The 63000-nt window shown below is 53.7% G+C and overlaps 2 protein-coding genes and 1 long non-coding RNA gene across 4 annotated transcripts; 1 reads left to right on the top strand and 2 right to left on the bottom strand.

Moving 5' to 3' along the window:
- The first annotated feature begins 9265 nt into the window (after positions 1–9265).
- TMEM121B (transmembrane protein 121B) lies at positions 9266–14239 on the top strand. The gene has a single exon (XM_035284524.3). The coding sequence runs from the start codon at positions 9446–9448 to the stop codon at positions 11183–11185; it is 1740 nt and encodes a 579-aa protein (XP_035140415.1). The 5' UTR covers positions 9266–9445; the 3' UTR covers positions 11186–14239.
- Positions 14240–20859: 6620 nt separating this feature from the next.
- Positions 20860–50470, bottom strand: IL17RA (interleukin 17 receptor A). Of its 2 annotated transcripts, XM_002743520.6 has the most exons (13): positions 50195–50470; positions 38355–38379; positions 37504–37650; positions 36550–36662; positions 33944–34070; positions 32320–32367; positions 32063–32226; positions 30732–30815; positions 25754–25838; positions 24995–25006; positions 24610–24711; positions 23053–23094; positions 20860–22529 (listed from the first exon to the last, which is right to left on the bottom strand). In XM_002743520.6, exons 1-13 carry the CDS (start codon positions 50330–50332, stop codon positions 21025–21027), a joined length of 2592 nt encoding a protein of 863 aa, XP_002743566.4. In that variant the 5' UTR covers positions 50333–50470; the 3' UTR covers positions 20860–21024. The 2 variants fall into 2 exon arrangements, with proteins under 2 accessions (XP_002743566.4, XP_054098079.2); XM_054242104.2 differs by lacking the exons at positions 32063–32226; positions 32320–32367; positions 33944–34070.
- A 1699-nt stretch (positions 50471–52169) lies between these two features.
- On the bottom strand, positions 52170–56141 carry LOC144578357 (uncharacterized). Its single transcript, XR_013523931.1, has 2 exons — positions 55889–56141; positions 52170–53573 (listed from the first exon to the last, which is right to left on the bottom strand). It is a non-coding gene; the product is annotated as an uncharacterized LOC144578357 (long non-coding RNA).
- Positions 56142–63000: the final 6859 nt, after the last annotated feature.

Raw genomic sequence — 63000 nt, 5'->3', positions numbered from 1 at the left:
TGTTATGTCATCCAGGCTGGTCTGGAACTCCTGGGCTCAAGTGACACCCCTGCCTCAGCCTCCCAACGTGTTGGGATAACGGGCATAAGCCATGGTACCCAGCCCCCTATTTCTTACTTGTTTGGGTTCCCTAAAGATATCACAAGCTATTTCAGGCTGGGTGCAAAAGAGCAAGTGTCCTACCACATGACTTAGCAAATCTAGAGATCAGGGCCAGCCACTCAGCTCTGATTCCAATCATGTCCCTTGGGGGCTTTGTCTAAACCCTGGAACCAAAATTCACATCCAGCTGCCGTCATTTGCTCAATCCCAAAATGAATGAAAATGTTCTCTTTTTGTGTTTTGATGAAGCCAAGTGAATGATAAAAAAGACTGAGTGCATCCGATAGGACATAAGGCCACATTTTTAATGAAATTATTAACATGGGGCAAAACTTCATCAGGTGTTCACATTGAACAGATAAAATCACCTTGGGTCTGAGCCATTACCTTAGAATCAGAGAATGGGCCGGGCGCGGTGGCTCACGCCTATAATCCAAGCACTTTGGGAGGCCGAGGCGGGTGGATCACGAGGTCAAGAGATTGAGACCATCCTGGTCAACAAGGTGAAACCCTGTCTCTACTAAAAATACAAAAATTAGCTGGGTATGGTGGCGCGCACCTGTAGTCCCAGCTACTCAGGAGGCTGAGGCAGGAGAATTGCTTGAACCCAGGAGGCGAAGGTTGCAGTGAGCCGAGATCGCGCCATTGCACTCCAGTCTGGGTAACAACAGCGAAACTCCGTCTCAAAAAAAAGAAATCAGAGCATGGGCACTTCCTTGGTGTTCCCCTTGGTGGCAGCCGCCTGCTCTCGGCCTGGGACAGGTCGAGGGAGTCTGCTGGTAATCGAGACACCCTGCAGAGCTGGGGTTGCTGTGGCAACCAGATGCTGCTGGGGAGGTGGAATTTTAAAACAGCTTAATAGTCTTTTTTTTTGTTACATTCTGTCACTTCCCCAGTGCTGTGTCGTGCTGCTGAGGTGGGCCATGTGGGGACACTGGGGGCCCTTGGCAGGCAGCTTCTGTGGGTGTTGGAAGTGGGAAGATGATCTCGGTGTGAACTGCTGGGCAGCTGACAGCCTCAGCTTTTGCCTCCAGTTTCCTCCAGCTCTTGGTTCCAAAGCCTCGTGTCATTTTCTCTTTTTGAGGGAAGGGAGGGGGTGGAGGGAGAGAATAGGAGTCTAGCTTGAAACTCCTTCCCTACCTCCTCCCACTCTGCCTTGGGCTTTCCGGCTCTGCGTCCCTGGGCCAGCAGCCGTCTCCTGGAGAGGGGAGGGGTGCTCCTTTTTCCCTTCTTGTCTGCTTTTTCCTATGGTCTTTCTAACTTCCTCTTTCGGCTTCATTTATTCACATATAAATGACTGTTGCACTCCTACTGAGCGCAGTGTTAAGAAATGAGGGCCGGGCCTAGTGGCTCATGCCTGTAATCCCAGCATTTTGGGGGAGGCTAAGGCAGTCAGATCACTTGAGGTCAGGAGTTTGAGACCAGCCTGGGCAGCATAGTGAAACCTTATCTCTACAGAGAAAAAAAACACAGAAATTAGCCGGGCATGGTGTGGGTGCCTGTGGTCCAGGTACTCAGGAGGCCGAGACAGGAGAACCCAGGAGGCAGAGGTTGAACCCAGGAGGCAGAGGTTGCCGTGAGCGAAAGTCACGCCACTGCACTCCAGCCTGGACAACAGAGCGAGATTCTGTCTCAAAAAAAAAAAAGAGAAACTGCCCTTGCTCTAGAGGAGTTCATCCTGTCTTGACCCTGGACTTGCCTATCAGATATCAAGCATTTTTATAAAGTTACAGTAATCAAGACACTATTCTACTGGCACAGGGAGAGATACAAATCAATCGGACAAAATAAGAGTGCCCAGAAATAGACCTACACAGGTTTGAAAATGCGGCTTCACAAAGTATTTCTTTCCTGCTGGTTATTATTTCTTCTCCTCCTCCTGCTCCTCCTTTCTTTTTTTCTTCTTTCTTCTTTCTTCTCCTTCTTTCTTCTTCCTTCTTCTTCTTAAATAGTTTCACCATGTTGGTGAGATTGGTCTCGAACTCCTGACCTTATGATCCTCCCGCCTCGACCTCCCAAAGTGCTGGGATTATAGGCATGAGCCACCTCGCCTGGCCTCCTGCTGATTTCATAGACTCATATGGGTCAGGTGGCTACTCTTGACCTTTCCCCTTCAAGTGGTGCCTCGGGCCCAGGCAGCCTCCAGTTGGTGATGCTGTCATCTTTTACACATGGCTTGCAAGGTCTGTGGGAGAGAGCATGAATGGATGACTGTGATGGGATTTATGGCCGAACCAGGTTGTGGTGGTTTGTACGTATTCATTGGCTAGCCATATGGTTCTAATGTGACTACAGAGAGGATGGGAAATGTGGTCTTTCTCTGCCTAGGAAGAAGAAATGGGATTGGACAGCATCTAGTCTGTCTGTTGCCATATTTCTATTTACTAGGAATAAAGAAATTCTGTGCCGAGCGTGGTGGCTCATGCCGGTAATCTTAGCACTTTGGGAGGCTGAGGGAGGCAGATCACGAGGTCAGGAGTTTGAGACCAGCCAGACCAACATGGTGAAACCCCGTCTCTACTAAAAGTACAAAAATTAGCTGGGTGTGGTGGTGCGTGCCTATAATCCCAGCTACTCAGGAGGCTGAGGCAGGAGAATGGCTTGAACCTTGGAGGTGGAGTTTGCAGTGAGTGGAGATGTCGCCATTGCACTCCAGCCTGGGCGACAGAGCAAGATTCCATCTCAAAAAAAAAAAAAAAAGAATAAAGGAAATTCCAGCCAGGCTTGGTGGCTCACGCCTGTAATCCCAGCAGTCTCGGAGGCTGAGGCAGGAGGATTGCTTGAGCCCAGGAGTTCGAGACTAGCCCGGGCAACATAGGGAGACCCCGTCTCTACAAACAAACATAGCTGGGCATGGTGGCACACGCTGTAGTGACAGCTACTTGGAAAGCTGAGGCAGGAGGGTTGCTTGAGCCCAGGAGTCACGGCTACGGTGAGCTATGGTTGTGCCACTGCCCTCTGGTGTAGACAGCAGAGCAAGACCAGTAGAGCCAAAAATTCTGTTTTGCTCAATTTTTGTTGAAATTCATGAGTAGATTTTTTTTTTTTTTTTTTGAGACAGAGTTTCGCTCTTGTTACCCAGGCTGGAGTGCAATGGCACGATCTCGGCTCACCGCAACCTCCGCCTCCTGGGTTCAGGCAATTCTCCTGCCTCAGTCTCCCAAGTAGCTGGGATTACAGGCACAGGCCACCATGCCCAGCTAATTTTTTGTGTTTTTAGTAGAGACGGGGTTTCACCATGTTGACCAGGATGGTCTCCATCTCTCGTGATCCACCTGCCTCGGCCTCCCAAAGCACTGGGATTACAGGCGTGAGCCACCGCGCCCAGCCAGATATTAAGTGTTAATTGTTTCTCTATATTTGTTAGGTTGATCTTAAGTGTTTTTCTCCTTTAATCTGTTAACACGGTAAGCTATATTAATAGTTTTTTTTTTCTTTTTCTTTTTTTTTTAGAGATGGGGTTTCACCACGTTGGCCAGGATGGTCTCGATCTCTTGACCTCGTGATCCGCCCTCCTCGACCTCCCAAAGTGCTGGGATTACAGGCTTGAGCCACCGTGCCCAGCCTTATATTAATAGATTTTTTTTTTAAAAGATGGGGTTCCACCATATTGCTCAGGCTGGTGTCTGTGTGTCTCCTCAGTTTCAGGCATCCACTGGAGGTCTTGGAATGAATCCCTCGAGGACTACTATATACTTGAAATCTGAAGGTTTATTTCTTTTCTTTTTTGAGACAGGGTCTTGCTCTGTCACCTAGGCTGAAGTACAGTGGCATGATCATAGCTCACCATAACCTCAAACTCCTGGCCTCAAATGGTCCTCCCATGCTAGCCTCCTGGGTGGCTAGGACTACCGGCTCATGCCACCATGTCTGGCTACTTAAAAAATATATGTATTTTTGGCTGGGTGCGGCGGCTCACACCTATAATCCCAGCACTTTGGGAGGCTGAGGCAGGCAGATCACCTGAGGTCAGGAGTTCAAGACTAGCCTGGCCAACATGGTGAACCCCGTCTCTACTAAAAATATGAAAATCAGCGGGCTGTGGTGTCAGGTGCTTGTAGTCCCAGCTACATCAGAGACTGAGGCATGAGAATGTCTTGAACCCAGGAAGCAGAGGTTGCAGTGAGCCGAGATTGTGCCACTGTACTCCAGCCTGGGCTACAGCGAGACTCTGCTAAAAAAAAAAATTATTTTTAGAGATGAGGTCTTGCTATGCTGCCCAGGCTGATCTTCAATGCATCTGACCAGGTTTTTTGTTTATTTTTTAGCACGTCCGGTAGGACTGAAGTGTGTGTTTGTTTATTTTCTCCCGAGGTAGAGTATTGCTTTGTCACCCAGGCTGCAGTGCAGTGGCACAATCTCAGCTCACTGCAACCTCTGCCTCCCAGGTTCCAGCAATTCTCCTGCCTCAGCCTCCTGAGTAGCTGGGATTACAGGCATATGCCACCACGCCCGGCTACTTTTTGGATTTTTAATAGAGACAGGGTTTCACCATGTTGGCTAGGCTGGTCTTAAACTCCCTAGCTTAAGCTAAGCAGTCCACAGGCCTTGGCCTCCCAAAGTGCTAGGATTACAGGCATGAGCCAGCATTCCTGGCCTATATATAAGATATTTAAAAATACCTACCTGTTTGTATTTTACCATTTCTGGTGGTCTTCCTTTCCTTTTGAATGAATTTGGGTTACCGTCTGATTGCATTTCCTTGCACTAACATAGCCTTGCTCTCTGCCTTCTTTGTGCTGATGTCTGTATGTTAAAGGCCCAACAATACAGTTATAGTTTTATACAATTGCTTTTTGAATAAATTAAGACAGGAGAAGAAATATGTAAAACCTTTTTTTTTTTTTTTAATTTTTTTGGGGAAGATGGAGTTTCATCCAGGCGGAAGTACAGTGGCATCTTGGCTCACTGCATCTCTCCCTGTCGGGTTCAAACGATGCTCCCATGTCAGTTTCCCGAGTAGCTGGGACTACAGGCCTGTGCCACCAAGCCCCGCTACTTTTTGTATTTTTAGTAGAGATGGGGTTTTGCCACATTTACCAGGCTGGTCTTGAACTCCTGACCTCAGGTGATCCGCCTATCTCAGTCTCCCAAAGTGCTGGAATTATAGGCATGAGCCACCATGCCTGGCCTAAATTTAAATTTAGATAGCCACATGTTAAATGGTGTGGCTGAGCGAGACTGACTACGTATCTGAAGGCACTCACAGCCTCATGTATGTCACTTTCCAGTCTGGTTTCCTATTCATTTATGGTTCCAAGAGTTTCCCTTACTCTTTGAGATTAACTGCATTTAAAGAATGTTCTATTTCATTGAGTGTTTTTTTTTGGTAAGCTGAGGAGTTTTTATATGATTTAATTCACTGTATTGCCAGAATTAGAACATAGTCTCTGTACCTCCATTTTTCATTTCCTCTAATCCATCGTCTGCACGATCAAGCAACTTTTCTTTTTATTTATTTATTCTTTTTCTTTAAAAAAAGAAAAAAGACGGGTTTCACCATGTTGTTCAGGCTGGTCTTGAACTCCTGACCTCCGGTGAGCCGCCTGCCTTGGCCTCCAAAGTCCTTGGCTTACAGGCGTGAGCCACCACACCCGGCTGATCAAGCAGCTTTTGTAACATGCACATCTGTGCTTGGTGTACTCTGGCTTTCAAGAGTTCCTTCCTGCCTTAGAATGCAACCCAGGTTCGGCCTGGGCTCGGTGGCCTGCGGGAACTCAGCCCTGCCTGTGTCCTCAGCTGCGCCTTTCATTGCATGCTCTCCTATACTTCGAATTCAAGTGGAGCCAATATTTGTCACTCTGTACAGAGCCTGCTGCTTTATGATTTAGGCCCTTTTTCCATCTTGGTCCTGACTGCCCTTCTGATCCAGCTCTACCTCCTCTCTGCTCCCCAGCACCTGCTCAGCCTTCGAAACAGCGCGCTCGTCTCGCCCTCTGTGAAGGCTGTGCTGCCCCACTCCTGTTCTGTATCTCTTCTGGACCCCGAATTTGGTCATAATATTCATAATAATTCGTTGTGCTTCACTGCTTATATGTGTATGTCCCTCCTAGGAAAGAACTTGGTTTATTTTTTGGTTTTTTGAGACAGGGTAGGCTGTGGGCTGGGGAGTGGGAGGGCGCTCTTCCCTGGCTCTCAGGAGTCCAGTTCTCCTTCATCAGCTGCTTCCTTTTTTTTTTTTTTGGGAGACACAGTTTCACTGTGTCACCCAGACTGGAGTGCAGTGGCGTGACCTTGGCTCCCTGCCACCTCCACCTCCCAGGTTCAAGTGATTCTCTTGCCTCCACCTTCCCGAGTAGCTGGGATTACAGGTGCGTGCCACCACGCCTGGCTAATTTTTGTGTTATTAGTAGAGATGCGGTTTCACCGTGTTGGCCAGGCTGGTCTCAAAGTCCTGACCTCATGTGATCTTCCCGCCCCTGCTTCCCAAATTGCTGGGATTACAGGCATGAGCCACTTCACCCCACCAGCTGCTTCCTTCTTCCACCACTTCACTTCACTCGTACAGGAGGCCTGAGCCTGCTTCTGTGTGAGCTGCCGCTGGGTTTTTTCCTGAAGGTGTTATATCGAACCGAACATAGAAAGTCAACACCAGAACAAAAGTATGCCAAATTGCAGGGTTTATTGCCGGCGACCACGGAGGACTCACGTCTCTCCAACCCGTGGCCCCGAAAGAAGAGAGACAAGACCTTTTTATACTCCCAAAAACCACCTTGGGAGTGGGGGTGAAGAGCGGAGATGGGAATGAAAGCTGTCAATCACCTCCCAGGCTAAGAGGAGGGTGAGGGGGGCTCCGGACATTCCAAGGGCCAGGGGACTATTTGACATTCTGATTGTCATTTAAGGGGTTCACAGATGCTAAGATTAGCATTCGTTTACACATCTGTCTGGGTAGGGGTGGGATCCATAGATTTTTATTTACTTGGCGCCAGGATGGAAATATCTGGGGGTGCTTACTCTGGTAAACAAAGGCCAGCAATTCTGGCAGTTACAGATAGAAGGTATGCAGCTTTACCTTTGTGCAAAGTAAATTAGCAGTTTACAGAAACCAAGGTTAGCAGTCCTTGTGAGGAGAATGGAAACAGTGTTGTCAGTTTATAAAATGTCACTGTACAGCTTCTAACTCTAGGCCAGCTGTATCACAAAGGGACTGGGAAACTGCTATAATCACCCATTAGCAGCAGACCCCCAACAAGACCACTTTTTGACCTGGACTGGGTAAGCCCTGATAGCTCTGCGCCTGCTGTGTTGCTCCCCATGGGTGGTGGCTGCACCCGCTAGACCGTTCACTCCCCACCCAGGTCCATGTGGGTGGACCCTGGCCCCAACTGGCACCCTGGATCTCTCACACTCTAAGCCTGTGAAGACCAGCTCCAAGAACCCACGGTCCTAATCATGGCAGCTTCGCTCTCCGGCACTTATCAAATTCGATGCTGTGGGGGAACAGAACTCAGAGTCCAGCCAGAAAACAGCCATTGGTGGCCCCTGCTGTGAGTGGACATTCCCTGGGAAGCTAAGGCTAAGTGGAATGATGATCACACAGAGACCTTTACCTGAGCGTGGACTCCGAGCCAGGAACTGGCTCTGTCATCGAAGAGGGATTACACACATGATCTCTTTCATAAGGTAGGGGCGGGGCCTTTTTTATAGATCAGCTTTGTGAGGCGAAATATCCAGGATAAGACCACAAAGGTATCAAGTGGCACCGCTGGGACAGCGGCCCCAGAGCTCCTCCCGCCCTCACCGCCATGCCTGCTTTCCAAAGGTGGTGTGTTTGGGAGAGGTGGAAATGGTGCAGGTTCTAAAGCGGTTGGCTGTGCAGACTCCGGGGAACTGGAAAAGGCAGGTTTGGCTGAAACTGACCCTCATTCAAGAGGTGGATTTAGGGGCAGGTCTGACTAAGCCCTGCGGCTCCACTGCACGCGCTCCGTCACACTGCCTGGTGCTGCCCCGCTGCAAGCTGTTACCTGGGGAAGGTGAGGCCTCAGCAACGCTTCAGAGGTCATGAAATCAGGGTGGGCACAGGCCACCCCAAGGGTGTGGAGGCCAACAGGCCAGGCGGGCTTCCTGCTCTCCTTTTATGGGGCCGGGAATGGAATGTCTCCATTACTGGTGAACCTCAGATTGTTTTGGGGCCCCACTGCTCTAGTCATTTCCTTCTCCCTTAAATCCCCAAAGGCAGCACTCTACCTTCTGCCTTCAGGAGCTGCTGCATGGACATCCGGCCCCAGCCACAGGTGAGTCCTGGGGTGAGCTGCTGGGCCCTTTCTCCTGAGCCTGTCTACACAGGGTACTGACTGCTTTTCTTCCTTGGTGTCTGTCTACCGTGACGGGCTGTAACCCTCACCATCATCCCTTTGGAGCCTTTGTTTTCATCCAGGTGCCCACACCTCTAAGTGTCCCTTTATTTTCCTCCCTGCCAGACACATCTTCCTATTATGTTCCATTCTGCTTTTAAAACCCTTGAGAAGCCCGCTGGGTGGATGCCACTGAACTCTCCTCCTAGGCAGGTGTTTTCAGGGAACTTCTCCATCTGCTGGTTCGTCCCTGAGAAGGCTCGTGACCCCAGTGCTGGGCACACGGATATTTAGGACTGTAGGTCCGGGGCTGCTGCCCTGGCCCTTTTTGCCAACATGGCCTGTCTCCACTGGTGTTTAGTGCCTTAGGGAGAGGCGGATGGGCCCGTGGGAAGGACGCTGGATGGAGGGTGACAGGAAGCTGCCCTTCGCCTGCGTCAGAGCTGAGAAGGCCAGGTGCAAAGCCCGCCCTGTTGCCTGAGTCCATCGCTTGGGGGCACCGAAGCCATCTAGGCACTAGCGCCCTGGGGTGCAGCCGGTGGGACTCCCAGGGACTTCCATAAGAGTCCGCGCTCCCTGAGAGTCCCCCGCGGGTCGCCTCGCTCTAGCGGCCGCCCGCGCCTCCTCCGCTTCCTCCAGGCCACAGGACTCCTCCCCCCCACTCTGACGCTCGGCACCCCCGCCCCTTTTCCTGCTGATCCAGCGTGCCGCGCTTTCCCCTCCTCTGGTCTCGCCGCCTCCTCTCCCCCTCGAATCCAGTCCTGGTTTCCGCGCCGCCAGCCTCCCTCCCTCCCTCCCTCCCGGCGGGCTCGCGCCCCGCCCGCCGTCACCGCGGTCTGCTCCGCTCCGCGCCTGCCCCCGCTCCCGCCCGGCCCGGCCCGGCTCGCCCAGTCCAGTGGCTCCAGTCCGGATCTCGCCGCCGCCCGGCCCAGGTGCGAGTCCCCACCGCTGGGGAGGCGGCGGGCCCGGCTCCCCTCGGTCACCTCGCCCGCCCGGGGTTGGCGGGGAGGGAGCAGCTGGGCGGCCCCGGAGCCCCTCGGAGGACAATGCGCCCGGCGCTCGGCCACCCTCGCTCGGTCTCCTCCGCGCCCGGCGCCTTCCCGCCGCCCCCCGCCGCCGCCCGGCTGCAGCCGCTCTTCCTCCGCGGGGGCTCCTTCCGCGGCCGGAGAGGCTCGGGCGACAGCAGCACCAGCACCAGCACTAGCCGCGGGGGAGGCGGCAGCAGACGCGGCGGGGGCGGCGGCTCCCCGAGCAGCAGCACGGGGGCCGAGCGCGAGGACGACGACGAGAGCCTGAGCGTCAGCAAGCCGCTGGTGCCCAACGCCGCGCTCCCGGGGCCGCCGGCTCAGGGGAGCGCCGCCGCCGCCGGCCCCGCGCCCACCGCCTTCTCCTCCTCCGCCAGCACCTCCTCCTCCAGCTCCACGCCCACCTCCTCCTGCAGCATGACCGCCGCGGACTTCGGAGGGGGGGCCGCGGCCGGGGCCGTCGGGGGCCCCGGGAGCCGCTCGGCTGGGGGCGCGGGCGGTGGCGGGGCGGGAGGCGGCGCCTCCTGCTGTTCGTGTTGCTGCTGCTGCGGCCGCCCTGCCCGGCCCGGCCGCAGGGGTCGGCGCCGCGGCTGCGCCCCGAGTCCCGGGTGCCGCTGGGGCTACCAGGCGCTGTCCGTGGTGCTGCTGCTGGCGCAGGGCGGCCTGCTGGACCTGTACCTCATCGCCGTCACCGACCTGTACTGGTGCTCCTGGATCGCCACGGACCTGGTGGTGGTGGTGGGCTGGGCCATCTTCTTCGCCAAGAACAGCCGGGGCCGTCGGGGCGGCGTGGCCAGCGGCGCGCACAACCACCACCCGCACCACCACCACGCCGCGCCGCCCCTGCACCTGCCCGCCCCCTCGGCCACCTCCGCCGGGGCCAAGGCGCGCGGAGCCCGGGGGGGCGCCGGCGGCGCGGGGGGCGGCCTGGGGGCGGCCGCGGCAGCGGGCGAGTTCGCCTTCGCCTACCTGGCCTGGCTTATCTACTCCATCGCCTTCACGCCCAAGGTGGTGCTGATCCTGGGCACCTCCATCCTAGACCTCATCGAACTGCGCGCGCCCTTCGGCACCACGGGCTTCCGCCTCACCATGGCGCTGTCGGTACCCCTGCTCTACAGCCTGGTGCGGGCCATCAGCGAGGCCGGCGCGCCGCCCGGCTCGGCGGGACCCCTGCTGCTGCAGCCCCAGCGGCACCGCGCGGCCGGGTGCTTCCTGGGCACGTGCCTGGACCTGCTCGACAGCTTCACGTTGGTGGAGCTGATGCTGGACGGCCGCGCTCCGTTGCCCTCGCACCTGCGCTACCTGCTCATCGCCGTCTACTTCCTCACCCTCGCCTCGCCGGTGCTCTGGCTCTATGAGCTCAACGCCGCGGCCGCAGCGGCGGCATCCGGGGGCCAGGCCTCCGGGCCCAGCAGCTGCTGCCGCCTTCTGCGCCTGCTGGGCGGCTGCCTGGTGGACGTGCCCTTGCTGGCGCTGCGCTGCCTCCTGGTGGTCAGCTACCAGCAGCCCCTCTCCATCTTCATGCTCAAGAACCTCTTCTTCCTTGGCTGCCGCGGCCTGGAGGCGCTGGAGGGCTGCTGGGACCGGGGCAGTCGGGCCTCCCCGAGTCGGGCCAGAGGGGGCTATGGTGCTCCGCCCTCCGTCCCTCCGCCACCTCCGCCACCACCTCAGGGAGGCTCCCAGCTGGGCCACTGCATTTCGGAGAACGACGGGGGTGCCCACGGCTATGTCAACACCCTGGCTGTGGCCTCCCAGAATTGAGGGCGAAGGGCATGGGTCCCTGGTTTTGGGTTGAGAGTCCCCAACCCCCTTATCTTCTACCTTCTGTCATCCAGATTTGATCAGGCTGTTTGGAAGAGGTAATCCTTTATAGGGCTAAGGGCCAGGGTGTCCTTCTGCACCCCGGGGGTGAGGACCGCTTGGAGGGAGACCAGCAGTTAACAGTGAGGGAGGTGGGTGCACCTACCCCCTCCTTTCTTCTCCTATCCTGCTCCACTCCTGACCTCCAAGGGGCTTGTACCTCTGCTTCTTTGCCCACCTCCACTGTAATTGCCATCCCTCAGGAGGAGAGGGGTGTGCAGCCTTGGGTTTTCGTCCTGGCTTAGAAGTGCCAGCCTCTTTTAGGCTGTGGTTGGTGGCCATTGTCCCATTCCTTGACCCAGAACCCACTTTCCACTGATGTGTCTATTCGGTTTCTCCCAGGTCATAGATGCAAAGTGTATGTCTCTGTGTGTGTAGTGTTGTTTTCTTGCGTCCACCCTGTGACCCTTTGCAATGGGTAGGAGATCTGGGGAGGCCCTGCCCCCTATACCTTACTTACCACCACACTCCTCTTTTCTGCCTGGATTTGTGACCATGAATTCCCAGGAAGAGCTGGGCCCCTGGGAGCTGCCCAGGTACTCCCTTCAAAGGGAGAAGCTCACCCAGGATCTTCCTCAATCCTGCTCTTCTCTTGTTAGCTCAGAGGGAGGAGGGGATCCATTCTCTAAGGACCAAACTGCACCCTTTCTTGGGTGAGCGAGCATTTCTACCTCCGTGCTTTCAACTTTTGTTGCATTGTGCACTGATGCTGCTTGCAAAAAATAAGACAAAATACTCAGAAGTTGCATTCGCCATGGCCACCGGCTCCAGCTGGGGTTGGGTGCCAGTGTTATTACAGGGTCTGTGGAGTATCAGCCATTGGCTTGGCCTCCCTCTGTTCTTCCCTCTGCACCTAGAACTCTCATCCTTCCTGTGGTTTGGTGCCGACTAAGGTCAGATCTGGGCTTAGAGTAATAGCTTTGGCGGTGTTCCTAGATGGATATGAAGTTGGCCCTCCACGGGCCCAGTGGAGTAGGAAGCCCCATTCCCCACCGGTTCTTCCTCTAGGAAGTGGAGATCAGAAAGCGAGGTGGTGACCTCCTGCCTCTGGTCTGTTTGAGTCTCACTAGGGCCAAGGCAGCCTGCAGCGCTTTCCTTCCTAGATTCCTCTCATTGAGGGTGATGCCAAGAGACCTCTGGGGGCTGTGTACTCGAGTCTTGGTGTGGAATGTCACTGTTGCAGTCTTTGAGGTAGGATAAGTATTTTTTACGTATTTTAAGGGTGCAGGAGCACAGCAGGGAACAAGGCCAGGAAATACTCACTTCCTTCCACCCTCAGCAGGACGCAGTGGGGGTGAAGCTGGCAGAATTTTTATTTCCCCTTCTCCCTTCTTGTGTTGGGAAGTTTATGCGGTGTGATAAGTCCTAGGTGAGTTACCGGAAGACGTTCATTCTAGTTCTGATTGTGTCACTCACTGGCTTTGAGTGACACATCGTTTTTATTTTCTAGGCCTGTTTTCTCACGTTAAAAAAGTAGAAGTTAGGTGAGTGATCTCTAAGACTGAAGGTAATTCCAACTCTCACAGTTTTTGAGTTTGTGGCTCTTGAAAACCCTGGTCCTGATGCTCCCCTGTACAGACGACCGGGAGAGAAGCCAGCCAGGCTGCAGCGGCAGAACATTCCCCGCTCTGCACAGGGTGTGCAATGCTCCAGCGGAGGTCAGAGGGAGGGCTTGGGCTCCCGGGCTGGGTGTGGGGCAGGGCTGGCACAGCCACAGTGTCCACAGCGCCCCGCACAGGGAGGGCCAGGAGTGCCAAGTCACTGGACATGAACTCAGCACCCCGGTCAAGCCCCTGCCTCCCGCTTGAAGTGCCCCCCTCCAACTGCTTGGGGGCTTGGAACAGAAGACACCCATGTAGACAGACGTAAGAGGGGCCAAGGGCTTGACCAGAGTCCTCTTGAGCCTCCTCATGCTCTCAGAGCAGGGAAGGGTGGGGGACAATGTTTACACTCCATCCATGATCTGTGCTTCCAGTCCCTCACCCTATGTGGCCCCAGAGCTGCCTGGATTTCACATTTTTTTCCTGCCTTCTTCCTCCGACCCCACTGACGTCTCTCCCCTCCCTTTGATTGGACTTGAGCTTCTGGGGCCGGGGCCCTGGGTGGCTACCAACAGCTGCTCCCTGTTCCCATGTCCTCTCTCCAGCTTTGCTGTTTCTCTGCTACCTATTCTCAGTGACTGTGAAAGGACATTGTGTCTGAGCCATGGCTGGCCACTGGCCGGCCCCCCAACCTGCCCCTTTCTGTTGTTTAGATGGCCATTTCCTGCCTGGTCTCCCCGGTTGTAAAATCTCTGTACTGTTAGGTTTTTGGTGGGAGGCTGTGATAAGTTCCAATGAGCTGCCACTTCCCTGGATATGTCAAGAGGTTGATGGCAACCAGCCCAATTCTGGCAGAGACCAGGCCTCCAACTCAGCCCCAGTCACCCTGTTTTACACATGTGGGTCGAGCACTGGGTGCTCAGAGGGTCAGGCCCTTGCACTCACCTCCCCTGCCCCATTTGTCATGACCCCTGGAGCTTCCTTTGCCTTGCTTTCTATTGCATCCCTGCTGCAGGGGCAAACCTGAGATTTCCCCATGGGCTTGACAGCCAAGGAGGTGCCGTCTCCCGAGGCCAATGCCAGCACATGCGTGGTTCACAGAAGAGGACCCTGGGATCCTCTCAGAATCTTGAGAATTGCCTGATCCTAATGTTTCTGCCAGTCAGGGGGTTCCTCTCAGTAAGTTCCCAAATCCTTACTTATTTAAAAAAGACTAGACCCTCTCTAAAGACTGTTCCATTTGAACATGCCCTGATTCTGCATCCGTGGGTTTTGTGAGAGCGCTAGCTGGCGGTGAGAGCCTGGAGGAACGAGGGAAGTGGCACCTCACTAGCATTTATCACTTTTTTCCTTCTCTTTTTAAAAATAAAACCAGACTCTGTTCTGAAAATAAAAAACTTGAGACTTGTGACAAGCTTCCTGTGCGGTTTAAGATCTTTTCTGTCTTGGTTTCCTTACGAAGTTTTTAAATGTCACTGTGACATTCGCTATTATTTTATCAGTTTGTGTTAACATTATGAGAACGCCTTGGCCCTTTCCTTCTAGGCAGTGGCATGTGGCTCAGGGGGCCAGTGAGGCCGGGGCCTGGGGCAGGTGAGTATCTGACAGGGTTAGTCGGCAGAGCCGGCTCAGCTTTTAACGGAGTCAGCCTGAGAGCGATTTTTCCCAGCACCCTGGGCTCTCTCTCCCACTTCTTTCTTTCCTTCCTTCTTTCTTTTCCTTTCTTTCTGAGCTAGGGTCTCACTCTGTCATCCAGGCTGGAGTGCAGTGGCGCCATCATAGTTCACAGCAGCCTCGAACTCCTGGGCTCAAGCAATCCTCCTGCCTCAGCCTCCCAAGTAGCTGGGACTACAGGTGTATGCCACCACGCCCAGCTCCCCATTTCTTATAAGAGTAGCTTTCCAAAGGAGAACATCTTGAGAAACTAATTTTTTTTTTTTTTTTGAGGCGGAGTTTTGCTCTTGTTACCCAGGCTGGAGTGTAATGGCGCGATCTCGGCTCACCGCAACCTCCGCCTCCTGGGTTCAGGCAATTCTCCTGCCTCAGCCTCCTGAATAGCTGGGACTACAGGCACGTGCCACCATGCCCAGCTAATTTTTGTATTTTTAGTAGAGACGGGGTTTCACCATGTTGACCAGGATGGTCTCGATCTCAACCTCGTGATCCACCCACCTCGGCCTCCCACAGTACTGGGATTACAGGCGTGAGCCCGGCCTCTTTCTTTTTTTTTTAAGATAGGGTTTCACCATGACGACCAGGCTGGTCTTGAACGCCTGACCTCAGGTGATCCACCCGCCTCGGCCTCCCACAGTGCTGGGATTACAGGTGTGAGCCACTGCACCCGGCCCACATAGTGGTTTCTTAGTACACAGGCAGCCAGTATTATACACCCTCTCTGTTTTGTCACCTTAGCTTGCTGCTTCTGGCTGTGCCAAAGGCAATGCAGGGGTTTGACTCAGGAGAGCCCGGGAGGCGAGATCTGAGAGTAGATGCTCATGGGAGCCTGAGCTCTCTCTGCCTCTAGTGAGCTGTGGCTTTGCCTATCTATCACCTGGCCTCCTGGAACTTCGTCATTATTTATAAAACAGGGGCAACCACAGAAGACACATAGGAAATGGTCCTTTCCCCTACGACATGTATAACTGCAACAAGGAACAGACTGTACATACAGAATCATTACAGAACAGCACAGGAACATGTCTTCACTTCTCCCTGGAGCGGATGTAGAATAAGGTGATGGCTTTGACCACACGTTAGGAACATTTAGAAACGTCTTCTAGGGAAGCAAGCCGGCCCTGCCCGATTTTGGTTTGCCAGGCATATCAGAAGTTGATTTGTGACAGGTGGAGAAGGGGCACCTAGTGATTTGTTCGTGTGTAGGGAAGGCCCACCCTACCCCACACCTGGGCCTTGCGGCGTCTGCCCAAGCAGTGGCCCTAAGGAAGAACAGAACACAGCCCGTGGTTTTCTGTGGGGCCCTCTGCACATCAGCCCCATCCCTCCTCACAGCCACCTTCTGAAGGGCTGCTTTCTTTTTTCCTGAGGCCCCAGAGAGGAGGTAGCTTGCACAATGTGGCACTGCAGTCAGGAGGAGCCAGTGCACACTCCCACATCTGCACTCCAGGCAGCCTGCAGTGATTGGTGGCTGCTTGGGTCCAGCTTCCTTTCCATGAAAGCTCAGTCGTTCTAGCAAAAAAGCAGGGGCTGGCTTCACCTTCTGTGAAGATCCCATGGAACGGGTGGGCAGAGGCAGCCAGTGGGACACCCATGCAGGGAGCAGGCCAGCGCGGGGGCCAGTCACCTGCACCTCTCCTTTCCACTTCCTCTCCTCCTGCTACCTGTCACTGTGTACCTTCGTCCGGTCTCATCAGAGAGGAAAGATCCTGTGAGCAAACATCCTACAGTCAATGAGCTAAGGGGCTACTCCTCCCGGGAAGGACTCCAGGAGGAGGTGGGCTGGGCCAGGCTCCCTGGCACCCTGATGCCACGAGACAGGGGACTGCGTGTTCCTCTCACAGGCAAGGCTGGCTCACCTGGGTGAGTACCCGCCTTCACCAACCTAAATGCACAGGGCGAGAGTGTGGACCCAGTGCTAGGATCTGGGAGAGGCAACGGGGCGTGGAGAGCTGTGCAGAGGCGGAGGGCGAGATGGACCGGGAGGCCATTTCAGAGTGCGGGGAGCTCGGGGGGGAACGTGTTGGGCACAGAATTAACCCGAACAGCTGGCACCACGGGTTGAAGGGTAGCTGCTTTTCTTCATAGTCTTCTACAAAATATAACCCAGGGAATCCATATTGTGGCTGTTTTTCCACAATGCACATTGCTCCCTCAGCCAGACACTTCCTGAGCGCCTTAGAATGCCCAGAATGGGAACACTTACTACTTTAGAGTCTGAAAAAGCAAACGCAGGAGGGAGAAGGCAGTACCTAACAGCAGGGAACGAGGCTCCAGGTGCCTCGGGGGCACAGACTGCTCTGCCCCAGAAGCAGGCTGGTGCCTCTCAGGGACACTGCAGGCCTCCCAGGACCCCATGAAGTGAGAGCTCCTGCCCCACCCACTTTACAGATGGGCAAGCCACCTAGGGAGGATGAGCAGCTGGCCAGTCCCCAACCCTGCTGCTGCTTCTCTGTGAGGACCCACCTGACTTGTGGGGCGAGGGCCTGGATGCTGAGCGGCAGCCTCCATCTCACTCTGCCCTCAAGAGCCCCCGGCCTTGCTGGAGTCCCAGCTGTGGCAGGGTGCTAAGGCAGAAGAGGGCCCTGCACATCCCTCGTTTCTTCAGGAAGGAGAGCACCAACCGCAGAGCCCAAAGGCCATAGGATCAAAACTACCCACTGCATTGTAAGCACGTCTTCTCTCTTATGCCCTATTTAATTTTCAAAGATAAACAGTAAAGGCCAGGCTTGGTGGGCTCATGCCTGTAATCCCAGCACTTTGGGAGGCTGAGGTGGGCAGACGGCTTGAGCCCAGGAGTTCGTGACTAGTCTCGACAACATGGCATAAGCCCATTTCTACAGAAGATACACACACAAATTAGCCGGGCACAGTGGAACGTGCCTGTAGTTCCAGCTACTGGGCAGGCTGAGGAGGATGGGTTGCTTGAGCCTGGGACAGAGAGAGGTCCTGACTTCAAACAAAAAACTGAAACATAAAAGCAAGAAGGAAGTAACTCCACCGCACCCTTGCATTCCGAGACCCAGCTCAGATGTTTCAGGGACTGAACACAACCCTCTTTAGACCCTCAATACCTCCGAGAAGCTTCCTATGCAGAAATGAGAAACTGGTTTTGAATCCAGGTAATTATTCATTTAAAGAAAAAACAAAAAACCAGGATCAAGATAGTAGGCAGGAAAAAAAGTCATGAAGCTGCGCGGAAGCTGGGAGCCTACTGGTGGCGGCGTGCGCAATCCCGCTGGGCAGTCACGGTTAGACGCTCCGCGGCAGCTTCCGGGCACACACAGACTGCTCAAGAGGTGGAGGGGCACAGCGTGGAGGGCATCTGTTCTTAGACATTTCTGGGTGACGCAGAATTTATTAGCCATGGTTCGGAATAATACAATAAAGGCGTGGTTTTATACACTCTTGAAGCTCTTGGCATTCGGCTGACAGCGGACACCATACTCAGAGTTTCGGAATTCCTAGCATTTAGGATAAGCAAGGACCGGTGTGAGACTGGGCCCAGGAAACGGGGAGGGAATGTGAGGAGAAACGGAATGACACTAAAGAAATGGAGGCACCTGGAGAATTTATGACTCCTTTCCATGGCACGTCCAGAAGAGGCAAGTCTACAGAGATCCAAGTAGCCAAGGGTGCTGAGGGATGGGGACTAAGGGGGCTGGATTTCTTTTGGGGGTAATAAACTGCGCTAAGATGGCCTGTGCTGATGGTTGCTGAACTGTAACTACATGAAACGCACTGCATTGTGCAGGGTCCATTGTGGGTTGTTTGGTGTGGACTGTTTCAATAGAGCTGGTAAGAGAACAAAGAACTTCCCCCGGAGACAGTGGGCACTGCCCATCGGGGACATTTATTGGCATGGGCCCGAAGGCCAGCACAGCTAGAATTCAAGGCTTGTGAGGAACGGGAGAAGATGGGAGCGTGTGCTCTAGCCAGGGACGCGTGCACCGTGGTAGCCTGTACTCTGGAGTTTGAACAGGTAATTACTGGAAGCCAGGGAAAGGTCACCGAAAGCCTGGTAGCTGTTCAGGCCCAGTGAAGCCCCTCTCCAGGACTACTGGAGGAGAGACGGAGCCCAAAGGCCGGTGGCTGGGAGGCCTCAGCTCCTGTTCTTTTGTCTGGGACACAGACCGTGGTGGCCCTGCTGCCACTAGGCCAACTCCAACTGCAAGGAAAGAACTCTGCAACTAGGAACTCCCTGACCTACAACATGTGACTCTAAAGAGCGCTAGAAACTCTTACCAGATGAACTTAGGCATTCTTTTATCGGTCATCTTTCAGTTACGTGTGTGTACACACACACACACACACACACACACACACACACACACACGCACCTGTCCTATTTGCTCTCCTGTCACATTTCCAAATCCTCTCCTCCTCACTGGAGCTTGGAAATATAGCTAGAGCACTCAGGTGCAGGAATAAAGGGCACCCTATTCCAGTGTCTGACAGCACCTCAATGTGTTCTTCAGGACCCCAAAGCCAGACCCCTCCAGCCTGCCCCTAGGAGGTGGTTCAGGAACAGATTCTTCAAACACTAGCTTCAGAGCGTCTCTTCAAATGCTGCTTTTAAACCTCCGACCTTGAGGTCACAGCAGCACCCCTTCCTCTCCCCACATTAAGGTCTGCCCAGATCTTCACTGCTCCCCCTGACCACTCATTTCCTTGCCCTTGCACCCCACGGCTTCCCAAGCTCAGGGGAGCTCCAGCCCAGCTGCAGTGAAGAATCCTGCATGCTAACAGCTCCCCAATGATGGGCGGGCCGAGAGATGCGGGTGCAGGGCTTCAAACTCACCTTCCTACAGGATGATTTTCGTTTCACCTCCACATTTCTCTCTGCCTATGAATGAGCTCAGGTGACATCCAGCTGTGTTTGGCCCTCAGCTTCTGCCGTGCAGAGGGACAGCTCATCAGACAAAAGGTGCCCCAGACCTTGGGGCTGATGCCCCCTCCCCTATTTCTCTGGCTGCACCCCTCCTCCCACTCCAAGCTCCACCAACAGCTCCCTGACATGCTCACTCTACTCCCTCCCAGCACTCGCCCACAGGCTGCTTCCTTCCCCCACCCACAATCCTTCAGCTTAGGTGTCTCCTCCGGGACCTCCCTCCCCCGGCCTGGTGCCTTTCCTGTGCATGCTCACGGCCCTAGGCAGGCTTCCATTCAAACTTTTTATTTTATTATTTTTTTGAGACAAGGTCTCACTCTGTTGCCCAGGCTGGAGGGCAATAGTACCATTATAGCTTACTGCAGCCTCCACCCCGGGGACTCAAGTAAGTGATCATCTTGCATCAGCCTCCGAAGTAGTTAGGACTACAGGCATGTGCCACCATAATTGGCTAATTAAAAAAAAAAAAAAAATTAGGGCCAGGCGCAGTGGCTCACGCCTGTAATCCCAGCACTTTGGGAGGCTGAGGCGGGTGGATCACGAGGTCAAGAGATCGAGACCATCCTGGTCAACATGGTGAAACCGCGTCTCTACTAAAAATATAAAAAATCAGTTGGGCATGGTGGCGCGCGCCTGTAGTCCCAGCTACTCAGGAGGCTGAGGCAGGAGAATTGCCTGAACCCAGGAGGCGGAGGTTGTGGTGAGCCGAGATCGCACCATTGCACTCCAGCATGGGTAACAAGAGCGAAACTCCATCTCAATTAAAAAAAAAAATTAAGTAGAGAGACATGATCTCACTATGTTGCCCAGCCTGGTCTTGAACTCCTGAGCTCAAGCAATCCACCCGCCTTGGCCTCCCAAAGTGCTGGGATTACAAGCGTGAGCCACCGCGCCTGGCCCATTCAGCTTTTACATCTCATGTGACCACCTAGTTTTTTTTTTTAGACGGAGTACCCCTCTGTCGCCCAGGCTAGAGTATAGCGGCACAATCTTGGCTCACTGCAACCTCTGCCTCCCAGGTTCAAGCAATTCTCCTGCCTCAGCCTCCCGAGTAGCTGGGACTACAGGCACATGTAACCATGTCCAACTAATTTTTGTATTTTTAGTAGAGATGGGGTTTCACCATTTTGGCCAGGCTGGTCTCGAACTCCTGACCTCAGGTGCTCGGCCCACCTTGGCCTCCCAAAGTGCCGGGATTACTGGCCCGAGTCACTGTGCTGGCCCATTCTGTTTGTTAATGTGTCCTTAGCACTAGAGGTTAAGCTCCTTGGTGGCTGGGGCCATGTCACATGCAATTTATCTTGGTATCCCAAATGCCTGGCACATATTAGGTGCACAATCAATGGTTGATGAATGAATAAATGAATGAATGATGGTGCCTCAAGGATACTCTGCCATTAGCTCCTTGGAGTAGGCTGTGTGGATTCCCCTGGGGATGGAAAATAACCAGATGGCTGCATAAAGAAAAGTCTGGGGGGATGCCTGGGATGAAACTCCAGACATATTTTAAAGCCTACACTTCACACACGAACAAATACACATGCAGACATGTACACACAGACGAACACGTGTGTACCCACGTGCACACACACTCCTTCAAGGCTGGGATCTGGGCCGTCCCTGGGGAGCCGCCCTCAGGCCCGGGGCCTCTCTGACTCCGACCCCACCGTGTCCCAGCCCGAGTTCTCTTGCAGCTGGCGGAAGAGCAGCTGCTGTTGGAGGCTCCTCAGGTTCTCCAGGTCCTCGGGAGAGAGTGGCGAGGCTGGCTTCCCTGGGTCCTGCTTGTCTTCCTCCTCCATTTCCGTGAGTCCATCGGGTGGCTGTGGGGAGCTCCTGGAGATGTAGCCCTGGTCAGACTGTACCGACTGCCGCTGCTCCTCCTCGCAGGGTGTGTGCGGGTCTTTGAGGACCATGGCAGGTCTCCCGCAGCCCCCCTGGGCCTGGCAGCTCAGACTCTGCTGGAAAAGCGAGAGCATCAAGCCTTCCAGTTGTTCCCTCACGTCCTCTGGAAGGAGGTCAGGAGACGCCATGGGGGTGCTGCTGAGGGGTGAGTCCCCGGGGTCCACAGGAAGGAAGAGGACGCTATTTCGCCCAGCACCCAGGCCACCCAGCAACGGGCACGCCTCGTCCTCCCCGGCCAGCGCCAGCCGGCCAGCAGCACCATCAGCCAGGGGACCGGGCTCCACCGCGGCCACCGGGGTGCCCTCCTCCGCGGGGAGCACCAGGGTGTGGAGGGGCTGTGTCGCCGGCTGCCCCTGGGGCTGCAGGTGAGGCTCCAGCTTCGCCACTGCTGCTCCTCCTTCCTCCCCGACCAGGAGGTCTACCGCCAGGCAGGCCTGGGACCCAGGTTCACGGACCAGGGGCGCCCGCTTCACGATGCCGGTTCCTGAAGGCAGCAGCGGCTCCTCGAACACGTCTTCGTCCAGGGATGGGGCGTCCTGGTCGTCGGCCGGGCAGAGGCTCTCGTGCTCGAACCAGTCGGGGCAGCGGGCCTGCCAGTCCCGGAACCTGTCCAGGGCGGCGCGGAGCTGCCTGCCGCCCGGGCTCCGCAGGTAGTTGTCCCCGGACAGCTCCCCGACGCGGTGCATGCGGCCCGGCTGGAACATCTCCAGGTCCTGGATGCGGAAGTACACCTCCTCGAACTTGTCCATGAGCGCGTACCGCGGCGCCGCACCGAACAGGTCAGGGACGTCGCCCTCGCCGCTGACCTCGTGGAAGTAGCAGACCACATAGGTGCCGAAGCAGGCTGGCCTCTTGAAGTCCGGGAGGATCATGTTCATGGCTGCCGTGAACAGGTCCCCCGCGGGCTTCCTGTGGTCGCAGCGCAGCCGCACAGGCGCCCCCCGGCCCAGGAGCGCCTGCCACTTGGCGCGCGTGCCGCGGGAGCACAGGATGATGATCTTAGAGTTGCTCTCCACCATCTCCTGCTTCTGGCGGCCCACCCAGGTCATGACTCCCACCTCCGAGATGGCCTGCTCTTCCAGCAGGTCCAGGGCCACTTCCGTGCCGCAGGCAGTGAGCAGGAACTGGGCGAATTTCAGGACCACGTCCACGTAGAGGGGGTGGTCGGCTGAGTAGATGATCCAGACCTTCCTGGGCTTCAGCGGTGGGGGCGTCAGCTCAGCAGCAGGCAGGCCATCTAAGGAAAGGAGACCACACGTGCTGACCCTAGCCCAGGGCCCAGGGCGGCTCTGTACCTGCCAACCCTCCTGGACCAGGACGCAGCCTGGCTCTCTCCCTAGCCTGAGAAAGTGACTGAGGCCTGCTGGACAAACACAGATTTAGTATTCCACCTTTGGCTGCCTGAAGAAAATCAGTCTACTGCTTTGTGGAAAAAAGAATCTCTCACGTTCCTATCTGGTCTTTAGCCTGCTGTTGAATTTAAAAAGGAAAAAGAGCAGCCAGCCCTGTTGGTCTGCTTCCCCCAGTGAAAACCTCTTTTCACAAAATATCGTGCAGTTACCTTTCCTTGTCTGATTCAATAAAGGGCACCCAGGCCTTGTTATGAGGGGCCCTTCTGAGTGGGGTCCTGGAAGGGGGGTCCTAAGGTAGGGTCTCCTGAAGGGGCTTGGGAGTTAGAAGACAAGAGGCAACCCACCCACTTACCCCAGGAGAACCCTCCACTGCTTTAAAAACACACACGCAAACCAGGAAATACTGACCGGTGTGTTTGGTGTCATTACTGTGTTTTTCGCTTGCAGGCCCTGGAAAGGAAAAGAGACACTGGAGTGGTTCTTTGGGAAGAGAAACAGAAACCAGTTCACAGGGCACGTGCCTCACCCTGACAAAGGGTGGAGGGGAGGGGGCAGCCCTGAGCCGGGAGGCCGTGCCAGGTGCCCGCACAGCCGTGAATCCTGGGTCGGCCACTACAAGCACATGACTGGAGCAGTCACCGGTGCCCCTGAAATGCAGCTTCCTCCTCTGTGCAGTGGGGCTGTGTTTGCTCTCATGTAATGGGTATTAAATGAGCGTGTGTATGTAAAGTCCTGGCACGTTGCACGTGGTCAGCTGGGGTCACAGTTGTTATTTTACAGCACTGACCCAGCTGGGACCCCCAGAATGGTGCTGGAGGGTCCACCCTGGCTCCTCACTATGCTCTTGGTCTGCCCCGTGCCCCTGAAATTTGGCCACCTGAGGGAAAGCTCTTCCCCAGAGCATCCTGCAGAAGGCATGCATCTTACCACACTTCTTTCCAGAAGCCGCCGCACTGGGCCGCTTGCAACATTTCCTCCTGGTATTTTTGGGGTGAGGAAGGGAACCCACATACTTAGGCAATTGTTCCCCTTGGAGGTGTGATGAAGAAAACTGCTCTGTGGGACTTAACTCCTTGGTGACAGCTGGGATGACCAAGGCCCGAAGACGACTGAGCAAGTGACTTAGAACCTTCATCTCAATCCTCGCCCTTTCAGCTCTTCCCTAGACCCCTCGAAGACGGTCAAATAACCAGTGAGGCTCCTCCTTGCCTTCACCCTGGGATTTGGCGCTCTTTGGGAAACAGAAGCAACAGCAGAAACGAAGTGAAAAGCACCCCCCACAGCTTTAGAGAGCTGCACAGCCTACAGAGCACCAGCCGTTATCAGAACCCCCCAAAGGCCCTCTCATGCCAGCAGAGGGCTGCAGGTAGGAGAGGCTGGTATGGACTAAGCCCCCAGCAAGCACCTTCCTCAGCTACTCACTCAACCTCCATCACAGTCCTGAGAGGGAAGCATTATCAGCACATTTTACAGAAAAGTGACCCCATGGTGTGTTAAGTGACTGGCCCGTGACTACAAGGCTAACGAGGTGGGGCTGGGGTCTGCCCCGACAGCTCAGGGCAGCTGGGGCCTTCTCTATCACTCGACGCTGGCCCTCGCTATTCTCCCTGACCCCAGATGTACACATCGGGGGGCTGTAGGACGGGGTTGTTCAGGCTGCTCCGCCTGCCTGGCTGGTAATTCCTGACACAAAGAAACTTCACTCTGGCTCCTTCCAACCTGCTGATTTTAGTAATATTTCATTTAATAATAACAATAAATATAATGGTAGCTAATGGACACTGCAAACAGCACATGCCAGGTTCTGTGCTAAGAATTCACGTGCCTTATTTCACTCAGAGGACAGTGACATGGCTATCACTGTGATTTCCATTTTACAAGTGAGAACCTGAGGCTCAGAGAATAAACTGATTTGCCCTGCTAGTGAGTGGCCGTGCTAGGGACGGCCAGACCCCTAGCCCTTACCGGGTAGCCTCCAGGTCATGCAGACGATCAGCAGGATGACGGAGCCCACCAGCAGCATGGAGATGCCCGTGATGAACCAGTACACCCACAGGGGCATGTAGACTGTGGTGAGCAGAACAGTGTGAGTGCTGCCTAGGCCTGCCCTGCTGGCCCTTAGGGCCCCAGCCCCTATCCCCAGCCTCAGGCTCTGTCCTCTCTGTCCACGTCCACCACCCCGCCCCCTCACACCCACGCCCCCACCCCCCAGCTGACAAACCCTGGTCTCACCCATGCACACCCCCCTCCACTACCCCAGCTGGCCTCCTTCAGGCTAGTCTGCCTGGGTCAGGCATGGACTTCGCACTCTCACGTGGCCTGAGGGCTGCACTGCAGATCGGGAGCTTACCCACAACAGGTTCTGCAATGAGAACAAAGGGAAAAGGGAAGGAGTGTTCTCAACCCTTCCCGGTCATCACAAAACCACTGACACCCCTAAGCGCCTTCATGACCTTGGCCCCGCACCAGGCACTTTAGATCCAGGCTGAACTTAATGAAGCCACCTACAAGAGACAAGGACTTGAGCTGCTGGTCTAAGGAGAGATGCCTTGCCTCCTCCTTGGGAGGCTGGGTCTCCTTCCAGCCTGGCCCCATGTCTCAGCCTTCTTGTGAGCCTGTGGCCACAGCCTCCCATGCGTCAGCGCATGCGACTTCCAAACAGTGTCCCTGGTGTGTGATCTTGGACAAGTTATTCAATATAGCTGTGCCTCAGTTTCCTCATCCATGAACCTGGGGAATGGGGTGGGGAATCCTCTACTTCACAGTATGATGGCTCACTCACAATGAGGGGGGATCAAACACGGACAGCATGTTGGAGCCGCGCGCTCCATGCATGTGCAGCACTAGGCCTATAGGCTAAAACCACCCCATTTTCCAGTCAAGAAAGTGGAGGGTCAGAAGGGTTAAGGATTTCGCCTGAGGATGCATCGCTAATGAAAGGCGGCCAGGACTCCAACCCCAGGAGTGACACTCTAAACCCCACTCCACACTTCAGGCCTGAAGAGCTCCAAGTTAAACTACACTCTCCTCCCAAACCACCCCCCAGACCCAGGTCAGGCCTCAGCCACCTGCATCCCAGTGTGGCCCTGGACAGCTGCATGTCTCCTACCTGGAGTGTCTGGCGTTTCTGGGCAGGAAACAGTCACAGAGTGTCTGAAGCAGTCATTGAGGCAGCTGCTGAAGAAGGGCTGGATCTGTGGGCAGAGAGGGCAGGTTAAGGGCCATTGTCTCCCTCCACCAAGGGGTGGACGGTCAGAGGACCCCTGCCCAGATAAGGCTGGGAGAATCGGAAAGGAGAAAGGCAGAGGCAGAGTCTCAATGGGCAAGGAATTCTCACTGCCAGCAGTGCCTGGTGCTAGAGAGGGCACAAGCCTTCCCCATACACCAGCAGGAACAACAGACTGCACACTCCCCTCTCTGTCCACACCCCACTCTCTACCTGTGCACGCTCCACTCTGTCCACACCACACTCTCTACCTGTGCACGCTCCTCACTCCCCCACACCACACTCCACCTGTGCACACTCCTCACTCCCCACACCACTCTCCACCTGTGCACACTCCTCACTCTCCACACCACTCTCCACCTGTGCACACTCCTCACTCCCCCACACCACTCTCCACCTGTGCACACTCCTCACTCCCCACACCACTCTCCACCTGTGCACACTCCTCACTCCCCACACCACTCTCCACCTGTGCACACTCATCCCCCACACCACTCCACCTGTGCACACTCATCACCACACCACACTCCACCTGTGCACACTCCTCACTCCCACATCACACTCCACCTGTGCACACTCCTCACTCCCCCACACCACTCTCCACCTGTGCACACTCCTCACTCCCCCACACCACTCTCCACCTGTGCACACTCCTCACTCCCCACACCACTCTCCACCTGTGCACACTCCTCACTCCCCCACACCACTCTCCACCTGTGCACACTCCTCACTCCCCACACCACTCTCCACCTGTGCACACTCCTCACTCCCCACACCACTCTCCACCTGTGCACACTCCTCACTCCCCCACACCACTCTCCACCTGTGCACACTCCTCACTCCCCCACACCACTCTCCACCTGTGCACACTCCTCACACCACTCTCCACCTGTGCACTCATCCCCCACACCACACTCCACCTGTGCACACTCATCCCCCACACCACACTCCACCTGTGCACACTCATCACCACACCACACTCCACCTGTGCACACTCCTCACTGCCACACCACACTCCACCTGTGCACACTCCTCACTCCCACACCACACTCCACCTGTGCACACTCCTCACTCCCCACACCACACTCCACCTGTGTACACTCCTCACTCCCCCACACCACACTCCACCTGTGCACACTCCTCACTCCCCACCACTCTCCACCTGTGCACACTCATTCCCCACACCACACTCTCCACCTGTGCATACTCCTCACTCCCCACACCACTCTCCACCTGTGCACACTCCTCACTCCCCCACACCACTCTCCATCTGTGCACACTCCTCACTCCCCCACACCACACTCTCCACCTGTGCACACTCATTCCCCACACCACACTCTCCACCTGTGCATACTCCTCACTCCCCACACCACTCTCCACCTGTGCACACTCCTCACTCCCCCACACCACACACCACCTGTGCACACTCCTCACTCCCCCACACCACTCTCCACCTGTGCACACTCCTCACTCCCCCACACCTCTCCACCTGTGCACACTCCTCACTCCCCACACCACTCTCCACCTGTGCACACTCATCCCCCACACCACACACTCCACCTGTGCACACTCCTCACTCCCCCACACCACTCTCCACCTGTGCATACTCCTCACTCCCCACACCACTCTCCACCTGTGCACACTCCTCACTCCCCACACCTCTCCACCTGTGCACTCCTCACTCCCCCACACCACACTCCACCTATGCACACTCCTCATCCCCCACACCACTCTCCACCTGTGCACACTCATCCCCCACACCACACTCCACCTGTGCACACTCCTCACTCCCCCACACCACTCTCCACCTGTGCACTCCTCACTCCCCCACACCACATTCCCCACCTGTACACACTCCTCACTCCCCACACCACACTCCACCTGTGCACACTCCTCACACCACACTCCCCACCTGTGCACACTCCTCACTCCCCCACACCACTCTCCACCTGTGCATACTCCTCACTCCCCACACCACTCTCCACCTGTGCACACTCCTCACTCCCCACACCTCTCCACCTGTGCACTCCTCACTCCCCCACACCACACTCCACCTATGCACACTCCTCATCCCCCACACCACTCTCCACCTGTGCACACTCATCCCCCACACCACACTCCACCTGTGCACACTCCTCACTCCCCCACACCACTCTCCACCTGTGCACTCCTCACTCCCCCACACCACATTCCCCACCTGTACACACTCCTCACTCCCCACACCACACTCCACCTGTGCACACTCCTCACACCACACTCCCCACCTGTGCACACTCCTCACTCCCCCACACCACTCCCCACCTGTGCACACTCCTCACTCCCCCACACCACACTCCCCACCTGTGCACACTCCTCACTCCCCACACCACTCCCCACCTGTGCACACTCCTCACTCCCCCACACCACACTCCCCACCTGTGCACACTCCTCACTCCCCCACACCACTCCCCACCTGTACACACTCCTCACTCCCCACACCACACTCCCCACCTGTACACACTCCTCACTCCCCCACACCACACTCCCCACCTGTACACACTCCTCACTCCCCACACCACACTCTCCACCCATGCACACTCCTCACTCCCCCACACCACACCCCCCACCTGTGCACGCTCCTCCCCACACCACTGTCCACCCATTCTGCTCCCTGCCCCATCCACACCACACTCACTCACCTGTGCACGCTCCTCACTCCCCACACCACACTGTCCACCCATTCTGCTCCCTGCACCCGTGCACACCACACTCACTCACCTGTGCACGCCCCTCACTCCCCACACCACTGTCCACCCATTCTGCTCCCTGCCCCGTGCACACCACACTCACTCACCTGTGCACGCCTCACTCCCCACACCACTGTCCACCCATTCTGCTCCCTGCCCCGTGCACACCACACTCACTCACCTGTGCACGCTCCTCACTCCCCACACCACTGTCCACCCATTCTGCTCCCTGCCCCGTCCACACCACACTCACTCATCTGTGCACGCTCCTCACTCCCCACACCACACTGTCCACCCATTCTGCTCCCTGCCCTGTCCACACCACACTCACTCACCTGTGCACGCCCCTCACTCCCCACACCACTGTCCACCCATTCTGCTCCCTGCCCTGTCCACACCACACTCACTCACCTGTGCACGCTCCTCACTTCCCACACTGCACTCTCCACCTGTGCACACCCCTCACTCCTCACACCACACTGTCCACCCATTCTGCTCCCTGCCCCGTGCACACCACACTCACTCACCTGTGCACGCTCCTCACTCCCCACACCACTGTCCACCCATTCTGCTCCCTGCCCCGTCCACACCACACTCACTCACCTGTGCACGCTCCTCACTCCCCACACCACACTGTCCACCCATTCTGCTCCCTGCCCCGTCCACACCACACTCACTCACCTGTGCACGCTCCTCACACCACACTGTCCACCCATTCTGCTCCCTGCCCCGTCCACACCACACTCACTCACCTGTGCACGCTCCTCACTCCCCACACTGCACTGTCCACCCATTCTGCTCCCTGCCCCGTCCACACCACACTCACTCACCTGTGCACGCCCCTCACTCCCCACACCGCACTGTCCACCCATTCTGCTCCCTGCCCCGTCCTCACCACACTCACTCACCTGTGCACGCCCCTCACTCCCCACACCGCACTGTCCACCCATTCTGCTCCCTGCCCCGTCCTCACCACACTCACTCACCTGTGCACGCCCCTCACTCCCCACACCGCACTGTCCACCCGTTCTGCTCCCTGCCCCGTCCACACCACACTCACTCACCTGTGCACGCCCCTCACTCCCCACACCGCACTGTCCACCCGTTCTGCTCCCTGCCCCGTCCACACCACACTCACTCACCTGTGCACGCCCCTCACTCCCCACACCGCACTGTCCACCCGTTCTGCTCCCTGCCCCGTCCACACCGCACTCACTCACCTGTGCACGCCCCTCACTCCCCACACCGCACCGTCCACCTATTCTGCTCCCTGGCCTGTCCACACCACACTCACTCACCTGTGCACACCCCTCACTCCCCACATCGCACTGTCCACCCATTCTGCTCCCTGCCCCGTCCACACCACACTCACTCACCTGTGCACGCTCCTCACACCACACTGTCCACCCATTCTGCTCCCTGCCCCGTCCACACCACACTCACTCACCTGTGCGCACCCCTCACTCCCCACACCGCACTGTCCACCCATTCTGCTCCCTGCCCCGTCCACACCACACTCACTCACCTGTGCACGCTCCTCACTCCCCACGCCACACTGTCCACCCATTCTGCTCCCTGCCCCGTCCACACCACACTCACCTGTGCACGCTCCTCACACCACACTGTCCACCCATTCTGCTCCCTGCCCCGTCCACACCACACTCACTCACCTGTGCACCCTCCTCACTCCCCACACCACACTGTCCACCCATTCTGCTCCCTGGCCTGTCCACACCACACTCCCCACCTGTGCACGCTCCTCACTCCCCACACCACACTGTCCACCCATTCTGCTCCCTGCCCCGTCCACACCACACTCACTCACCTGTGCACACCCCTCACTCCCCACACCGCACTGTCCACCCATTCTGCTCCCTGGCCTGTCCACACCACACTCCCCACCTGTGCACGCTCCTCACTCCCCACACCACACTGTCCACCCGTTCTGCTCCCTGGCCTGTCCACACCACACTCCCCACCTGTGCACGCTCCTCACTCCCCACACCACACTGTCCACCCATTCTGCTCCCTGCCCCGTCCACACCACACTCACTCACCTGTGCACACCCCTCACTCCCCACACCGCACTGTCCACCCGTTCTGCTCCCTGCCCCGTCCACACCGCACTCACTCACCTGCACTCGATGGCGACAGCACCCTCTGAGGCTGCGTACGGTGAGTGTGATGTTGGATCGCTGGTGGAAATCCTGCGGCCTGGGCTGAGGAGAGAGGCAAGGACAGGTAAGGCTACTTGGGTGAGAACCTGCTGTGGCTCTACCACGGAGAAGCTGTCCAGGGCACCCCTTAGGAACGCCAGGGGACAAATGCTTTTCAGGTTTCTGTTCCAGAAAATGCTGCATTTTTGCATGGAAGCCAGTTTGCTGTAAGTTCGTAAGTACATTTATTAACTGGTAAGGTCCTCTTTGCTTTGGCTGCTGGGAACTGGGGCTACAAATCTGTGTTCTTTCACACCAGCTGTATAGGGCCACACAGCACGCTTTTCCTGCCCAGCCTCCCAGGTAGCTGGGATTAGCGTGTGCCAGCACACCTGGCTTATTTTTGTACTTTTAGTACAGATGGCGTTTCAGCATATTGGCCAGGCTGATCTTGAACTCCTGACCTCAAGCCATCCACCCGCCTTGGCCTCCCAAAGTGCTGGGGTTACAGGCATGAACCACCATGCCCAGCCTATTTTATTTCATTAATTTCCTTTTTTTTTTTGACTCTGTTGTCTGGACTGCAGTATAAAAGCACAATCTGAGCTCACTGAAACTTCTGCCTCCCAAGTTCAAGCAATACTCCTGCTTCAGCCTCCCAAGTGGCTGGGATTAGAGGCATGTATCACCACATCCAGTTAATTTTTGTATTTTTAGTAGAGATGGGGTTTCACCAACTTGGCCAGGCTGGTCTTGAACTCCTGACCTTGTGATCCGCCCACCATGGCCTCCGAAAGTGCTGGGATTACAGGCAGGAGCCACTGCGCCCAGCTTCCTTTCTGTTTTTAAGAGACAGCGCCTTGCTCTGTCCCCCTGGTTGGGTGTATGGAGCCATCACGGCTCACTGCAGCTCCAGCTCCAATGTCAAGCCTGCGTGGCCTCCCAAACTATCGGGATCACAGGTGCGAGGCACTGATTTCCTTTAGTTCCCTTTATCTCTATTTCCACATTTCTTTTTTTAAATCATCAAATCCTTTTTGTAATAAACACAGCAAAACAGAAAGAGAACAAGGGAGCCTGTGGAGGAGGGAAGAAGGAAAAGGACTGAGGCATGGGCAGGACGGAGTCGACTGCCTTTCTATCAACCGTCAGATCAGCAGGGAAGAAAAAGGCAAGGCCCCAAGACCACTCCGGAGTAAGCACAGCATGAGCTCCAAGCTCCGGCAACACAATCCTGTCAGACCAGCAGAGAAGAGACTTGGGGCTTGGAGGGGGGCTCTGAGCTGAGCAGGGTCAGAAACGGTAGTTACCGCAGGCACGTGGTACATGTGCTCAAAGCAGCTGTGGTTCTCCGTATGTGGAAAGCTGGTCAGCAGGACCTGGTAGCGGGCAGATTTGTTCCACAGGGTGAAGCTCACGCGCAGCTGGTGGGCCTCCAGGGTCTCCACAGTGATGTCGGGGTCCCACATGCTGCCTGCGAAGGTTACACAGGCAGGCTGGGAGTGAGGAGGGGCGTGGGAGTGGGAGTGTGTGTGCGTGTGTGCAGCTCTCCCGGGCAGCCTGTTACCTGCGCTCACACACGGCGTGGTTCCTTTCATCCTGGTGTCCTCGCAGCCTGCCGACACAGAGGAAAGGGAACTCGTGAAGCCTCTGCCTTCGGAAGCCTGTTCTTCCAGACTCCTGACACCAGAACAGCTATGTCTTCTCCGATGGGAGCCTGTCCACTAATGGCCCCTTCAGAATGTGCTCCGGGACTGGACCCACCTTGGCATGGGCGCTAGTCTGCTTGCCTGATGGTCGTCTTTTGGGGAACCCTCCCAATTCAAGTGCATTCCTCCTGAGCTTCCTGTGTGTGACCAAGCAATCCTGGTCCCCTCCAGTTCCTTCGCTGTCCACCCACAGCTTCTTGTCCCTGGCTGCCCATCTTTGCCCAGGCTGAGAAGACACACGACAGGTGTGAATCAGCATGGAGGGACAGGGACTGAGCCAGTCACTTTGGGAACGAAGAAAGAACTGAGGAGACTGACTCCTTCAACAGATACTGATGGGCCCCAGCCATGCACCAGGCCCTGTTCCCGGCACTGCAGGTATGTGGCCAACAGGACAAAGCCCTGCCCCTGGAGACTCCAAGCCTGTGGGAGAGACCAATGAAAGCAAACATACAGCACACAGCGCCACGCCAGGGAGTGATGAGCCACGCGCGGGCACACAGCAGGGTAAGCCGAGTGTGAGCGCACGCATGTGTGCAGGGTGTCCCCAAGATGAAGAAGGTCAACACCATCCTTAACAAGCATTTCCGGACCACCTGCTAGATGCAAGGCAATTTGCGAGGCTCTGGAGATGCTGCAAGTGGGCAGAAGACCCAGACTTTGTTATCGAGCAGGCTCCCTGACACAGCTGGCTATGAACAGTGAGAATTATAGGGAGGCTGAGGCAGGAGAATCGCCTGAGCCCAGGAGTTCCAGGCTGCAGTGAGCTAGGATAGCCTGGGTGACAAAGTGAGACCGCCTCTATTGAAATCAAAAAGAAAAATGCAGGTAACAGCTGAGCCTCTGGGGAGGAGGGGGAAGTAGAAGGTGCACGTACATCGAAGGATGCCTGAGAAGAGAAGCCTGGCAGGAACCACAGACAGGGCAGACGGCGTGGGAAGGACAGGAACCACAGACAGGGCGGATGGCGCAAGAAGGACAGGAACCGCGGGCAGGGTGGACGGCGCGGGAAGGGCAGAACCACAGACAGGACGGATGGCGCGGGAAGGACAGTGCCATGCCTGGGATGAGTGTTCCGTGACGCAGGGAAAATGCAGGGTGGGAGGAGGAAAGCAAGCCATGGAGGCAGCACCAGGCTGCGGGCAGAGGCTGCAACTTCTCCACGAGGTGCCTGCGGCTTTGCCTTTATGCTATTTTCTGGGCAGGACGGGTGCTTCTCTAGGTAGAGGGAGGGACTCCAGTTCTCATGAAACTCCTGGGATCTTGGGCCAATGGCCACCGCTGTGCCAGCAGAGAATGGCTCTGCCTCGGGGAGTGGAGGCTGCAGCACAAGCCAAAGAACTCCCAGTCCTGGCCTCTGTTCGTGGGTGCTGGCAGTGCCAGCCACTGCTTTGCTGAGGGAGGGGGCTGGCATCTGTGCCACCTGCTGCTTCCTCCTCATAGAGCCCAGGGGGAGGGAATGCCTTGGGAGGGTGCTCTTACCAGGCACGAGGAAATTCTTGGACTGGTGGTTTGGGTCCCCGTCAGGGATGGGTTTGGGCAGGTGGTGAACGGTCACCTCATACTCCTGGTTAGGGTCAACCACGAAGTGGCTGCAGGTGAAACGCCACTGAAGAGAAGGCAGGAAGGGAAGGTGGACAGGTTACGCACACCTCTCTCACCCACGTACGCCCAAAGACCCCCGTTCCCACCCACTCCCAAACATTCAGCCAAAAACAAGAATAAAGCAACGACCACAGCAAAACCCAGTCAGGGAAATCAGAACCTTTGTCCTGTTTCCTCTGCTCTTTTCTGCCTGTTAAGAAAAACAGCCACCTGGATCTGGCCTCCTGAGCAGACAGTGAATAACGGAAAGCAGTCCTGCCCCGCACCAGGCTTCTCAAATTCTAGAACAATGGGTGTGAGACGGCTGAGCCAGAGGACTAGGCTGTGGAGATCTGGCACACAGGCAGGTGAAAACTTTGTCAAATGATTCTTCCTCCTTAAATGGGAAAGCCAGGGATCTCTGGAGAACGTTCTGTGGTAAAAAATTACGGAGGACAAGCTGGAGAGGCCCACTCACCCTGGGCCAGCAGGGACCTTAGTTGCAGAAATCAATTTGTGCTGAGTCATTTTCTGGGTGGTAGAGATTACAGATACCGACTCCAACCCCCACTCTAGTTGCCCCGGAGGAGAGGCCAGGGGTCCTTCGCTTCTAAGTGGATGTAGGAACCTGGTTCTCACCATCACACAGCAGCCAAGTTTGGGGGTTCTAATCTAACATCAGAGAGGGGTTCTGTCTCTGCTGCTTCTGTCTGTGAGAGATCTAACTTGTTTTCAAGCGGCCGTTTGCAGATTTAAACCAGTAGTCTTCAGACTAAGGCTTGCATCATAATTACTTGAGGGGCGGTTAGGCAGCCGTTGCTGGACCCCACCCTAAGAATTTCTGGCCTGGGAAGTCTGGGGTGGGGCCGTAGAACAGATTTCTTCTCTTCTTTTTTTTGATATGGAGTCTCACTCTGTCAACAGGCTGGAGTGCGGTGGCGCATTCTTGGCTCACTGCAACCTCCACCTCCTGGATTCAAGCGATTCTCCTGTCTCAGCCTCCCGAGTAGCTGGGATTACTGGCGTGCGCCACCATGCCCAGCTAATTTTTGTATTTTTAGTAGAGGTAGGGTTTCACCATGTTGGCCAGGATGCTCTCCATCTTTTGACCACCCGCCTCGGCCTCCCTAAGTGCTGGGATTACAGGTGTGAGCCACCGCGCCCAACCAAAACACACATTTCTAACAAGTTCCCAGGTGAGGTTGAGGCTGCTGATCTAGGGAGCACACTTAGGGACCCACTGTTTTAAACAAACAAGAATCAACATTTCAACACATAGCAGTGCGCAGCCGTGTGAGACTGAGCTGCGGAGCGCTCATTTGCCCACCTGCGGCAGCTCTTTGGTCTGGGCCGCTTTTTCTTCCTGAGGGTAAACCCCAGCTTAATCCACATTATACAGAAAAGGTGTCATAGGAAGTTACACAAAGATGCCAGGAGGCAGGGCTGTGGAAGTTGTCTTCCAATTCACCGTGCTTTCAGAATGAATAGCTCCGTAAAGTGGGAAGAAAAAGCGGGGTGTGTCAGGAAAGCTTTCAAAATACACTCCGTCCCTCAATATTGCTCGCCACGGCCACACTTCTCTGTGGACTTCTGCCCACCTGAAGCTGCCGTTTGGAATTCCTCAGTCTCTCTCAGCGCCTCTGGGTCTTCACTGCTCTAAATCAGGGTCTGAATTTGGGGACAAGTCTGTACTGGTGTCAGCAGCAGACCATGATCCACTCAGGAGCTGTATTCTTTTTTTTTGAGACAGAGTTTCGCTCTTGTTACCCAGGCTGGAGTGCAATGGTGCGATCTCGGCTCACTCCAACCTCCGCCTCCTGGGTTCAGGCAATTCTCCCGTCTCAGCCTCCTGAGTAGCTGGGACTACAGGTGCACACCACCATGCCCAGCTAAGTTTGTTTTTTTTTTTGTGTGTGTGTGTGTGTGTGTGTGTGTTTTGAGATGGAGTTTTGCTCTTGTTACCCAGGCTGGAGTGCAATGGCGCGATCTCGGCTCACCGCAACCTCCGCCTCCTGGGTTCAAGCAATTCTCCTGCCTCAGCCTCCCGAGTAGCTGGGATTACAGGCACGCACCACCATGCCCAGCTAATTTTTGTATTTTTAGTAGAGACGGGGTTTCACCATGTTGACCAGGATGGTCTCCATCTCTTGACCTCGTGATCCACCCGCCTCGGCCTCCCAAAGTGCTGGGATTATAGGCTTGAGCCACCGCGTCCGGCCTAGTTTTTGTATTTTTAGTAGAGACGGGGTTTCACCATGTTGACCAGGATGGTCTCCATCTCTTGACCTCGTGATCCACCCGCCTCGGCCTCCCAAAGTGCTGGGATTATAGGCTTGAGCCACCGCGTCCGGCCTAGTTTTTGTATTTTTAGTAGAGACGGGGTTTCACCATGTTGACCAGGATGGTCTCCATCTCTTGACCTCGTGATCCACCCGCCTCGGCCTCCCAAAGTGCTGGGATTATAGGCGTGAGCCACCGCGCCCGGCCAGGAGCTGTATTCTTACCCGCTTGTGGTGATGCCTCAGTTTGGACAGAAACTCGAACCTGACACACAAACGTTCATTGGTGTTTAGCTGCAGGACAGATAACTCTGCACCCTCGAGGTACAGGATGCTGGCTGGAGGACAGAGGAGGAGAGGAGGCAAACAGATACAGGTCAGCCACGACAAGTGCCAGGTGTGTCACCTCCCTGTCTGCTGTGGTTGTTCGCTCTTGAAAGAAAATCTGCCTGTCTAACCCAGCTCTCCACTTCCGGTCCCTTTCAGCTCGCTCTCTGCGTACCTCCTTGCAGACAGTTATTTCCCAGCTGGGCAAGGAAAAATGACACTTTACACAGGGCTAGAAGCAAAGGCTTTGCGAATTTGCGGTGAGGGCTTTGACAGCCTGGCATGGGTTCAAACACAGCTGCGCCATCATCCTCACGAGGCTGCAGCAGTCAGCAGGAGCATTGAGGCTGGGGACTTCCAGAGAGAATTCCCCCAGGCCCCGGTCACAAATCTGGGACTGGTGCTCATTCGCCCCAGTTGCCCCAGTTCTGTAACATAAACTCTCTATTCCTGAATAGGCTCCCAGGATGTTTTAAAAGTGGCCCCTGAATTAAGGGAACAAACAGGCTGGCAAATGTGTTGCCATTTTCTACCTCATTTTTGGTATTGCAGTCACAAAATTAACCACTTGATTTCTTTTTCCCCCAGGGTGCAAAAAATGTTAGGCTGAAGGTGTCCTTTCGTGAGGAATGAACTGATGGGAAGGCATCACTGCAGTTAATATCCAAAATGCTGAACAAGCACTAACACTTGAAATGATGGATCCTTTCAACAGTAAGTTTGAGCCCTCATGTCTGAGCATAGGACTGGGAGCCCAATCCTGAGCCTAACTGAGAGAGCTGACAGGTGGGTCTGTGGACTCACTCAGAGGCAGGGAGACTCGCCCAGGGTCCTGCTGGCAGGTCCACTCACCGTCTGTCTGCAGCGTCCATTCAATGTGAGCCACGGGGAACAGGTCTCCTTGCTGGGTGCGGACAAAGCGAAGCTCGATCTGCAGCTCTTTTGGGGAGGAGGGGGTCAGGTTTTGAGGGTGGATCCAGCTGTCATCCAGGCAGGTACCTGGCAGCCAGGGAAGAGGACCACTCAGAGACTTACAGTGGAGACAGATGCCCCAGCAGCGGGTACAGACAGCTAAACGGCAAACAGCTCAGGGGCCTGTGACCTGCTAGCCTGTGACCCGTGGCTGCATCCTCAGCTTCGCCGCCCTGCTCCCTCTTCTCTAACGTGTACTGGGGTCACTACAAATCTCTCAAGTCTAAAGGGAATTTCAGGAGGGAAGACAAAGTACACAATTGATTTTGAGATGAAGCTGTGACTGGGCATGAGGGCACAGGCGGGATAGGGCTGTAGGAAGAGCTGCTTTATTTTTATATGTCAGGGGTCCCTAATTGGCTCAGACACTTGAATATGTGCCTCCTCTTTGAATGAAAACAAAACAAAATCTACACCACAGATGTCTCTCACTTTACAGTGACAAGCTGTGGCAAATCAAATTACATTACGGATCCGGTAGGGCAGCACCCCAGGGAATACTTTCACAATCCCATGACCGTTCTGTTTCTCCCTTCCTGACTTTTGCATAATGAATGCTCTCGATAGGAAGCGCAGGTGCACGCATTCATGATTCTCCGGGATCCCTCCTGCTGACGGCTGTAACTCACAGCCTGAACCTGGAGTGGCACAGCAGGGCTTCTGCCAGAAGTTGGCACCAGGACGTCACTTGATTAACAAGGCAACAAGAAGAACAGAAAAAGATGACTTACTATTTTTGACTGTGCAGTTTAGCCCCTGTGGAAAGAAGAGAGTGGTTATTACAGCTGGGAAAGGGCTTTAATTCACGTGCTGGGGCCAGATGCCCTTCCCTGGCTAGGAATGCCGTGACACAGCCCGCCCTTCTCACTTTTGGGGCATAGGATGAGGAGTGAGTCCAGTGATGGCAAAGGGAACTGGCATTTTATGGGGAACTGCTACGAACTGGGACCTTGACAACTTTAAAAGATGCTGAGAGCGTTTTCTTGGGGTATGCTGAGAAAAGGGCCCCTATACCTCCTGGGGTTTCCAACCTTCCTGGATGACACTGCTACAAGAGGTGTGGAAGGGACAAGGGGCAGCATTTACAGTGTCTGTGACAGATCTGTTGGGGAACATTCACTAAGTTCCCACAAAGTCTCTAGGAAACGTGTGCCAGGCCTTGTTGGGGTGATCGTATGAGGTATTGTCCTCAGCCCATTTTGTAGATGAGGAAGCTGAGGCACTCATTTCACATTACATTGCCTCCCTCCTGGGCAATATGTGTTAACTTTTTAACCCTGAAGAGATCCTGATGGCCAAATTTAGAAGCTGAGTGACAAATGCTACCAGGGAAATATAACCAACGATTAGGCTTCTGTACTGCTGGCTGACCTACTTTGCAAAACACACGCACACACACTCAGACACACATATACAGACACACAATGGGAACCCGGGGTTGAGTCCCCTCCCCAAGCCTCAATTTCTTCAACTATAAAACCAGAATAATCGTAATACCAACTCTGTAGCAGTGTTGGGCACTACGTGACAGAAATAGAAATGCACACCTTGGGAGTGGGGGTGGCTGGGGCTCAGGGTGTGCCTGTGGGAGTCGCTCACTTCTCCCTTCGAGTAGGTCTACATGATAAACCTTTCAAACAATGGGAATGCAGTCAGGGACTACACAATGCAATGAGTCCTCCAGACAGGCAGCTCCCTAGAAGCACTGGAGAATCACTATGCCCAGAACCATCTCACTGCCTGTGAAATGAGGGAAACTGCCCCGTGTCTGCCGCAAAAGGGCTGCTCTGTGACTAATGGCCTCCTCCTCCAGAGCCTGGCATAGAGTAAGAGCTTAATAAATGGAAGCCACTCTTAGGGTCATCAGAAACCTCCACTCATTCAGACCTGGCCATGCAGCCACGGCAGGCCCCATGAGGAGCTCAGGCTCGGTGTCTCCAGTTCTCTAACCGGCAAAACAGACCAAACGCATCCCGGGGTGGAAAGTCAGATGCTGATGCAGACCGGAAATATCAAGGCCAACAGTGACTGGTGTGAGTAGGGTGCAGGGGCTGGTACCCTCCTTTCTCTTGAGAGGGAGCAGAAAAGACCCTGTGCCACCAGGGTTCATTCACAGGGTGGATGCAGGATGACATCCGCACACGCCCAGGATTGGCTCTGAACGAGCTACTGCACCTAGATCCTCCCTCTCTGGGACCCCAGTTCCTATGTGCTCCCGACCCTGTTCAGCTCCTGTGATTCATTTTCCCCACAGGTCCCAGACTGGCACCATGGCCCCACCAGGCGCTCCTCACATATTCCCAGCAAAATCCATCTGATTGCTTAGGCCTGCACTAATAAATGTCACTCTTTCCTGAATGACGAGGAGATTAACTCCCCTGAAGCCTCTCATTTCTTCTCTCTCTTAAAATTCCTAGGATGTGGAGGATAAGAAAGTAGTTCTTTCACCTTGAGATGGGGAGCTTTTCCAGAGAAGGCAAACAGATACACCATTTAGAGTAACTTCCTACCAGCCACTGGGAATTATTTCAAAAACACTGCAGGGGCTGGGCGCGGTGGCTCACGCCTGGAATCCCAGCACTATGGAAAGCCGAGGTGGGTGGATCACGAGGTCAAGAGATTGAGACCATCCTGGCCAACATGGTGAAACCCTGTGTCTACTAAAAATACAAAAATTAGCTGGGCGTGGTGGCGTGCGCTTGTGGTTCCAGCTGCCTGGGTGGCTGAGGCAGGAGAATCGCTTGAACCCAGGAGGCAGACGTTGCAGTGAGCTGAGATCGCACCACTGCCTGCCAGCCTGGCGACCGGGAGGGACTTCGTCTCAAAAAACAAAACAAAACAAACAAAAACCCCAAAACACTGTAGGATGATACCCATGATGAAAAACTCTTGTCTTCATAAAGACCAGGAGAGAAGTGGAAGGCTTTGAGAACACAGCTGATTCCCAGCGCCACAGGCGGGTGCCCTCCTCTCATTCCTGAGATAGAGGAAATAGTTTGGCATGCCCCACGGAATACTGGTTTTGGTCTTGGTTTCTGATAGTTGTGGTTGCACATAAGTCTTTCCCTTCGGTTACTATTATGTTTATAGTTTTCATTGAAAACAGCCCTGAACCTTATCAGAGATCTCTCCTCTCCAGCATGGATTAACAAACTAGGTTAATGCACCACGAGGTCATTCTTTTGATATCCTGGTAGATTACATTTGCTAAGATTTTACTTAGAATTGCATGGATTTATATTCATAAATGAGATTGGGCCATAGTTTTTCTTTCTGTGTAAGATTTATCAAGTTTTAGAATTAAGTTTATGCAAGCTTTAAAAAAATGGATAGTTTTCCCTCTTTTTCTGCGGTACTGAATGTTCATCAAGAGAGAATGGCTGAATAAGGTGAGATCTAGTTTAAATCTAAATGTCTATCGAACTAGAAGTGGTCGAATAGATGGTTGCTGTCTATTATGGAATATTATGCAAATATTAAAGAGAATGAAAATTAGTTGCATAGACCCATCTGTTGGCCTGCAGATGGCCAGATGTGTTGATGAGTGAGGAAAAGAAGTTGCAAACAACTTTTTATGGTATGATTCCATTTTTTTTTTTTTTTGAGACAGAGTCTCGCTTTGTCTCTAGGCGCCAGGCTGGAGTGCAGTGGCGTGACCTCGGCTCACTGTAATATCCGCCTCCCAGGTCCAAACAATTCTCCTGGCTCAGCCTCCTGAGTAGCTGGGACCACAGGCGCGCACCACCACGCCAAGCTAATTTTTGTATTTTAGTAGAGATGGGGTTTCACCATGTTGGCCAGGATAATCTTGATCTCTTGACCTTGTGATCTGCCCACCGCGGCCTCCCAAAATGCTGGGATTACAGGCGTGAGCCACCGCGCCCGGCCAGTATGATTCCTTCTATGGAAGCAGGGTATGAAAAAGACCTCCCTGAATACACATATGAGTATGACTGAATGAGAACAGAAACGTGAACAGGTATGTATCAGGTGTTAACACAGTTTTCTGGGAGCAAAGGGGACAGAAGCAAAGGGGATGGCATGAGAGAAGATGAGGGGAAAAAGATTTAAGCAAAACTGAAAAATAGACATGTAAGTGAAACACAGAATAAAAATTCTATTAGAGGTAATAGTGCATTGGCCATGTACACACATTTTCTCCCTCTCTCCAAACAACGTAACAATCTTATGAAAAGAGTTTTTTTTTTTTTTTGTAAATTCTCAAGGATCAAAGAGCCAAACTCAGTGGAGAAGAGATATGAACAAATTTTTTTTTCATTGTTCCCATGCTTATTTTATTTTATTTTTAAATTGCATCTTAGGTTTTGGGGTACATGTGAAGAACATGTAAGACTGTTACATAGGTACACACGTGGCAGTGTGATTTGCTGCCTTCCTCCCCTTCACCCACATCTGGCATTTCTCCCCATGCTATCCCTCCCCAGCTCCCCCCCCGCACTGTCCCTCCCCTATTTCCCCCCACAGACCCCAATGTGTGATGCTCCCCTCCCTGTGTCCATATGTTCTCATTGTTCAACACCCGCCTATGAGTGAGAACATGTGGTGTTTGGTTTTCTGTGATATGAACACATTTTTAAAAGCCCTTTCCAACTTGGGCCCAGCAGCACAGCTCCTGTGAAGAAGGGTGTTAGGGCTGGGCATGGTGGCTCATGCCTGTAATCCCAGCACTTTGGGAGGCTGAGGGCGTGCGGATCACAAGGTCAGGAGATCGAGACCATCCTGGCTAACATGGTGAAACTCAGTCTCTACTAAAAATACAAAAATTATTAGCCAGGTGTAGTGGCATGCACCTGTAGTCCCAGCTGCTTGGGAGGCTGAGGCAGGAGAATCGCTTGAACCCAGGAAGTGCAGGTTGCAGTGAGCCAAGATTGCACCACTGCACTGCAGCTTGGGTGACGGAGCAAGACTCCATCTCAAAAAAAAAAAAGTGTTGGCCGGGTGCAGTGGCTCAGGCTCATGCCTGTAATCCCAGCACTTTAGGAGGCTGAGGTGGGTGGAGCATCTGAGGTTCGGTCTGTCCTAGGGATGGTGAAATCCTGTATCTACTAAGAATACAAAAATTAGCTGGGCCTAGTGGCATGTGCCTGTAGTCCCAGCTATTTGGGAGGTTGAGATGGAAGAACTGCTTGAACCTGGGAGGCGGAGGCTGCAGAGAGCCGAGATTGTGCCACCGTACTCTATCCTGGGTGACAGAGCAAGACTGTCTAAAAAAGAAAAAAAAAGCTATTCTGCCACCTGCCACCAATGAGGTGGTGACACCAGAATACGACATCAGCATTCACAGGCACACCCATGGAGTGGACTTCAAGCAGCGTGCCCCTTGGGCCTTGGGGGCACCCAAAGAGACCCAGAACTTTGTCATAAACAGATGGGGATTCCAGACATACTAACACTAGGCTCCACAAAGCTGTCTGGGCCGAGGGAATAAGGAACGTTCCATACCATACCCTTGTGCAGCTCTCCAGAAAGCATGACCAGGACGAAGAGTCACTAAACAAACTCTGTTTTGGTTACCTGTGTGCCTACTGCCGCTTTCAGAAACTGGCAGTCAGTCATTGTGGATGAGAACAAACTGTTGTCAAATTCAATTAAAAACTGCAAAAATGAACAAACGAATGAATGAGTAACTGTCCGAGTGGCAGCAGCGTGGGCAGCTGGCTCGTGCTGAGTGGAGGAACTTCTGTCTGTATGCTACAGAAGGGAGTTACAGATAGAGGCCAGGGGACCCTCAGAACCTTACAACCCTCAGGGATTAGGGGCAGGGAGAATTAAGTGAAGGTCTACATATGGAGTGTTGTAAACCTTATGCTCTCTTTCCCTGCCCTGATCTCAGAATCCTGGCAGCCAGGCCTAAACAGAAGACCTCCAGATTTCAGCATTTAGGTCACCCAATAGGCCAGCTTCCCCATCAGCCTGACCTCCTATACAGTAAAGTCCAATGTTCAATAAACCATAACTACACAGAACATTTGATTAGCTTTTAGGGCTTCATTCTTAAAATATCCTCAGACAGGCCGGGCGCAGTGACTCATGCTTGTAATCCCAGCACTTTGGGAGGCCGAGGTGGGTAGATCACGAGTTCAGGATATCAAGACCACTCTGCCTAACACAGTGAAACCCTGTCTCTACTAAAAATACAAAAATTAGCTGGGCATGGTGGTGGGCACCTGTAGTCCCAGCTACTCGGGAGGCTGAGGCAGGAGAATTGCCTGAACCCAGGAGGCGGAGGATGCAGTGAGCCGAGATTGTGCCAGTGCACTCCAGCCTGGGTAACAACAGCGAAACTCCGTCTCAAAAAAAAAAAGCTGAAACTCTCTATCCTCTACCCAGCTACCACTGGCAGGAACTGTGATGAGATTCTCAGGGTATTCATCTGTCTCCAGCTGACAGCAGAAAAGAGGGTTGCCACCCCAGTTGACGGAAGGATGGGGACAGTGTGGAAGTCCTTCCAGCCATCCCTGAAGAGGAAGCCAAAAGACTGCTCACAACAGGAGGCTTCACCACAGAGCTCCCACCTGGCAAGAAATGCCTCCGCAACACACCTCAGGCTTAAGTGTCTTGGAGAAGCTGGTGCTGAGAGCCAGAGGATGTCAGCTGCCAGTCATCTTTTCCTGCAGCAGTTCCATAAAAACATCCCGGTGTCATCACAACCAAGGTTTTTAGGTTACTATACTACTTGCTTAGTACATGAAAATGTCACGAAAAGTTTCTTAGGATTCTTTACTCTCTGCTTTCCCCAGCACTCAATTCTGTTCATACATCAGCACTCTCTACTCTTTCTCTTTGAAATCTGTTCTGTATTTAAAACTCAACTCTTGTTGGATCTCTGCAGGGCTTGTGCCCCATGAGGTCATATTGGTTGATGGCTGGGAGAGCTTGCTTCTCTATCAGAGAATGGCTATCAACGTTTTTAAATCGTCCTATCGCATCCTCTTTTCTGTCACCCATTTTGAAGAGCTGCAGAACTCGAGGTTCAACTTCCTCTGTAAACATCCAAGTATGAAACCCAGGAACTTACAGTAACCCAGATGCTCTTTAATATTTTGTGTTTTGATCACAGCTGGGAAAAAAAGCTTTTTAATTTTCTACCTTTCTAGTAGATAACTGAAATGAAGAGCAGGGGAAGAGACCTTTACGTATTTTGCTATAAAAAAATTGTGAAAAGTTTCTGTCAAAATGGAGAGACTGCAGAAAAGGCTTCCCTTGGCTTCCAAGGAGGTGTAGCAGGTGTGAGTAACACGAGTGCCACGTGCCTTTCACACAGGGTTTGCATGCATCAGTTGCTTTCTGATGATGTGTACATGAAAGAGTGCACCATGTGAAGAGAAGAGAGAATGATTGATAATCTGTTTGTTTGTTTATTTATTTATTTATTTATTTATTTATTTATTGAGACGGAGTTTCGCTCTTGTTACCCAGGCTGGAGTGCAATGGTGCGATCTCGGCTCACCGCAACCTCTGCCTCCTGGGTTTAGGCAATTCTCCTGCCTCAGCAGGCGCGCACCACCATGCCCAGCTAATTTTTGTATTTTTAGTAGAGACGGGGTTTCACCATGTTGACCAGGATGGTCTCAATCTCTTGACCTCATGATCCACCCGCCTCAGCCTCCCAAAGTGCTGGGATTATAGGCGTGAGCCACCGCGCCCGGCCTGAAAATGTTTTATTAGAGAACTCTTCTTGCAGTGGGTTGCTATTTTCTGGATTTTACTTTTTAGCAACAAATAAAATCTTTTGTTAAATAAAATCCTAGAAAACAAACAAGCAAACAAACCCAAATGAGTAAAATGATTACAGCCCCAAAGGGATACGAAGCTGCGTCTGTAAGACGGGGCAGGACACCGCGCACAAACAAGCAGGCAGAGAATGAAAACTGAACCTTGAGACTCCATAGACCTTCTGGTGAATACAAATTCAATAGAAGGATTAGTCTATGAAATTGAGGACATTTCTCTGAAAGTAGAACAAACAGAAATAGGATAAAATATATGATTATTAGAAACTCAATTTAGGAAACAAAATATGATTGCCTAGATTTCTAGAAGGAGATTAACGAAAAAACAGAAGGAAGAAATTATTTTTTAAAAAAGGAAAGAAAGAAAGAAAACATTCTGGAAGTGAAGGACACATATTCCCGAGAATGTAGAGAAACTTGAACTGTTTTTCCCCTGCCCTCACATCACCACAGCAATCAACACAGAAGACGTCTGTGACTGCACGTGGCGGGGCCGGTTTCCTCCCACCACCAAGCTAGCAATCAGTTCTGTGGCAGGCACCAGCTGGGAGTGCTCCAATTTTATTCTGACACTATTTAGAGATTGCACCAGATCCCACAGGTTGGGTGCTCGGTCCCCAAGACTGCCGACCCTTTAGACACCAGTCTTAAGTCCAGGCCTCCAGAACATCTAAGACCAACTGGCTTCAATTTGAGGTTCTCATGCTTGTGAATGGCACTACATGAGGCATGCTGCAGAAAGCGAGGGGGACCGTCATGACAATGAAGGTGACAACAGCTGATGTTTACTGAGCTCCTCTTTTGTGCAGGCATCATGCTCAGCACTTTGTACACACACCGCATTTGATCTTGACGACAATCCTATGAGCCAAGCCCCTTATCCCAACTGTGCCGCTGAAAAAACTCAGAACCAGGGAGGTTGGGAAGCGGCCCAAGCCTCACAGAGCTGGCGCCTGCACGACGAAGTTCTGCTCCAGAATACAAGATCTTAATCACCGCTGTCTTGTCTCTTTAAATAAAAAAAACCAAGGGTGCGGTGGCTCATGCCTGTAATCCCAGCACTTTGGGAGGTCGAGGTGGGTGGATCATTTGAGGTCAGGAATTTGCAATCAGCCTGGCCAACATATGGTGAAACCCTGTCTCTATTAAAAATACAAAAATTAGCTGGGCGTGGTGATGCATGCCTGTAATCCCAGCTACTTGGGAGGCTGAGGCAGGAGAATCACTTGAACCCGGGAGGTTGCACTGAGCAGAGATCACGCCACTGCACTCCAGCCTGGGCAACAGTGACTCTCCATCTCAAAAAAAAAAAAAGGAAAAAAAAAGCCCATAAATTAGCTGGGTGTGGTGGCGGGCACCTGTAGTCCCAGTGACTCTGGTGGCTGAGGCACAAGAATTGCTTGAACTCGGGAGGTGGAGGTTGCAGTGAGCCACGATCATGCTGCCACGGCACTCCAGGCTGGACGACAGAACCAAGCTCTGTCTCAATCAATCAATAAATAAGAGACACTTCCAATAGGTCACTATTCTCTACCCAGAAGGTGAAGGTTAAGAGGAAGAAATGAAAGATTCTATTCAATTCAGTGCATGCAGCGAAGACTACTGAGTGCCTGAGAGAGACAGTGGGCTTTGAACTCATAAGCACAGCCTGCTGTCATTGTCAGCTTGGCACTCACTAGCTGTGAGACATTGGGCCAATGACCCAGCCTCTCAAAAGCAGGTTCATCCTGCCAACCTTGTGAGCTGTTGTGAGCATGGGATGAAGGGAGACTTGTGAACCACCGGCACAGTGCCTGGCACAAAGAACACAACTTTGTGGACTTTGGAAGAATGGCACGATGAAAGTGGCTTCTGGCAAGCAAAATATAAAGGGGTTTAACTGAGCACTTGTTCTACAACCATAAGTCAAAACCGCAAACGCTCAGGAAAAAAAGACTGTAACGAAACACACATCTTGTCTGTGGACTTCTGCGTTAACATTCACCCTGGCCAACTCTTCCGTTGCTGCTGTCTTTCCTATGGGCGTTCCTCCAGCCTGGCGGTCATGGGAAACCTGCATGAAGCCTAGGCAGGGGGCAGGGCTAGCCACAAGGAAATGCACAGGGAAATGCAATATTGATGGTTTCTCCTGTATTGATTTCTGTGGGGAAATCAGTCTTCTGGGTTTTGAGGTGCTAACCCCAGGCAGCTGGCACCAGTGCTAAGGTGGGTCTCAGCCTGCCACTACTTCCCAAGCGTAGCTGACCATTTTTTCCTTCATTCATGCATTCTTTTGTTCGGTCAACACGTATTTCTCGACCCCTGCATCCTGTGTTTCAGCACTGAGCTAGAACAGAACAGGTATGCAGAAGCCTCCTCCCTGTCTGCGGATAGTCATGGAGGGCCAAGTCTACCTGGGCTTTGGCCAGACACTCACATTATGGAAAGTGGCATGGGCTTACTTTGAGAAGGCTCACCCAGCCCTGCCTTTGCGGAAATGAGGGAACCCAGGCCCAAGCAGCCGCAAAGCTCAAGACTGCAGAGACAGTATGTTGCATGCAAATCCAGGTCCTCCGGGGACCACCTCTGTGGCCTTCCCTCCCCTCACTATATCTCACTGCATCCACTAAAACACCAGTGAGGAGAGAAATTTGAGGGCTGTGTTTTCTTTCTTTCTTTTTTGAGACAGAGTCTCACTTTGTCGCCAGGCGCCAAGGCTGGAGCGTAGTGGTGCGATCTCGGCTGACTGCAATCTCTGCCTTCTGAGTTCAGGCAATTCTCCTGCCTCAGCCTCCCGAGTAGCTGGAACTGCAGGCGTGCGCCACCACGCCCAGCTAATTTTTGTATTTTAGTAGAGACATGGTTTCACTATGCTGGCCAGGATGGTCCCCATCTCTCGACCTCGTGATCCGCCCACCTCAGCCTCCCAAAGTGCTGGGATTCCAGGTGTGAGCCACCGCGCCTGGCCCGTTTTCTTTCTTTTTAAAAGAGTTAGTCAATGGAGCCCAGAGCTGTCTGTGCTTGGAGATGAGCTGTGAGCCAAGCTGTATACAGAACGGTGAGAGAGGAAGGACGAGAACGAGAGACTGCAGATAAATACGAACAGCAAGCGTGGCTCTCCAGTCCTCCCTGTAGCCAGGCTGTGCTTCTGCCCCTGACTGGCAGCTGCTTCACTGTGCAGTGAAATAGCCCAGCTCCCACGCCACACACATGGGAGTCCCATCCCCATTTCCGGCATCTTTTCTCAGGGTTCTATTACACAGACCCTCCACTGCAGCCAAACACCATACCCTGTCCCACCTATGGACCTTGGCTCAGGCCCTTTCTACCACCTGGAATGCTCCTGTTACTCCCACAGGGCGGCCCAAATGACTTTTCCATGAAGGACACCCCAGCTGGAAGTCATTTTTCTTTTCCCTGGAATTCTGTACACTTAGCACTTGTGCAAGCAGCTTGGTACAGGCTGCCTTGCTATCCAGTTCCTAACTTCAAGCCTTGTTCCTCCCCTAGGGAGGTCTCCAGGGTCCCTAGTTAGGTCTCTGGACATTAGGGTCCCCATCTTTATAGTTCCAGTTCCCAGCATGGCACCCTGCACTCTGCAGGCACCTGACCAATGGCTGTCACTTCAGGCGCACGAACCTTTCATATCAGAACAGTTCCTACACAGACTGCAGGAGGGACCAGCTGAGCAGAGGTCTCCCTGCTTTGCCCATCAGTGGAAGTCACAGGACATTTCTCAACACCATTCACCTTAAAAACATCTTTTTTGCCCCCCTGCGAAATAGTCACTTATCCTCCACCCTCTTTTGGTAAATCCTCCACAAAATTAGATGAGAAATATCCCTTTGTTTCACATCCTCTGACTCAGATGCTGAGCATTACTCCCTGGGGTCTGGTGGCGGGGAGGAAAGAGGAGAGCTTGGGGGTGTGGGGGAGAAGAGAGTATGCTGTGCAGGGACACCGAGTTTTGCTGTTTTTTCTTTTTTGAAGATGGTTCTGGCTCACAGAACAGCCACTACCTGGCAGGCGGGTAGGGCCCTTCCTGTGAGCGTTGCGGGGCTACACCCTGACAGCTACAAACTTGCCGTCCTCCCACCGCGAGCTCACCGGGTTCCCAGACTCAGGTGGTAGTGGTAGGGGGTGGGAGGGGCGGGACGGACGCCGTCTTAAGAACCATCCGCTCATACTCAGGGCTTCGCGCCTCTGGGCAGGTGGCCCTCAGTCAGCCTCAGCGCAGCTCTCCCCGAAACGTGGTGCCGTCGCGGCTCTGCGAACGCGGGGTCCCTCTGGGGGGCGCTCACCTCCGTACGGCCGCCGTGGGCTCACCCGGCTCCGTCGGAAGCACGAGGGGCAGGGCTTGAGCGCAGCTCCCGAGGGCGCGGTGGGCCTCCCGAGGGCCGGCCGTGCCCCGTCGAGGGACGTGCAGGGCGCACGGCGTGGAGCCGGGTCCAGACCCGGCCTGTCCCCTCCCGGGCCCTTCCCCCACAGCGCGTTTCCGCCAGCCCTGCCCGCCCCTGCAGCCGGGTCCCGCGCCGCGGCCTCCTTCCCCGAACTCCGCGGCCCGGGTGGGGTGTCACGGCCGCCCCCAGCCCCGACGGCAGGCCGGTGTGCACACGCGTCGCGCGGTCTGCCGCCCCCTCACCCCCAGTCCCTACCGCAGCTCCGACGGCCCGCCAGGGCGCCGCGGTATCCGCGCCCGAGCCTCAGAGCGCCTCTGAGCCCGCGGCGCGGACTTCCTGCCTCCGCAGCCCGGGCGGTAGTCCCGGCCGTCCGAGCCTCCGGCGACCCTGCCCCGCGCCCCCAGCACCCCGGCGGCCGCGCCCCTCGCGGAGTCTCACCGGCTGGGAGCAGACCAGCGCCGGGTGGTCCAGGAGTCGCAGGGAGGCGCCACCCGGGGCCAGCACGCCCAGGAACAGCAGGAGTAGCCCCAGGGGGGGCCCCGGGACGGCGGGCGGCGGGCTGCCTGCGACCCCCATGGCCCCGGTGGCGTCGCGGAGGGCTCGGCCCGGCTAAGGGCGCAGCAAGCTATCGTTCCGGAGCTTTCCCTTCCACGGTGAAGCTCGAGTCCGCTCCACTGAGCTCGCTTCCGGCTTCCAGCCCGGGCCCAGGGCCGCGCCAGGCCAGGGAAGGGGAGGGGCTTAGGCTGCGGTGGGCGGGGATTAGGCTGCGGTGGGCGGGGCTCAGGCTGGGATGGGGTGGGGCTCAGGCTGGGGAGGGGAGGGGCTCAGGCTGGGGCGGGGCCTCCCCGGTTCCTCCCTGCGCCCCTCCTCCTGGTCCTCGGCGCAGTCCTCCCGGCGTCCCTCCGCGGCCCTCCCCAGCCGCGCGGCCCAGGTGCGCCCCCCGCCCCGCTGCTCCCCGGCCTGGCCCGTCCCGCCCTTCGTTGCGCCCGCTCCAGGATAGCTTCAACTCCTGCCAAGCCTCGCCCGTCCCCACATGCACCCTCCGCCCTGGCAGTGCCGCTGCTAAGTCGATTTTAATCCTTCGCCCCATTCTCTTGACCCTTGGACCCGTTCAGACTTCCCGTTTCTTTCCTGGGTTATTGGATGTCAAATCCCAACTTGGGATTCCAGGAAGTCAATTTTCTTGCTCCCTGTCCCTTCTATTTTTATTGTTTATTAATTTTGAGACGGAGTTTCACTCTTGTTGCTCAGGCTGGAGTGCAGTGGCGCGATCTCGGCTCACTGCAGCCTCCGCCTCTCGGGTTTAAGCTGTTCTCTCTCCTGCCTCAGCCTCCCGAGCAGCTGGGGCTACAGGCACGTGCCACCACGCCCGGCCAATTTTTGTTTTTAGTAGAGATAGGGTTTCGCCGTGTTGGTCTCGAACTCCCGACCTCGGGTGATCTGGCCTCCTCGTCCTCCCAAAGTGCTGGGATTACAGGCGTGAGCCGCAGCGCCCGGCCTTAGTATTTATTTTGTTTCATTATTTTAGACAGGGTATCGCTCTGTCTTTCAGGCTGGGATGCAGTGGTGCAACCACAGCTCACGGCAGCCGGGGCCTCCCGGGTTGAAGCGATCCCCCCCGCCTCTGCCTCCTGAGTAGTTGGAATCGCGGGTCCCGACCCATTTTATCGTCCCCACCCCTTTGCCTGGTTCTGCTCGCTGTGGTTTCCCTGGCTTTCCTTTCTCTTTCTCAGGACAAGGACCGCTCTGGGCTGCAGGGAGGAGGGGGACAGCAGTCACTTGCAGCCTTCTGACTCGGCTCGGGGACACTGAGTTCCTGGAGGGCAGGTACCCACCTGGTCTGCGACTCCGTGTCCCAGCCGCAGCTAAGGGTGGTAGTTCCCCAGAGGCTCACTCCACGGCCACAGAAGCTGTCGCCAGCGAAGTACACGTGTCACGAGTCTCCTCCTTAGCACGCGGGCCGCCTGCGGCCTCTCCGCTCGGGACCCTCGAGGGCTTTTTCCAGCTGGCCCACGCTTCCCCTATCCTAGGTTCCCGCCTCCAGCCCGTCCCGCCCGAGTTCATCCACGCACTCTTGCCCACTCGCCTCTCCTCCCTTCCTCCCAAGCCCACCAGCGTCTGCTTCTCCTTGCCTATCAAGTGCGCTTCTGCCTGGCCTTGATATTCATGGAGTCTGCACTCCGTGGCTTTTCCCCGTATTTTCCACTGGCCTCGAGAGGAGGCCCACATCTGGGGCGGTGGATTTTCTGGCTGCCCGAAGCACTCGCAAACTGGGGCCCCAGCGACATCTCTATGAGCCCCGCTCACAGACACGACCCAGCTGAATGAAGCCTGAAGCTCAGGGGTGTCCGACCTACCCTCTGCGGGAAGACTGAGCTCGTTCGGAAAAAACCGGACCGCAGGCTAGAGGAAATTCCTTAAGTTCAGGCTTTATTGAGAGGAAAGAGCCTCCGGGCAGGCCAGCCGGGACGAAAAGGAAAAATGGCCGCGCCGCTCAAAGGGGCAGGGTTGTTTTATAGGGGGCTGAAGGGCTGGGGGTGGGGAAGCCAAAAGCCGAGGTGGTGGGCAACTGTTGGTCAGTTTGAACTGCTGGGCGGGAAGCTGGGCGGCGGGAAGCTGGGCGGCGGGAGGGCTATGGCCGGTATGTAAAGTGAGAGATAAGGGAGCCTCTTTGTGGGGGAGGGAAAGAGAGAGAGAGAGAGCTTTTGCGGTAGGGGCAGAGTTTTCCAAACATTCCCGACTCCTTAAAGAAAAGAAAAAGAGGGGGTCAGGGGCGTCGGTTGTCTCTCTGGCTACTTCCTGCTGACAAGGGTCGACGGGGGGGTTCTGAAGAGGTTTCTTTTCCTAAGGAGCCTGGATGTTCGGGGAGAGGTCTGTTTCTTGCACTCGTTCAGGGTAGGGTTGGAGCAGCATCTGGTGGATGGTGACTCGAGTCAGTTCTTGAAAGCGCCGCTATAGGAACTGTAGAAAGCAAGGAGCAATAAGTAAGATTAGGCAAACAGCTACTAGGGGCCCAAGCAATGGGGACAAGAGGGTATACATAGAGGAAGACCACCACGCCGTGGCTTCAGCCGAGAACTTCTGACTCTGCAGGTTAGTTTTGAGTTTCTGGAGGCTCTCGATTCGGGTTTCTACTAGGCCGGATTCATTGATGTAGTAACAGCACTCTTCCTGTAGGAAGATACAGGTCCCTCCTCATTCAGCAGTGAGCAGGTCCAGGGCTCTTCGGTTCTGCAAGGCAACTTGGGCAACTGAGGTGATCTGTCGTTGGAGTGATGCTAAAGACTCAGTAGAGTCATCAATAGCCGCTTGGAGTTGTGAGGTCAGTCGGGCTATGGCCAGGTGAGAGTGGACTAGTGCCCCTCCTCCTAATCCTGAGTAAAGTAGGGGAGGTAGCTGTCTAGAGGAGTAGTCTCTGGCGGTGGGGGAGTTGAAAGCAGGAAGGGGCAACCATACAGCAGCTCAAATGGGCTAAGCTGTGATGGGCCCCGGGGGCTTGCTCTTACTCTGGTGAGGGCGATAGGAAGTCAGGTTACCCAGGATTGGCGGAGCTCAAGCATGAGCTTGGTCAGATGCTCCTTTATTAGGCCATTGGCCCGTTCTACCTTACCAGAGGACTGGGGATGGTAGGCGGCATGTAGCTTCTACTGAATTCCTAGAGAGGTAGAAACGGCATTAGTGACTTTGGAGATAAAGGCTAGGCCGTTGTCTGACTGTATGGTAGCTGGGAGTCCAAAGCGTGGGATGATGTCTTGAATGAGATGAGTGGCTACTGTCCCGGCAGACTCAGAGGCTGTGGGGTAAGCTTCAATCCAGCCTGAAAAAGTGTCAACAATGGTTAGCAGATGCCGGTACTGTTTGTGCTTTGGCATATGGGTGAAATCAATTTGCCAGTCTTGGCCAGGTAGGAACCTGCGTAGCTGATGAAGCTGGCGCCGGGGATGACAGGAACTCTGGGAATTAGTTTTCACGCAGACAGTACATGAGGACTGGACTTCCTGTATGGTATTGAGGAGGTGGTGGGGGTGAAAAAGTGGGTGGAGGAACTGGTATAAGGCTTTAGGCCCAATGTGGAGTGAATTATGGATGTCTTGGATTATCTGGTACCTTTGCTTTTCAGGGAGGATGAGGAGGTTATGCTTGAAGGCCCAGTCATCCTTGAACTGTACCCCGGGGGTAGACTGGAGGGTCTGGAGTTCTGAGGCAGAGTATTGAGGGCTAGGAGAAAAAGGCTGTGTGGGCTGGCGGTGGGGAAGGTTATGACGGCCTTCAGCTTTGAAAGGATGTCTCACCCCAGAAAGGGAACTGGGCAGGTGGGGATTACTAAAAAGGAGTGGGTGAAGGGAGTGGAGTTATATGAGCACATGAGTGGTGGGGTTTGATAGGGGATACTCGGGGTCCCATCGATTCCCATGACTAAGACCTGGGAAGGGGTGAGATGGCCAGAATAAGAAGGAAGTGCGGAGTAGGTAGCCCCCATGTCTTGTGACCCTAGGCTCGGCGAGGGTAACCGGAGTCGGAAAGCCAGGGCCCCGCTAGTCATCTAGCAGCCCTAGTAGACTGGGGAACGGAGCTCCCTCGGAGGTCGGCTCCTGGCAAGCAGGCTCCTCCCTACTGAGGGTGACCGCCGGCTGCGTAACACCAGTGTGTCTGTTTTGAGGAACCGGCACCCTGGGGAAGCTGGGGCAGTCTGACTTCCAGTGTCCCGGGAGCCGACAGATAGGGCAAGGCTTAGTTGGTGGCCATGGTTGTGGACAGGCTCGGGACCAGTGTCCTTCCTTTCCACATTTGAAACATGCCCCTGGAGGGGCATGGGTTTCGGCCTTGGGCTTCTGGTTCCCTGCCGGCCTTAGAGCCGCCACTAGGGCTTGGGTCTGGAGGGCAGCCTTCTGCTTCATGCGAGTTTGGCGGGCAGCCTCAGCCGCATCTTCCCTGGCATTGAATACTTTAAAGGCCATTTTTACCAGGTCTTGGATGGGAGTCTCTGGCCCCTCTTCTGCTTTCTTTAGTTTCTTTCTTATGTCGGGTGCTGACTGGGAGATAAAATGGGAGGCTAGATCTAGTCAAGTGTACCGGACTAGGGCTTCTTATGTTTGAGTGAGGTATTGGAATTCTTTAATATAGGTGGACGGGTTGGCTGAGAAGGATCCTAAACGTTTCTCAATTTGGGACAGGTCTTGGAGTGAGAAAGGAACATGGACCCTGACTAAACCTTCTGCGCCTGCTACTTCTCGGAGTGGGGCCAGGATAGCTGGCTGGTGAGAGTGGGTGTGGGCCGCCACCGGAGAGGCAAGAGGAAGTGTGGCCTCTGAGGGAGGGGGCTCGGAGGGAGTAGAGGGAGAGCGAGGCATGGCCTCTGAGGTAGGAGGTGCAGAGGGAGTGGGGGAAGGGCGTGCCGTTGATGGCGACTGGTTGCTGAGATTGGCAGGAGAGGACAGATGTTCAGGCAGATCCTCCGGTGAGGAGTAGGGAGGGGGAGAGGTAGTGGAGGAAGATTTACGGGGGGTTCGAGATAAGAGGATTTGGTAGGTGGAGCAGGAAGAACATAGGTCGGGGTGGGTACGGAGGTCCCAAAAAGCCTGGACGTAAGGAATTTCATTGTCCTTGCCCGCGCGGCGACAAAAATCGTCGAGATCTCGGAGGGTGTTGAAATCAAAAGTGCCAGTCGGGGGCCAATGTGACTGGTTACTGAGTTTGTATTGGGGCCAAGCCACCTGAGACAGGAAGATAAGCTTTTTCTTTCTGAGGGTTTGGGAATATCCCAATTTGGTAAAATTCGCAGCAAGCACCCAAGGGGGGTGCTCAGAGGTATTTTGGACTCCGAATTTCCCATGGCAGGCGCAGCTACAGACTCTCCGGCGCGGATGGGCAGATGCAACGAAAAGGCGTCCCCGTTCGTTGCAAATTCCCCGGAGTACAATTAAGTACGGAAAGGGAAGCGGTCAGAGGGGCGTCCCCCGTCTGGCGGCTGTCCCTCGGAAGGCTCCTGGAGCCGGAATGGAAGACTACCTTGGCTCGGCCGAGACTAGGCAAGGAGTCCGTGCGGAACGCCGGAGAGGGAGCAACTGCACCGTGCCATAGGAAGAGGAGACGGGAAGCGGGGGAAGGCAAAGCAAGAAAAACTTGGCTTACCTTAATCGGAACGTGGAGGTGGCAGGGCCAGTGTTGGGTAGGTCGGGGAGGGGGGCCGTGGCCGGGCCAACAGCCTCAGCTCCTGTCCCGGGTTTCCGGCACCATTTGTCCGACCTACCCTCTGCGGGAAGACTGAGCTCGTTCGGAAAAAACCGGACCGCAGGCTAGAGGAAATTCCTTAAGTTCAGGCTTTATTGAGAGGAAAGAGCCTCCGGGCAGGCCAGCCGGGACGAAAAGGAAAAATGGCCGCGCCGCTCAAAGGGGCAGGGTTGTTTTATAGGGGGCTGAAGGGCTGGGGGTGGGGAAGCCAAAAGCCGAGGTGGTGGGCAACTGTTGGTCAGTTTGAACTGCTGGGCGGGAAGCTGGGCGGCGGGAAGCTGGGCGGCGGGAGGGCTATGGCCGGTATGTAAAGTGAGAGATAAGGGAGCCTCTTTGTGGGGGAGGGAAAGAGAGAGAGAGAGAGCTTTTGCGGTAGGGGCAGAGTTTTCCAAACAAGGGGCCTTCCAAATATCGTTGCTTGTATTCTAAAACAATTTTGGAAACCTGCATCCTGTCATACTTTTTTTTTTTTTTTTTTTTTTTTTTGAGGTGGAGTTTTGCTGTTGTTACCCAGGCTGGAGTGCAATGGCACGATGTCGGCTCACCGCAACCTCCGCCTCCTGGTTCAAGCAATTCTCCTGCCTCAGCCTCCCGAGTAGCTAGGACTACAGGCGTGCGCCAACATGCCCAGCTAATTTTTGTATTTTTAGTAGAGACGGGGTTTCACCATGTTGACCAGGATGGTCTCGATCTCTTGACCTCGTGATCCACCCGCCTCGGTCTCCCAAAGTGCTGGGATTATAGGCGTGAGCCACCGCGCCCGGCCCTTGTCATACATTTTTAAGATGACTTCTAAAATTCTCTATCCTAAGTCTAGATGTAGAGGATGTAATCGTTATGTAAAAATTGGTGGTTGTCCTAGGCAGCTTCTAAGCTCCTAGGATCCCACCTCCTGGGAGTCACGACCTTCTGAATCCGCACCTCCCGGAGTGTGGGCTGGACCCAGAGGCTCCGTTCTAACAATAGAATGTGAACAGAAGACAAAAATGATGGAATGCCACTTACAAGATTAAGTTACAAAAAGATCCTGACGTCTGCCTTGCCCAGCCCCTCCCGCTGAGCTCCCAGCTCTTAGGGAAGTCATGCTGTGAGCCGCCCTGGGTGGGGCCCAAGTGGCCGAGAATGAAGAAGGCCTCTGTCCACTGCAAGACACTGAGAACCTCATCCATGATTGCAATTATTGATCAAAATAATGTAAATACACGTTAATGAGTAATTATTAAACATGAACTGAATTTGAAATCCATTTTCTTCCTAGTTCATGTCTTTGAATATTGCTTATTCATAGAACAAAACAACATTCAGCATTTTAAAAATATTTTAGGATTTTTATTTTTATATTTTATTTTTTGTGAATAGCTCCTTGATATAGATTATTTTTCTTTTTTTAAGAAACATTACAGCTGGGCGCGGTGGCTCAAGCCTGTAATCCCAGCACTTTGGGAGGCCGAGGCGGGTGGATCACGAGGTCAAGAGATCGAGACCATCCTGGTCAACATAGTGAAACCCCGTCTCTACTAAAAATACAAAAAGTTAGCTGGGCATGGTGGCGCGTGCCTGTAATCCCAGCTACTCAGGAGGCTGAGGCAGGAGAATTGCCTGAACCCAGGAGGCGGAGGTTGCGGTGAGCCGAGATCGTGCCATTGCCCTCCAGCCTGGGTAACAAGAGCGAAACTCCATCTCAAAAAAAAAAACAAAAAACATTACAAATGATCTCCCTGTGTTACCCAGGCTGGTCTTAAATTCCTGGGCTCAAGCCATCCTCCTGCCTCTGCTTCCCATAGTACTAAGATTATGAGCCTGAGCTACTACCCCGGCCTACAAATATTTTAGATGTAAGCCTTAAAAAACCACTTACAGGGCCAGGCGCGGTGGCCACGCCTGTAATCCCAGCACTTTGGGAGGTCGAGGCAGGCAGATCACTCGAATTTAGGAGTTAACAGACCAGCCTGGGCAACATGGTGAAAACCCGTCTCTAAAAAATACAAAAATTACAAAAATTAGCCAGATGCAGTGGCATGTGCCTGCAGTCTAGCTACTCGAGGCTTGAGCCTGGGAGGGAGGTGGAGGTTGTAGTTTGCCGAGATTGTGCCACTGCACTCCAGCCTGGGTGATGGGAGTGAAACCCTGTTTAAAAAAAACAAAACAAAGAAACGAACCTAAGCTGATCTACACACTCTTACCCTCTCTCCTTGTGATGTCCTCTGTCCTGTTTTGACACAGCAAAGAGGCCTTCTCTAAACGCTGGGGCCACGCTCTTGAACGTCTTAGCCTCCAGAATTGTTTGCTAAGTAAAATATTTTTTTTTTCTTTATAAATTACCTAGTCTATGGTATTCTCTTGTAGTAACAGAAAATGGACTAAGACAACCATATTTCCTGTGCTTAGAATAGCCTCTGTCTCACAGATGATCAATAAATGTGTTTTGAATAAACTATTGAATAAATGTGTCAACTGAGATCTACTAATTTTAAGAGGGATTTTTGTGTGTGAAATTTTTTTTTCCTTTTTTTTGGTTTTTCCAGACAAGATCTCACTCTGTCGTCCAGGCTGGAGTATAGTGACTGGGTCACAGCTCACTGCAGCCTCAACCTCCTGGGCTCAGGTGATTCTCCTGCCTTAGTCTTCCACTCGGAAGACCACATGTACGCACCACTATGCCTTTTTTTTTTTATTATTATTATGAGACAGAGTCTTGCTCTGTTGCCAGGCGTCAGGCCGGAGTGCAGTGGCGCAATCTCAGCTTACTGCAACCTCCGCCTCCTGGGTCCAAGCAATTCTCCTGCCTCAGCCTCCTGGGTAGCTGGGACTACAGGTGCACTCCACCACACCCAGCTAATTTTTGTATTTTTAGTAGAGACGGAGTTTCACCATGTTGACCAGGATGGTGCCGATCTCTTGACCTTGTGATCCACCCGCCTCGGCCTCCCAAAGTGCTGGGATTACAGGCGTGAGCCACTGCGCCCGGCCCTTTATTTATTTATTTTTTTAAATTACTTGTAGAGATGATGTCTCCCTGTGTCTCCCAGGCTGGCCTCAAATCTCTGGGCTCAAGAGATCCTCCCAAAGCGCTGAGATTACAGGCATGAGCCACCATGTTTTATTTTTATTTTTTTAGTCTTTTTAAAAAAATTTTTATTTTTGCATTGAGTTGCAACATTTAAATCCCAGTTTTTCTCAAGTACTATTATTATTTTTTTGAGATGGAGTCTCATTCTGTCGCCCAGGCTGGAGTGCAGTGGTGTGACCTTGGCTCACTGCAACCTCCACTTCCTAGATTCAAGCAATTATCCTGCCTCAGCTTCCTGAGTAGCTGGGATTACAGGTGCCCGCCACTATGCCCAGCTAATTTTTTGTGTTTTTAGTAGAGACAGGATTTCACCATATTAGCCAGTCCGGTCTCAAACTCCTGACCTCGTGATTCTCCCACCAAAGTGCTGGGATTACAGCCATAACGCACTGCACCTGGCCTTTTTCTTTTTTTAGAGGCAGTGTCTCACAGTGTTGCCCAGGCTGGTCAGCTGGTCTCAAACTATGACCTCAAGGTATCCTCCTGCCTCAGCCAGCACGGTACCTGGGATTACAGCAGGGACTAGCACCATATCCAGTCTTTTTTTTTTTTTTTTTTTTTCAGACGGAGTTTTGCTCTTGTTACCCAGGCTGGAGTGCAATGGCGCGATCTCGGCTCACCGCAACCTCCACCTCCTGGGTTTTAGGCAATTCTCCTGCCTCAGCCTCCCGAGTAGCTGGGATTACAGGCACACGCCACCATGCCCAGCTCATTTCTTGTATTTTTAGTAGAGACGGGTTTACACCATGTTGACCAGGATGGTCTCGATCTCTCGACCTCGTGATCCACCCGCCTCGGCCTCCCAAAGGGCTGGGATTACAGGCGTGAGCCACCGCGCCCGGCCCCACATCCAGTCTTTAAGCTTTTAAATTCAACTTACAGAGTGTGCTAGTTCATTTATTTACTTATTTACTTACTTACTTATTTATTTGAAACAGATTCTGTTATGTAGGATGGAGTGTACTGGTATAGTCATGACTCACTGCAGCCTCAACATCCTGGGCTCAAGTGATCCTCCCACCTCAGCCTCCCAAAGTGCTGGGATTATAGGTATGACCCACTGTGCCAGGCTGTCGTCCATTTAGTAACCTGGTAATATTGGTATAAAATAAGAACAATCCGTGCCTGTAATCCCAGCTACTCGGGAGGCTGAGGCAGGAGAATTGCCTAAAACCCAGGAGGTGGAGGTTGCGGTGAGCCGAGATCGCGCCATTGCACTCCAGCCTGGGTAACAAGAGCGAAACTTCGAAACCCCGTCTCAAAAAAAAAAAAAAAAAAAAAAGAAAGTAATGGCCCTCAATTTGTTCGCATCTGTTTGAGTAATCCTGTCTCACATGGATTCTGGGCTTGGTCATTGGAAGTGTTCTGGCCAATGAGGCCACAGCAAACTGGACACATTTGGGGTCTGCGTTCTGGAATTCTTAGGCTTCCGTATGAGGAAGCTGAGGCTGCCTTCTTGCTGGGTAAGAGGCCATGCAGGGCAGAGTCAGGCCATTCCCGCTGAAGCCCCCTCAGACCAAGCAGCCTTCCCACTACCAGGCATGAGCATTCAGCACTAGACGTTCAGGCAGACCAGATCAGAAGGGCTGCTCAGCCGACCCACAGAATGAAGAGAAACAAAAAGAAAACTTAAGCCACCGAGTTTTGGGGTGTTTTGTCATGCAACAAAAGCAAACTGATGTACCAACTGAAATCCTTCTAATGGAACAGACTCTTCAGGCCTGCATGTCTTTCCTTGAAAACCATCTGATAACACAGGTCACTTTCTTTTATGTATTTACTTATTTAAAGATGGGGTTTCACCATGTTGGTCAGGCTGGTCTTGAGCTCCCAACCTCAGGTGATCTGCCTGCCTTGGCCTCCAAAGTGCTTGGATTACAGGCGTGAGCCACCACGCCCGGCCAGCACAGGTCACTGTCACAACATCTGCACTCCTGATTTCAGTTGGTGAGGTCACGAGCCCTCTATCCAGGTTGTATTAATAACTAATCACTCTGCTCCTTGAATGGATTCTACACTTGAAATGTTTTACTGTCTCTCTTATATCATCTCTCATTCTAAAGTCCTATGTGGTGCTCTCCCTCACGGTCAACGGACCAATTACTTTTATAACTATAATTTTTGATATTTTTAAACAAATAAACACATGTATCTAACAACTTCTTGATATAAAATGCCAATCCAATCCAATCCAATTAATATTAATACTAAGGTGACAACAGAGAGGATAACACGATTTCCACTAATACATACTGCACATCGTTCTTTTCATGAGCCGAAATGCTCTTCTAGTATGCTTTACATTTTACTTTTTTCCGGAATACCACTCTACAGCCATGATTTCTCTCAGATTTGTTTCTATGAAATACAATGACAGACAGGTATTTCCTTTTCTTTCTTTTTTTTTTTTTGAGCCAGAGTCTTGCTCTGTCACCCAGGCTGGAGTGCAGTGGCACCATCTCAGCTCACTGCAACCTCTGCCTCCTGAGTTCAAGTGATTCTCTGCTCAGCCTCCTGAGTAGCTGGGATTACAGGTGCATGCCACCATGCCTGGCTAATTTGTGTATTTTTAGTAGAGACAGGTTTCACCATGTTGTCCAGACAAGTCTTAAACTCCTGACCTCAGGTGACACGCCCACCTCAGCCTCCCAGAGTGCTGGGATTACAGGCGTGAGCCTTCGCAACTGGCCCAGGTATTTCCTTTTGATGGTTCAGATAACACCTCCAGTGGAAGATCCTTTAGCTTGCTGTTGTCTCCTGAGTGACATCCCAGATGCTCTGAAAGCATCTTGTTTTCTGAGAATAGATGTTATAGGCACCAAGGTGTAGCTACTTTGCATCAGGCTTGGTTCTCTTAGCGATGTGTTAGAGACCCTGATGAGGGTTCTAGGGGCACATGTCAAATTGTTCCATGTGAGTCTAAAATGGGTGATCCTGCTGTGGGCTATTTTTAGTAATGGTGCTAGAAAAGTTATGCTTTTAAAAAGTGAATAGTTCACAATGGTGTTTCCCATGTAATTCTCATTTAGCCAGTCCTTAATTGTTTTTCAGAATAAAAATGTGGGCTGGGTGTGGTGGCTGATACCTGTAATCCCAGCAGTTTAGAAGGATCGCTTGAGCCCAGGAGTTTAAGACCAGACTGGGCAACATGGTAAAACCTCATTTCTACAAAAAATGAGCCAGGCATGGCGGTGCGTCCTGTAGTCCAAGCTACTCAGGATGCGGAGGTGGGAGGATTGCTTGAGCCAGGGAGGTTGAGGCTACAGTGAGCTGACATCACACCACTGCACTCCAGCCTGGGTGACCGTATGAGACATTGTCTCAAAAGCAAAACAAGGCCGGGTGCCGTGGCTCACGCCTGTAATCCCAGCACTTTGGGAGTCCAAGTGGGTGGATCACCTGAGGTTGGTAGTTCAAGACCAGCATAGCCAACATGGTGAAACCACATCTCTACTAAAAATACAAAAATTAGCCAGGCATAGTGGTGGATGCCTGTAGTCCCAGCTACTCGGGAGGCTGAGGCCAGAGAATCACTTGAACCTGGGAGGCGGAGGTTGCAGTGAGCCAAGATCGCATGATTGCACTCCAGCCTGAGGGACAAGAGCAAAACTCCATCTCAAAAAAAAAAAAATTCTTATGAACAACATTTCCTATTAAATTCAATACAACATTCCCCACTAAATGTACCAGAAGGGAGAGTTCCAAGTTGCTAAATATGTTAGTTACATTTTATGGAGATTGAAAGATGGACACCTCTTACCTGACAGGAGAATGCCACCAAACTGTACAAGTTATCAGCTTTGATTTCTAAGGGGCAAATAAACAGATGTATAGGGTTTTCTTGCCTGGATCCCTTGTCTTAGAGCACAACTTTCCAGAATCCTGATTTTCAGAATGAGGCTGAGATGTCAGCGCCATTTTTCTCAGAGGTGGGTTCTTAGTG

This window comes from Callithrix jacchus, chromosome 1 (assembly GCF_049354715.1).
Source record: "Callithrix jacchus isolate 240 chromosome 1, calJac240_pri, whole genome shotgun sequence".
Lineage (NCBI taxonomy): Eukaryota > Metazoa > Chordata > Mammalia > Primates > Cebidae > Callithrix > Callithrix jacchus.
This window is presented reverse-complemented; position numbering and strand designations above follow the sequence as displayed.

Excerpts from the sequence above, each read along its gene's own strand:
- IL17RA (XM_002743520.6), bottom strand. The coding sequence starts at position 50,332 with ATGGGGGTCGCAGGCAGCCCGCCGCCCGCCGTCCCGGGGCCCCCCCTG. Across the intron at positions 38,380-50,194 it reads CGCTGGTCTGCTCCCAGCCG|GGGCTAAACTGCACAGTCAA; the intron begins GTGAGACTCCGC and ends TTCTTTCCACAG. Across the intron at positions 32,227-32,319 it reads CACGCCGTGTGTGAGCGCAG|GCAGCATGTGGGACCCCGAC; the intron begins GTAACAGGCTGC and ends TAACCTTCGCAG.
- TMEM121B (XM_035284524.3), top strand. The coding sequence starts at position 9,446 with ATGCGCCCGGCGCTCGGCCACCCTCGCTCGGTCTCCTCCGCGCCCGGC.